At 45.0% G+C, this 72089-nt stretch overlaps 1 protein-coding gene across 1 annotated transcript; it reads left to right on the top strand.

Moving 5' to 3' along the window:
* Window positions 1-13214: 13214 nt before the first annotated feature.
* On the top strand, window positions 13215-38388 carry LOC309552217 (vomeronasal type-2 receptor 26-like; the record flags this gene model as incomplete). Its single annotated transcript, XM_082253058.1, has 3 exons — window positions 13215-13334; window positions 32144-32267; window positions 37481-38388. The coding sequence occupies 3 exons, from the start codon at window positions 13215-13217 to the stop codon at window positions 38386-38388; spliced, it is 1152 nt and encodes a 383-aa protein (XP_082109184.1).
* Between the last annotated feature and the right edge of the window lie 33701 nt (window positions 38389-72089).

Genomic DNA, 72089 nt, shown 5'->3' on the forward strand with positions numbered 1-72089 from the left:
AGTGAGGTCAATATATCATTGAATGGTCGCTCAAGATGACTGGTCTGGGACAAGGTCCATCGGATACTGGATATTCCCCTCTCATCTGGTATCAATCTATATAGGGCCTCCACATCTATGGTTGCAAGAATAGTACCACCAGAGATGTGAATCCCATCTAATACCTGTAAAAGGTGAATTGTGTCCCCAATAGAGGAGGGCAGGCTGATGATACAAGGTCTAAGATGTTCATCCATTACTCGATTAAGATTTTCCATAATTGCTCCCCTTCCTGAGATGATGAGTCTCCCTGGAGGTGGGGAGGGGGTTTGTATTTTTGTATATTTTGGGTAGGGAGTAAAAGGTGGCTGCTCTAGGAAAGCTAGTCCTGACAAATTCCCACATGTGTTTGGATATGACATTTTCGTAGTAGGCATGGTTGACCAATACATAGAACTCCTGGTTGAGTTTATCAAACTACAATCTATGTATTGGTTGACTCAATACCATTCAGCATTGTTCAAAACTCAGGTACACATGTGTACATACTGTTCATTGTCCATAAGGACAATGTTGCCTCCCTTGTCTGAGGGTTTAATGGTAATTGCGTGATTATTAGACAATATCTGCAGAGCTAGTCTTTCATTTGAGGTAAGATCCTTGGCATTGTTGGAATCAGTCTTTAGTGCTCGAATTTCCTGACATGTTAGTTTTAAGAACGTAGCAATTCCATGATTAGAGCTTGGGGACGAATAGATTTCCGACTTCTTTTTAAGTTTAGACAAATTCTGAGAAGGAATTGTGGCTAATGGGGTATCATCTACTTGTTATAGTAAGGATTCAATATCGATTAAATCGATTAAATGCCTGGAGTCGTTATCCTCCAATAGAGAGACTAGATTGTCTAGAGCTTGACGCTTGCTTAGGGTACATACTTCATCAGGACCCTGTGTGTTTTTATTGTGTAAGCTTTTTAATAACAATTTCCGTGCATACAGGTGCAGATCCTTAATGATCTCAAATGTGTCTAATTTTTGGTCAGGACAGAAGGTGAGTCACCTGGACAGAACCCTAGTTTCTTCTTTGGTGAGTGAGTGGGATGAGAGATTAACCACATTCACTGATTTTCTTGGGGTGTGGTTGTGTCTGAGATTTGTGAGGGGCTGCATTCCCCTGGTTCTTCACAAAAAAATGATGGGGGGATTTTCTGTGTTGAAATAGATGGTGAACCAACAGACCCAACACCCATAAAGGCCACGGATTGTGGACTTGATACATCAAGAGAAAAAGAGGTTCCTCCCGAGTTACCAGGGGGAGTGATAACAGAGTGCTCAGAGAAGGTTTTTTTTGAGGAGTTAGTCCAGGATCTTTTGCCATAGCAGCGGTTGTCTCCAGCGTTTAGACTGTTTTGAGACAGAGTGAGTTGAGACAGAGGACATGGATGAATCATCATAAAACATTTGACTGTTCATGTGAGAAACGTGAATTGTGCTGGTTGTTCTTATTACTAGGTCTGTAGGCTCGTCCTTCCTGAAATGCCTGTTTGTCCCGTAAGAATTTTTTCTCTTTTTCAAAAGTATCTCTTTTTTATAGCGTTCCAGATGTAATTTAAGTTTATCATTCAATTCTTCAAAGGAAAACATGGTATTTAAGTGGTGTTAGTTGCTGGTAAATTTTGTTATTATTATTTTGTTATTTATCTGTATCAACTCCAACCATACGTTTATGATATTCCTCAATAAGAAGAGTCATCCTCTTGTTGGAACACTGTTTTAGATTATTTTCCCATGCTCTCTTGAGTCTATGTCCCCAAAGGAGGGAACAATTATCCCTGTTTTTAACCTATATTGTTAGACAGGTTGATTGGGTTTGTTAGCAGACTGGTCAGTGAGTATGGTTTACTTAAGGCCGGTTGTTCTCACGCACCTCATCTAAAGTCCCAATCTTTTTTCCTTCATTTCCATGACAGGGATGGAGACGCAGAGTCTTACCAGGCTTGTGTCTCATTCAAAGTCCCAAAACTGCCCATACTTAACATATATGTAATCAGGGATGGAGGTGTGTGCTCCTCAGCCGGTCATTCTTGGTTTCAACCCTGTGGCTATAACATAGCCATTGGATTGTATTTACTTGTGATTTTTGTAATATAGATTGAAGGCCAGTCATAGATGGGGGCGGGTTGGAGGAGGCTACCTCCATGGCCACCTGTCCCTCATCTATCCATTAGCTAGCATGTGCTCCCACTGTGGAGACACTTATAAATTAGTAGTGTTAGGACTGCAAGTAATACAGGGTGCCGTGAAGGGGCATTGCAGCTTACACATGCGTTTGCAAATATGTGTTAACCAAACCCCTGTTTTTAACCTATATTGTTAGATAGGTTAATTCGGTTTGTTAGCAGACGGGTCGGTGAGTATGGTTTACTTAGGGCCGGTTGTTCTCACGCACCTCATCTAAACTCCCAATCTTTTTTCCTTAATTTCCATCACAGGGATGGAAACGCAGAGTTTTTCCAGGCTTGTGTCTCAGTCAAAGTCCCAAAACTGCCCATACTTAACAAATGACGCAACACCTACTTGCATGTTGGGGGCCTTTCGATGTCTGACGTCACCATGCAGTGCTTGCGCGGTGACGCTGGACATAGCTTGAGCCATGGGATTGCCATGGAGACCAGTTCGTATTGATGTCCCCAGCAAATTAGGGACACCTGTGAGAACTAAAACAACCCTGCTCCCACTAAGACCCTGGTCCCACAGGGACACCTGTGAGAAATCCAACAACCCTGCTCCCACTAGGACCCATCCATCTACTTGGTGTTGGATCATGTGGGACAGCTTTCCACCTACTTCCAATACATAAATAAAGGGCCCTCACACTGAGGGGTCAGGCAATGTATTTGTCTCACACGCTAGTGAATCTGAACCATGCTGACGTAGAGACCTGCTATATGTAAGTCAGAACATTATATGCTTGTACCTCCAGAGCTGTTTAAAGAGGTACAAGAGCTGTTTTTGATTCATACTGAGAATATATATTTTATATATAGTATTTGCTGCTATACATGCATACTATATGCCAACCTCCCCTTTCACAAATACTCTTATCACTACTAGGACCGGCTCCTCTCATGCAATCCTTGTGAGCGTTACCAGGCGTCAGCGCTTATCAATCTGGTTGTCACCGGCCCACCCTCCCTCTGTTTGGGTCAACATCCTGCCTCCCTCACACACCTTCATTGAGAGTTTAATGCAGTGGGGCACACCTGTTGGGACAAACTACTTTGTACATCTCTTTTGACATAGCCATACATTGTAAGTATTTATAATCTGTCAAAGTCCGATATATTGGATGACATTAATGGTAGACATTCTCGTACCTATGCACATATTGACATATTATTGTATTTCTAGAAAATGATATTTTGCTCTGATCTTCCCCTGTAGAAGGAATTATGTTATATTCCGAAACATGTCGGGAAGCCTCTGTGAACTCCCTGGTTTGGCCTCCCACCATATGAGACCAACCATATGTTCCAGATTATGAGCCAATTGTACTGGGGTTTTTATATTTGTATAGTTATTTTGCTGTCCTTAAATTTTGTATTTGGTGACCTAATCACTGTTTTACCATTTATGAATAAAACCTTTTGATTTTACTTCTTCATACTTTCATTACCTGGTTGATAACTACCTCAAAAGTCCAAGTGGGGCCTCCTCTCTTGTTGTACTTCGATTATAATGGGATGTGGCAGCTAATCTCCAGATACATACAACTTGTTATTTTCATTGCTATTTACCGAGTAGTAGATACCCACCCCTTTGCCCCCTCTATAGCTAACAGTGTTGTATTACACAAGTTGACTATCCAATATGGCAGACTATCAAGGAAAAGGGTGGGAGGAATTTATGACCAACCTCCAGCAGGAGTACTGTCAGAGGGAATCTCTGGAGTCAGAACCGTCTTTCGTGTTTTTTAATTTAACTAAGTGGCTTGAAAGGAAATTTTGTGTTGGCATATCAAATCCTTTGAGGATTATATGAAGGAGGATCTAAATCCATTAGGCCTCTGAATACAAATGTTCCCCACCTTCGAGGACATAAATCTGGGATTCAAGGGAGCATCGGAAAATAATCTAAAACAGTGTTCCAACAAGATGATGACTCTTCTTATTGAGGAATATCATAAATGTAATGTTGGAGTTGATACAAATTTTGACAAAATTTACCAGCAACGAATACCACTTAAATCACATTCTTCCTTTGAAGAATTGAATGATAAACATAAATTTCATCTGGAACCTATAACAAAGATACTTTCGAAAAAAAATGTACAGGACAAACAGGCATTTCAGGAAGGATGGGCCCACAGTTACAGCCTTCAATAGACCTTGTAATAAGAACAACCAGCACAATTCACGTTTCTCACGTATACAGTCATATTTTTCTGATAATTTATCCATGTCCTCTGTCTCCTCTCGCTCTATCTCCAAACAGTCTAAATGCACGAGACGACCAAAATGACACTGCCATGGCGAAAGCTCCTCGACTAACTCATCAAAAAAAATGCTTCTCTGAGCACTCTGCTATCACTCTCCCTGGTAACTCAAGAGGAACTTCTTTTTCTGCACGAGGTGATGTATCAAGTCCACAATCTGTGGCTTTTATGGGTGTTGGGTCTGTTGGCTCACTATCCTTGTCTGCACAGAAAATCCCCACAATTTTTAGTGAAAAACCAGGGGAATTCAGCCCCCCACAAAACTCAGACACAACCACACACCAAGAAAATCAACACTTAACACAAATTAATGTGGTTAATCTCTCATCCCACTCACTCACCAAAGAAGAAATGAGCGTCCTGTCCAAGGGATTCACCTTCTGTCCTGACCAAAATTTAGACAAATTTAAGATCCTTAAGGATCTGCACCTGTATACACAGAAATTGTTATTAAAAAGCTTAAACAATAAAAACACATAGGGTCCTGATGAAGCACATAGCCTAAGCGAGCGTCAAGGTCTAGACAATCTAGTTGTTCTATTGGAGGATAACGACTCCAGGAATTTAATTGATGTAATCGATATTGAATACTTACTACAAGTAGATGATACTCCATTAGCCACAATTTCTTCTCAGAATTCATCTAAACTTAAAAAGAAGTCGGACTTCTATCTGTTTCAAGCTCTAATCATAGCATTGCTACGTTCTTAAAACTAACATGTCAGGAAATTCGAGCACTAAAGACTGATTCCAACAATGCCAAGAATCTTACTTCCAATGAAAGACTAGCTCTGCAGACATTGTCTAATATTCACGCAATTACCATTAAACCCTCAGACAAGGGAGGCAACATTGTCCTTATGGACAATGAACAATATGTACACATGTGGACCGGACTTTGAACAATGCTGAATGGTATTGACCAATACATTGATCGGTGGTTGAAAAAATTCAAACAGGAGTTCTATGTATTGGTCAATCGTTCCTACTACGAAAATGTAATATCCAAACAAATGTGGGAATTTGTCAGGACTAGCTTTCCCAGAGTAGCTACCTTTTACTCCCTACTCAAAATGCACAAAAATACAACCCCTCCCCCCCCCCCCCCGGGAGACCCATCATCTCAGGAAGGGGATCAATTACAGAAAATCTTAGTCGGGTAGTGGATGAACATCTTAGACCTTTTGTCATCAGCCAGCCCTCCTAAATTCAGGACACCATTCACATTTTACAGGTATTAGATAGGATCCATGTCTCTGGTGGCACTATTCTTGCAACCATAGATGTGGAGGCCCTATATAGTTCAATACCATATGAAAGGGGACAATCCAGTATTTGACAGGCCTTGTCCCAGCCCAGTCATCTTCAGCGAACATTCAATTAATTTATATTGATGTTAATCTAAATTATACCGAAGCGCAATGTATTTACCTTTGGTGGCTCCCACCTCCTCCAGGTACAGGGGGTGGCTAAGAGGACTTTCTGTGCCCCAGCAAATGCCAGCCTGTACCTGGGGATGTGGGAGCGATCACTGTTCTAAGATGACAATTTCTCTATGTATGTGGACCACATACTTATGTGCTACTGCTACATAGATGAAATTCTGGTCTTATGGGATGGTCTCAAGGATTTGCTCCAGTCCTGTCCTACTACCTTTAACTGCAATATGTTCAACCTGAAATTTACAATGTCGTATAGTTCCTCAGAGGTCACTTTTTTAGATGGACGTTCATAAAAACAAGGACAATATTGTGTCCTGTGTGTGAAGTGCTTCATGAACCGACTGCAGTTAACAATATCCTACACGCTACATGATTCCACCCTCAGCCCTCGATTGCATCTATTCCTTATAGTCAGTACCTTTGAGCAAAATGGAACTGCTTGAGTAAGGAAGCCTATATCAAGGAGACAAACCTCCTTAGACCACTAAATGTCTAAAAAAATAATAATTTAGGCGTGCAGCCCAAACAGCTAGACACAATCTCCTCCTTTCCAAAAGAAAGCCACCCAATACTGACATTACCAGAATCATTACCAAATATTCACCTGAACATAAAAAGGTCTTAAGCAAATACTGGCACCTGCTCATTTCAGATCCCACAGTGGGCCCATTTGTCTCTCCAATTCCCCTGATCACCTATAGGCGGGCTCCCTCCATTGGTCATCAGTTGGTAGAGAGCGAGTACCGGGGAGAGACACACAGTGACCCATGCAAATTACTTGGAACCTTCCCTTGTTGCTCATGCTCACATTGCCAATTTATGAATACATGGCGACTACCCAACGGATGCACATTCACTTTTATGAACGATTCAAAACATAAAGCAAGATCTACAATGGAATGGTTCACAAATAAACATACCCAGGTGTTAGAATGGCCAAGTCAAAGTTCAGACCTGAATCCAATCGAGAATCTGTGGAAAGAACTGAAAACTGCTGTTCACAAACGCTCTCCATCCAACCTCACTGAGCTCGAGCTGTTTTGCAAGGAGGAATGGGCAAAAATTTCAGTCTCTCGATGTGCAAAACTGATAGAGACATACCCCAAGCGACTTACAGCTGTAATCGCAGCAAAAGGTGGCGCTACAAAGTATTAACTTAAGGGGGCTGAATAATTTTGCACGCCCAATTTTTCGGTTTTTTATTTGTTAAAAAAGTTTGAAATATCCAATAAATTTCGTTCCACTTCATGATTGTGTCCCACTTGTTGATTCATATAGTACATATTCCTATCGCACACCTTCCTGGTATGTAGGCTCTTATGTGTTGGGTGCTGAAGCGATCACCAGTTGGCAACTGGATTAGATACAAGTGGATACATATTCGCCAGCACACCAAGGCTCTTGCAAAAGCAGTCCAAAACTTTATTGAAGTTACGATCACATCAAAAAAAATGGTGCAACGTTTCGGAGCCGCACAGGACCCCTTCACATGCCTGACGAAGGGGTCCTGTGCGGCTCCGAAACATTGCACCATTTTTTTTGATGTGATTGTAACTTCAATAAAGTTTTGGACTGCTTTTGCAAGAGCCTTGGTGTGCTGGCGAATATGTATCCACTTGTTGATTCTTCACAAAAAATTACAGTTTTATATCTTTATGTTTGAAGCCTGAAATGTGGCAAAAGGTCGCAAAGTTCAAGGGGGCCGAATACTTTCACAAGGCACTGTATATATATATATAGTGTATATATCTGGTGTAATTCAATTTTATTTCACTCTGCAGAAGTGCCTCCCCGTATTTTCCATTTTGGCCACCGGATGTCCCTGTTGCATTTATTTCGCACCCCAGGACGCGCAGATCTCACAGTGCTCTTTCAAGCATGTGGGGCCTTTAGTACTAATGCCGCACCAGCAGCAGGACGCACCGGTGTCAATATTGAGCGCCAGGCCGCGCCTGCGTGTTGGGTCCTTTACCACCTCAACATGACGCGGCACCTGCTTGTGTCTTGACGGCCTTTTGTTGTCTGATGTCACTGCGCAGTGATGCCGGACGCCACAAATAAGGGGCGCCTGTGAGAACTCCATCAACCCTGCTCCCACTAGGACCCTGCTCCCTCAGGGACTTCTGTGAGAACTCCAACAACCCTGCTCCCCCTAGACATGGACCTGGACCCATCCATCTACTTGGTGTTGGATCATGTGGGACGGCTTTCCTCCTGCTTCCAATACATGAATAAAGGGTCCTCACACTGAGGGGTCAGGCAATGTATTTGTCTAACACTCTATTGAATCTGAGCCATGCTGACGTGGAGGCCTGATATATGTAAGAACATTATGTATTCCTATACTTGTACCCAGGTATAAGAGAATCAGAGAATAGTTGTAGGAACTCCCCATCTTTTGAGTCACCCCTTGTCTCTTACACCTACCAACCTCCAAGCACTGTCCTATGGTTTCCCCCCCTACCCACCTCCCAGTACCACCCCTTTTAGAGAATACAGAACCATGTATCATTTTTGTGGTGCTAAGTAATTTATATGGAATGTGTAAATGATAACAAGAAAGGCAGTAAAAGCAACAGTAGATCTCTCACACAACAATAGACCCCCCCAGGAACACATGCACACTAGCAACCATAGATCCCCAGCAGCAGCAAAAGATCTCCTAGCAACCAACATCAACAGACCCTCCAGCAACAATAAACCCCCTCTTAACAGTAGATCCCTCACAGCAGAATAAGACCCTAACCCCAGCAACAATGGGCCCCAATTCAAAAATGGATTCCCATCAGTGACAATAGATCCCTCAGCAGCCATCACCAATGGACCCTGCAGCACCCCTTGCCATTACATACATTCAGTGCTGGAGGTGCCGGAACTGCGTTCCCCCACGTTCCGGCTGAAAAAATGCCCCGCTTGTACCTCCAGAGCTGTTCAAAAAGCTCCTTATGTGCTATGTTTTTGAGAATAATTATATTTCATATATAGTATTTGCTGCTGTACATGCATATTATATGCCAACCTCTCCTTTCACAAATACTCTTATCACTACGAGGACCGGCTCCTCTCATGCGATCCTTGTGAGCGTTACCAGGCGTCAGCGTTTATCAATCTGGTTGTCACCGGCCCACCCTCCCTCTGTTTGGGTTAACACACCTTCATTGAGGGTTTAATGCGTTGGGCACACCTGTTGGGACAAACTACTTTGTACATCTCTTGTGACATAGCCATACATTGTAAGTATTTATAATCTGTCAACATCTGATGCTATATTGGATGACATTAATGGTAGACATTCTCGTACCTATGCACATATTGACATATTATTATTGTATTTCTTTTTACATGTGAATTTTCAAACTCGTGCACAGGAACCACCACCAACGTCAGAGGGGGGGGGGCTTACCAGATAGAATGGACTCAATTAATCACTTAAGGACCACCCGCAAAAGTTATACTGCAGCAGGCAGCCCCTCCTGCGCAAAACCAACTTAGGTATACGTCGGTCGCATGCCTCCAGGTAGGGGGCGAGCGTGCGCCGCTGGCGCCACGCTCCAGCCCCCATTCGGGACTCCGATGCACGGGTCAGGTGACTCCGATTGCCCTCTGACACCCGCAATCGCTCCCTGCTGAGAGAGAAGGACGGTCGGATGTTGCAAACACAGCTGACCGTTCCTCTCTCTGGAATGACCACAGAGCTCCTTCTATATAGGAACACAGGTCTCTATGGTAATTTCACAAGCCACGCCCCCCCACACAGTTAGAATCACTCCCCTAGGCTCACATTTAACCCCTTGATCACCCCCAGGGTTAACCCCTTCCCTGCCAGTGTCATTATTACAGTAACAGTGCATATGTATAGCACTGATTACTGTAGTAATGTCACTGGTCCCCCCCAAAAGTGTAAAACATGGCAGTCAGGGGTCCGATCTGTCTGCCGCAATGTCACAGTCCCGCTAAAAATCGCAGATCTCCGCCATTAGTAAAAAATAAATAAAAATGACATAAATCTTTCCCCTAGTTTGTAGATGTGATAACTTTTGCCCAAACCAATCAAAATACGCTTATTGCGATTTTTTTTTTTTTTTTTACCAGAAATATGTAGCAGAAAACAAATTGGCCTAAAATGTTTAAAAAATTTAGATTTTTAAATTTTTTGTTTCCAGAATGTTATAGAGCAGAATGTGAAAAATATTGTTTTTTTTTTTTTTTTTTCAGAATTGTCGCTATTTTTTTGTTTAAAGCACAAAAAATAAAAATCGCACAGGTGATCAAATACCGCCAAAAGAAATCTCTGTTTGTGGGGGAAAAAAAGGACATTGGTTGTATTTGGGTACACCGTCGCACGACCGCGCAATTGTCTGTTAAAGTAACGCAGTGCCGAATCACAAAATATGGCCTGGTCCTTAAGGGGGTAAATCCTTCCGGTCCAACAGTGGTTAAAGCCTAGGGAGTCAGAAATAGAATATTTAGATGGATAATCAGCCAAAGGACATCTGGATAAACTTCCGTCACTCCAACAGCATCAACAGATTATTCCACTTTGATACAGATTATTTCCAGTAATGGGACCTTTCAGTTAAAATTAGGGCCACAAGTTCTTCTCCACATGTACTCAATAAAAGAGAGAGCTCCACATAGTGCAACACCATACAGAATATCGCATTTATTTAAAATCCAAAACACTTACATTGGAGATGAGTAAAAAAGTGCTTTACAAAAAAAACATCCTAGGATCAAATATGACGCAGTGACAACATAGCAGCCGGTCTGACGCGTTTCGTCTGAATAGACATCATCTGTTCTATTCGTGATGTACCTATCTCATTGAAAACTTGTACTAGTCACACTTATACCCAGTGCTGTATCTTGGCCTTGGCCAACAAGGCCCAGGCCTAGGGCAGCACTTTGCTTTACAGGTATCAGGGCGGGTCATAAACAGGAAGAGGTGTGGCCTTTACAGGAAGGGGTGCGTCATATTTAAATTAGGGGGTGCACAAGTTTAGTCAGGCCTAGGGCAGCCCAAAACCTAAATACACCACTGCTTATACCCGTATACCTGCTCTGTACTTTCTTGCAATAAAACATTTGAACAAGAAAAACAAAAGGGAAGAACCATAGGGAATGATTTACTAAAGGTAAATAGACTGTGCACTTTGCAAAGTCCAGTTGCCCCAGAGCTTAGTAAATGAGGTAACGCTTCATGTTGCAAGGAATACCCGATCACATGCAAAGAAAAAAAAAATGCATTTTTGCTTGCACATGATTGGATGATGGAAGTCAGAAGAGCTTCTGGTCATTTACTAAGTTCTGGAGAAACTGCTCTTGCAGAGTGCAACTACACTTTGCAAAGTGCACAGTCTATTTGCCTTTAGTAAATCAACACCATAATGCTCTCTATTTCCATTTTTAGAACAGCTTAACCTCTTTCGGACCGCCCGCCGCAGATATACTGCGCCAGGCTGGCCCTCCTGCCCAAACCGGCAGAGCCCTACGTCGGTCGCGCGCCTGCAGCTAGGGGGCGAACACGCCAGCGGTGCGCTCCTGCCCTCAATTGGCAACGGGGACTCCGATGCCTGGGTCAGGCGGCTCCGATTGCCCCCGTCACACCCGCAATCGTTCCCCCCTGGGAGAGAAGAACGGTCGGATGTTGTAAACACAGCTGACCATTCATCTCTCTGGAATGATCACAGAGCGCCTGTGATCCTTCTATATAGAATCACAGGTTTCTATGGTCATTTCAAAAGCCCATCCCCCATACAGTTAGAAACACGCCCCTAGGTACACATTTAACCCCTTGAACTTGAACAGTGTTAACCCCTTCCCTGCCAGTGTCATTATTACAGTAACAGAGCATATTTTAGCACTGATTACTGTAGTAATGTCACTGGTCCCCCCAAAAGTGTCAGAAATATCAGTTAGGGGTCCGATCTGTCCGCCGCAATGTCGCAGTCCCACAAAAAATCGCAGATCGCCGCCATTACTGGTAAAAAAAAAAAAACAATAAAAATGACAGAAATCTTTCCCGTAGTTAGTAGCTTTTGCGCAAACCAATCAAAATACACTTATTGAGATTTTTTTTACCAAAAATATGTAGCAGAAAACAAATTGGCCTAAAATGTTAAAAAAAAATTAAATGTTTACATTTTTTTGGGAATGTTATATAGCAGAATGTGAAAAATATATATATATATTTTTTTTTTCAGAATTGTCGCTCTTTTTTGTTTATAGCGCAAAAAAAAAAAAAAAAAAAAAGAAAAAACAAATCGCACAGGTAATCAAAATACCACCAAAAGAAATCTCTATTTGTGGGGAAAAAAAGGACATCAATTTTATTTAGATACATCGTCGTACAACCGCGCAGTTGTCCAGTAAAGTAACACAGGGGATTACTTCACGGACTTGACTTCTCCCTCCTATACGTGTTACGCCCCGTGATTGAGCTTCCTTAGTAGGACCTACGACCGTTACGCCCTGTGATTGGGCTTCCTCAGTAGGAGAGAGGAGCCAAACCTGTGACGTCATCCCGTGGCCATCTTGAAGCCAACGTGGTGATTGTACACGAAAGTGTGTGTGTTTTGAAACATTGTACATTTTTTTAATCCTTTTTAGGCTGTAGTAAAAGTGGAAATAGAGAGCACTATGGTTCTTCCCTTTCTGTTTTATACCATGTGGTTTATATAATGACTGAGCATTGTGGAGAAGGGAGGTAATAAGAGTATTGTGTTTGTGAGAAGGTGGATTGATAAGCGATTCCTGCTTTGGAGGAGAGTGTTAAAAGTGTTGTCTGACTCATATATGAGGTCTTTCAAGGAGGTGAGCAGATCTTTACCCCAATGGTGGAGTCACTTTTGTCTCGTTATGAGGAGTGAAGATCGATAAGTCACCAATCACATACTGGTGTTATTAATATTATCGCAGTTATTTTGAGGAAGATTTGACACGGGGAGTCACATGGGACTGATTTCAATGTATATTATTATTTATATGTGCACTAAATGATCCATGTATGTATGGTACGTTTGCCCTAATCTATTTCTTGTTACATATACAATAGTGCATTTGCTGTAGACATTCTTTGTTCTAGGAAAAACCTTTCATTTACTTTGAATAGTTCTGATATCCTGCAGCGTTAACCTTGAAGAGTACAGAAGCGTCTTGGCGCTGATCTTTGCAGTCAATGAGATTAACAATGATCCCTATCTTCTGCCCAACGTTACCCTGGGTTATCATATATTTGATACTTGTGGAGATCCAAAGAAAACCTTGGGATATGTCCTGCAGATATTGTCTGGAGAATACATGGAGGCCCCTAATTATTCCTGTAGAAGACACGGGGAAGTGGCCGGTTTTATTGGTGACTCAACTTTCCACGCAACACATGCCATGGCCCACCTTCTAAAACTGTATCAGTACACCCAGGTAAGTGATCGTTATATATAAAATATAATATATTATATTATAGCCACAGTCTCTCTAATAAGACAGAATGCCAGTGATCTGTTGGCATGACACTTTGCTACAATGTAAAGTAGTGAGTGTACAGCTTGTATAACAGTGTAAATTTGCTGTCCCCTCAAAATAACTCAACACACAGCCATTAATGTCTAAACCGCTGGCAACAAAAGTGAGTACACCCCTAAGTGAAAATGTCCAAATTGGGCCCAAAGTGTCAATATTTTGTGTGGCCGCCATTATTTTCCAGCACTGCCTTAACCCTCTTGGGCATGGAGTTCACCAGAGCTTCACAGGTTGGCACTGGAGTCCTCTTCCCCTCCCCCATGATGACATCACAGAGCTGGTGGATGTTAGAGACCTTGCGCTCCTCCACCTTCCATTTGAGGAAGCCCCACAGATGCTCAATAGGGTTTAGGTCTGGAGACATGCTTGGCCAGTCCATCACCTTTACCCTCAGCTTCTTTAGCAAGGCAGTGGTCATCTTGGAGGTGTGTTTGGGGTCGTTATCATGTTGGAATTCTGCCCTGCCCCCCAGTCTCTGAAGGGAGGGGATCATGCTCTGCTTCAGTATGTCACAGTACATGTTGGCATTCATGGTTCCCTCAATGAACTGTAGCTCCCCAGTGCTGGCAGCACTCATGCAGCTCCAGACCATGACACTCCCACCACCATGCTTGGCTGTAGGAAGACACACTTGTCTTTGTACTCCTCACCTGGTTGCCGCCACACACGCCTGACACCATCTGAGCCAAATAAGTTTATCTTGGTCTCATCAGAGCACAGGACATGGTTCCAGTAATCCATGTCCTTAGTCTGCTTGTCTTCAGCAAACTGTTTGAGGGCTAACACCAAATGTAACACACTTGCTCCCCATTCACACCTGAGACCTTGTAACACTAGCAAGTAACATGACAGCGGGGAGGGAAAATGGCTAATTGGGCCCAATTTGGACATTGTCACTTAGGGGTGTACTCACTTTTGTTGCCAGCGGTTTAGACATTAATGGCTGTGTGTTGAGTTATTTTGAGGGGACAGCAAATTTACACTGTTATACAAGCTGTACACTCACTACTTTACATTGTATCAAAGTGTCATTTCTTCAGTGTTGTCACATGAAAAGATTAAAAAAAAAGTGAGGGGTGTACTCACTTTTGTGAGATACTGTATGCGAGAAAATAAAAAAAAAGTCATAATACAATATATTGTTTATCTCCAAGTTTTATATTATACCTTATTTAATTGATTCATGCTTATTTATTTAGGTAATAGTAAATAATAATGTCAAACTTCTGTTTTATTTATTTATTTAATTATTTTTATTTCGCTTTGGCCTGATTTCAGCCTATGTCCTTCATTGATGAGCCCACAGGTTGTGAGGAGATCTCCTCAACTGGGAAAGAGATGGCAATACCAGCCTGATGCCGACCTTCAATCCCTAATTCTGTTGTTGTTCCACCTCCACAGGAGCCACTGGATTGTATGGGTTTTCAGGCTTCTCTGCCCTGCGCCAGTGATGCCCGGCCCTGTACCTGAACCTGGGTGACCTGTAGTGTGGTGCGGTGGTAATAACACACACAGTCCCAGTGCAATAAAATAAATTGTCCGTTAAAGTAACGCAGTGCCGAATCGCGAAATGTAGCCTGGTCAGGAATGGGGTAAAATCTTCCGGTCTTAAAGCGGTTAAAAATACGCTCATTGAGAATTTTTTTGTCAAAGACATGTAGCTAAATACATTTTAGCCTAAATATATGACAAAAATTGAATATATTGGATATTTTTTAACTGTCAAAGTAGAAAATGTCAATTTTTTTGCAAAATTTTTGCTCTTTTTTTATTAATACTGCAAAAAATGAAAAGCGCAGAGGTGATCAAATACCACCAAAAGAAAGCTCTGTTTGTGGGGAAAAAAAGGACGGAAATTTTGTTTGGGTAAAGCGTTGCATGACCGCGCAATTGTCAGTTAAAGTCGCGCAGTGCCAAGTTGCAAAAAGTGTCCTGGACGTAAAGCAGGAAAATCCTCCGGTGGTAAAGTGGTTAAAGTTCAGGTGCGTGTAAAGGCAGGCGTCCCAATACTTTTGACAATATTTTGTATTTACATTATTTGACTACTAGCATCCCACTAAGAATTTTCCAACATTCCTTTGTACAGCTTAATTATCAAGTCACTGACCCTCTGCTGAGTGACAGAAGAATGTTTCCAACTTTATACCGGGTGACCCCAGATGATCGGATGTTTTATACGGCTATTATAAAATGTTTGCTCCATTTTGGATGGACCTGGGTTGGGGTGGTGACACCGGGTGATGGAAGTGGTGATACGGAGGTAGAAGAACTGAGGAAGATGATGGCTCAGCATGGGATCTGTATCGAGTACGTCATCAGATTTGGTGAAAATGATATCATGAATAAGCGGGAAATGCTGGGAATTCGGAGGTCAACGGCTGAAGTTGTAATCGTTTGTGGCCTCTTCTCAGAATATTTTGTTGATTTTTTTGCTAAGCTGCACAATGAAGAGAAGGTCAACTTGACCTTCATTTTTTACGAGCCATGGAGTTTTTTGAAGCACATGGAGGACTATTACTATGAAATAATCAACTGCAGCTTCATTTTTCTGTGGCCCCTAAAAACATTTAGTGCCATGGAGACATTTGTCAATGAAATTATTTTGTCGAAATCTCCAGCTGACCCGATAGGGGAAGATTTCTGGCTTCAGTCCTTCTATTTTCTTACTCCAAACCCAAAGAAAAATTTTTTGTTTCAAACCATTTTTAACTTTTCTGGAGTGAACCACATAGATTTGTACCAATTTAGGCCATTTATCTACGAATTAAAAGACTCAAAGCCCGTCTATGCATATAGAGCAGTATATATTCTGGCTAACGCTCTGCATAGTATGTACTTGGTAAAAGGTCAATCTGGAAGTTATGGACTACAACACACAGTAAGTTGTATTACTATTACTGGTTTTGCCCAGGTACAGCACAGGCGGTCCCCGGGTTACAAACAAGATAGGGACCAGTGGCGGCTGGTGCTCCATGGGCTGGGGGGGGGGGTGGCAGATGGACCAAACCATCCCCCCACCCCTCAGACCACAGCAGCTCGCTCACACACCATACCACCCCCCACCCCCCCCCCCCCGGCCACACTAGCTCGCTCGCACACCATACTATACATCCCCCTCCAACCACACCAGCTCGCTCGCACACCATACCATCCCCGAGTTACAAGCAAGATAGGGACCAGTGGCGGCTGGTGCTCCATGGGCCGGGGAGGTTGGCAGATGGACCACACCACCCCCCCCCCAGACCACACCAGGTCGCTTGCACACCATACCATCCCCGGGTTACAAAAAAGGAAAGGGACCAGTGGTGGCTGGTGCTCCATGGGCCGGGGGGGTGGCAGACAGACCACACCATCCCCCCCCGACCACACCAGCTCACTCGCACACGATTCCACCCCCCGAACCTCACCAGCTCACTCGCACACCATACCATCCCCAGGTTACAAACAAGATAGGGACCAGTGGCGGCTGGTGCTCCATGGGTCGGGGAGGGGAGGTGGCAGACGGACCACACCATCCCCCCCGGACCACATCAGCTCGCTCGCACACCATACCATCCCCCCACCGACCACACCAGCTCACTTGCACACCATTCCACCCCCCTCCCCCGACCACACCAGCTTGCTCGCACACCATAACATCCCCCCCCCCATCGCTGGCTCACTCACCCTGGACTGAAGTGGAGAGCAGGCGGTGGCTTCCCCCAGCAGCGGCCGGCGGCGGCTTCCCCTGCATCTCCTCCCTCCTCCTCCTTGGTCAATAGCATGGACTCTCCTTTCAGGCCAATCGGGAAATGGGTCTCAGGACCAGCTTCCTGATTGGCTGGGAGGAGGATCTGTTTGATGATAGGGAATATTCATTCGCTATTGTCACACAACTGGGTGGGTTTAGGGCGCAGTGCTCTGCGCCCCGAGCCCACCCTTTTTTGAAGCCTATTAGAGCCTCTGGCTCTAATCACGTGCTTCAAAAAAAAAAACCCCATTGGAATCCATGCATCCGGTGCCCTGCATGTAGATTAGGGGGTCGGACGCATGGATAGGGGGAGGCGGCGCACTTGGGCCCCCAATGCACCAGCCGTCACTGATAGGGACTGTAGAAAGAGAGAAGAAAAAAGACCAGAAGGGCTCTAGAATGTCAGAAAACTCAACCCCGAAAGGGGGAGCTAACTCACAAATTTCTTCTTAGAAGTAGGATTTTAAAGGCTGTGAAGTTGTCATTGATACAATAAATAACATAATCGCTAAAAAGACATCTTTATTTATTCATCAGAAAAAAAGATAGAATATATAAAACAGTCTTACAACCATAATTTGGGCATGACTGCCACAAACATACAATGTAGATACAGTATTGGTAGGTCCTACGCGTTTCGCTGAGCACTAAGCTCACCCGGTAGCTTCTTCAGGGACCATAATTAATACTCAGAAACTGTTTCTACAGATTTAAAGAGAGAAGAATACTTACAATCATAATCAGCGAAAAAACTAAATACATATCCATGTAGATAACAGATTATTAACTTCTTTACATCGATTTTAATATGCTTACCAAAAATTTGAAAAAAAAAAACGATGCCAGGTGAGCCGGGCACCACCGGATGACATCCCATGGCAAAGGATGTAGGCAGAAACCAGGTGTGTGTACCCCCACATGGGTAAAGGGCACCCAATCAGTGCTGGGCTGGGAGTGAATTTCCCTTCCTAGGGGGAGATTTCTCCTCACTTCCTGTTGTCTCCCTCGGTTTGGAAGTAGGAGTCGTTTGTAAGTCGGATGTTTGTAACCCGGGGACCGCCTGTATGTAGCCATGAAGTACATTGCACCATTCATATCAGTCTATGAGCCAAAGCTGCTCACATTCATATTAAGGGGGAGCTGAGCCTTCTAGAAGGAGAAGCTGATCTGCTGTTTCACTTCTAGAAGGAGAAGCTGAGCTGCTGTTTCATTTCTGGAAGGAGAAGCTGAGCTGCTGTTTCACTTCTAGAAGGAGAAGCTGAGCTGCTGTTTCACTTCTGGAAGGAGAAGCTGAGTTGCTGTTTCATTTCTGGAAGGAGAAGCTGAGCTGCTGTTTCACTTCTGGAAGGAGAAGCTGGGCTGCTGTTCACTTCTGGAAGGAGAAGCTGAGTTGCTGTTTCACTTCTGGAAGGAGAAGCTGAGATTCTGTTTCACTTCTAGAAGGAGAAGCTGAGCTGCTGTTTCACTTCTGGGAGGAGAAGCTGAGCTGCTGTTTCACTTCTAGAAGGAGAAGCTGAGCTGCTGTTTCATTTCTGGAAGGAGAAGCTGAGCTGCTGTTTCACTTCTAGAAGGAGAAGCTGAGCTGCTGTTTCACTTCTGGAAGGAGAAGCTGAGTTGCTGTTTCATTTCTGGAAGGAGAAGCTGAGCTGCTGTTTCACTTCTGGAAGGAGAAGCTGGGCTGCTGTTCACTTCTGGAAGGAGAAGCTGAGTTGCTGTTTCACTTCTGGAAGGAGAAGCTGAGATTCTGTTTCACTTCTAGAAGGAGAAGCTGAGCTGCTGTTTCACTTCTGGGAGGAGAAGCTGAGTTGCTGTTTCACTTCTAGAAGGAGAAGCTGAGCTGCTGTTTCACTTCTAGAAGGAGAAGCTGAGTTGCTGTTTCACTTCTAGAAGGAGAAGCTGAGTTGCTGTTTCACTTCTAGAAGGAGAAGCTGAGTTGCTGTTTCACTTCTAGAAGGAGAAGCTGAGTTGCTGTTTCACTTCTGGAAGTAGAAGCTGAGATTCAGTTTCACTTCTGGAAGTAGAAGCTGAGATTCTGTTTCACTTCTAGAAGGAGAAGCTGAGCTGCTGTTTCACTTTTAGAAGGAGAAGCTGAGCTGCTGTTTCACTTCTGGAAGTAGAAGCTGAGATTCTGTTTCACTTCTGGAAGGAGAAGCTGGGCTGCTGTTTCACTTCTGGAAGGAGAAGCTGAGTTGCTGTTTCACTTCTAGAAGGAGAAGCTGAGTTGCTGTTTCACTTCTAGAAGGAGAAGCTGAGCTGCTGTTTCACTTCTGGAAGGAGAAGCTGAGTTGCTGTTTCACTTCTGGAAGTAGAAGCTGAGATTCTGTTTCACTTCTGGAAGGAGAAGCTGGGCTGCTGTTTCACTTCTGGAAGTAGAAGCTGAGATTCAGTTTCACTTCTGGAAGGAGAAGCTGAGTTGCTGTTTCACTTCTGGAAGTAGAAGCTGAGATTCTGTTTCACTTCTGGAAGTAGAAGCTGAGATTCTGTTTCACTTCTGGAAGGAGAAGCTGAGTTGCTGTTTCACTTCTGGGAGGAGAAGCTGAGTTGCTGTTTCATTTCTGGAAGGAGAAGCTGAGTTGCTGTTCACTTCTAGAAGGAGAAGCTGAGTTGCTTAAAACGGTTATAAACCACTGGTGCCCCCGAAGGTTTTACCCCCGTAATGACCAGGCCATTTTTTTGCGATTCGGCACTGCGTTACCGTAACTGACAATTGCGCGGTCGTGCGACACTGTACCCAAATAACATTGATGTCCTTTTTTTGCCACAAACAGAGCTTTCTTTTGATGGTATTTTATCACCTCTGTTTTTGTTTGTTGTTTTTTTTTATTGCTATAAACAAAAAAATACTGTCAATTTTGAAAAAAAAAAAAAATATTTTTTACTTTCTGCTATAAAACACATCCAATAAAAAAAATGTAAAAAATGTAATTTATTCATCAATTTAGGCCATTATGTATTCTGCTACATATTTTTGGTAAAAAAAAAAAAAAGAAAAAAATCCCAATAAGCGTATATTGATTGGTTTGCACAAAGCTTATCACGTCTCCAACTATGGAATATTTTTATGTCATAGTTTGCACAAAAGTTATCACGTCTACAAACTATGGGATAGATTTATGGATTTCTTTTTTTTTTTTTTTTTAACTAGTAATGGCGGCGATCAGTGATTTTTAGCGGGACTGCAATATTACGGCGCACAGATCGGACCCCTAACTGACACTTTTTTGGGGACTAGTGACACCAATACAGTGATCAGTGCTAAAAATATGCACTGTCACTGTACTAATGACACTGGCAGGGAAGGGGTTAACATCCTCCCCCTAACAGTCCTCCCCCCTAACATGGATGGTGTAAACTGTGTCTGAGCAGAGGCCGGTTCAATGCCCCACTGGAGTTTCTCCTCCCCTGGCATGCCCCGACCAAGCTGTCCCAGCTCCACCCACCCACCCCCCCCCCCGGTGGCCAGGTCAGTTACCTGGATTCAGCCAGTGAGTAGAGAGTACCTGGAGCAGAGCTTCAGCCTGGAATGGGGGTCAGGAGGAGGCCAGGGAGAGGGAGAGTGGGAAGAGGCACCATGGGCCTCTGGTTTGTACTTGCCCACTGGACCAAATGTTGCTAGCCAGCCCCTGATCATGCGGCCAGGTACATGGGGTCTCCATACCGCGGGTTCGGCCCCCGATACTCCTGGGGAGCCAATTGCTAGGGAGGGAATCAGAACATTGATTCCCTTGCTACTGGAGGACCAGTCACCTACACTCGGTATCACACGTTCTGACTAGCTGCAATGTACCTTACATTGGTTACTGGTTACACAGCAACTGCATTCCTCCTCCTGCTGGTCTTGCTGAGCAGATCTTTTGTAGTGGCTTCACTTCATATCCCACATGTGCTTTACAGGCCCTGTTCTTTTATATCCCAGAAACCCTTGTGTACCCCTTTTAACTTCATACCAGGCTTCAAACAGTTAACACAACTTTACCAAAGATTTGTGCAAAGTTCAACAAGTACATTCCAATACAACATTACCGTATCTAGCTGAACCAAGCTGGCCAGGCATACCTTAAATACAGGCCTACCTTAACAACAACCATTGCTGGAATCCTCCAAAGCCTGGCAGCGTTCCAATCTTCTGGTGTCTTCCGGCAGTTTTCTGGGCACAGCAATCCCTCTTCCAGAGGGCAACCAGAACCTGTCCTTCCCTCCATATTTGTATCAGAGGGTGGACAAGCAAGGCCCAAAAAGCGCGGGAAAGAAGTCTAGAGCTGGTTAACCCCTCCCCCGCTTGAGCACACAAACTCACTAACCATAACAAGACCCACACTTGTAAGTAACCTGCCTACAATGTATCACTGCTGGGGCAGGAGGTGGATTATTTAGCCATTGCTTGAAGGGTGGAGAAGGGTGAGCTGAGCTTCTGAGATACTGCTTGGAGCATGAAGAATGGTGAGATGATCTACTAAATTACATCTGGGAGGCAGGATATGGCTCACTGCAGGGTGAGGGGCACGAGGGAAGCTGAGCTGATGGGTCGCTTATGAAATGGGGAGTAGGGGGAGCAGAGCTGATGAATCACTGCTTGAAAAAGGATAGCAGAAAGAACTAAGATGTCAATTCTTTTCTGGGAAGGGAGAGCAGCAGGGAGCTGAATTGTTGAGTCATTCTTTGAAGGGTGGAGCAGGGTGAGCTGAGCTCCTGAGTTACTCAATTATAGCAGGATTAAGCAAGGGGAGCTCAGCTGATGACTCGCTTCTTGAAAGTGAGACTGAGTTTATACATCACTGGAGGGACTAAAGCAGGGGTCCTCAAACTTTCTAAGCAAAGGGCCAGTTTACGGTCTATCAGGTTTTGGAAGGGGTTATTTTGTGGCCAGTGGGTGTATAAAATGCCCATGCATTGGTTTTTAAAGCGGAGTTCCGGCCACAAAATTTTTTTTTCACTAAAAATACCCCCCGGAACAGTCAGGGTTAGTACATTCCACAATGGATAGCCTCTGATCTGTCCCGGTTCGCACTTAACTTTTAGAAGAAATACTTACCTTGAAAATTTCTTCTCCAGCGCTGCCATCTCAGGTGTGGGCAGCTGAAGCCAGCACGATCCTCTTCTGCGTCCTCTTCCGTCCCACGATGCACTGCACCGGCCCCGCCGTCACTTCGGGGGCTGCAGCGTCATCCCTGCATGCCCAGAAGCTGTTTTGCAAGGTATGACGTGCCTGAACCGGAACTGACGTCGGGGCCGGTGCAGGCGCATTGATTCCTGGGAGCGATGACGTTCAGCTCCCAGGAATCATTGCAAAGCGGAAGTGACGGCGCGGGCCGCAGCCGCCGAGGGAGAAAGTGGAAGAAAGGTGAGTATATTTTTCTGCAATTACAAGGTAAGTAAAAAAAAAAAAAAATCCTAACTATCCATTTCTTTTACAGGTGACAAATAGGAAGCGGGTGGCCACAAAATCGATTATGTCGATTTTGTGGCCTGAACTCCGCTTTAATGAGAGAAATAGTGCTTCACTGTAGGTATCAATGGGAAGAATAGTTCCACATTGATGATCTCAATAGGGGGTATAGTGCCCCATCATTGGTGCCAGTTGGTGGAATAGTGCCCCCAAGGGCCAGACAAAGGCAGGCAAGGGCCACATCCGGCCCCCGGGCCACAGTTTGGAGAGCCCTGGACTAAAGCAAGGTGAGACAAGGTGCTACATCACTGCCAAGCTAGGGAAGCTAATAGAGCTGAGTTGCTGAATCACTGCTGGTAGAGGGAGCTGTGCAGCTGAAAGAACCACTAAGACAACTTCAGTGCTTTCGCTGAGAATATCTACAGTACTTGTGGCTACGGGGCTTAATAAAACCTTAATCTAGAATATGGAAAACTTGACTGTTTATAACTTGGCAACAGATTTACCCTAAGGCAAACCTGTTTATGGCATTTTAGGTTTGAATCCTGCTCTTCTTTACAGCACATACTCACCTTTCTTATATTTTACCACAACAGCCACTTGAATGTGACTCACCCCATGTGACATTTCTGGGCCAATAAAAAGAGTCAGCACTACTACATACGCTTGTTCAAATTTTAATTTAGGAGGCTAATAGTTTACACCAAGAAACCTCTTCTGCCTTTTTGTTGCCTATTGGAGTGGTTTGGGAGTAAGAAAAAAAAAAAGATATACAGATATACACTGCTTTTAAAGGGGGGGGGGTTAACATAAAGCTGTTGGATGATCTTTCCCTAATGGAAGAAAACACAATGTCAGCATTGTCTGCATTTTAAATTAATTTGTTTTATCCTTACTTTTTATTATTAATTTTTCCTGACTTGTTGCTGTTGATCTCCCGTACCTCACCTCTTTTAACCACTTGCTATATACAATGCATTCCTTCTACTATTATATTTTTAAAATGGTGACAATGGTGAAATATGCACAAAGACAAAGACAAGAGGCACATGGGACTTTAAAGAGACACACAGCATGTATTAAAAACACATACATTTATTACATGAAAAAATGCATTTAAAAATAGAGCATGAAAATTTTTTAACAATGTCAATGATATTCATGAATGAAAAATTTAATATTTGCACATACAAGATATAAGTTCAACAATTTCTGACATTCTAATACTCTGTTATTATCAATCTGTGCCGTATTGATCTCAACGCGTTTCACTAAATCAGTAGTTCGCTTCATCAGGAGAAACACAGATATGAGTAGTCGATGCTATAATTAGAGTCTTCCCCTACAACCACTAAATATTTCTCTATGTCCATACGATCGTTCCAATGGATACCATGACATAATATAAAAGAAAGATCCTTCCTCCTCTCAGGAGTGTGACTCTTCCCACTGAGAGTTGGGGAGAGAAGGCGAGTCAAGCCACGGATAAGCAGATGGTGCCTCAAGATATATACGCCAGAAAACGGACTCCTAGGAAATTCCCTGGAGCATAGAGTGGTCTGTCAGGGATGGCCGCACCGAGGAAGTGAGATATATATACAGTATCTCACAAAAGTGAGTACACCCCTCACATTTGTGTAAATATTTTATTCTATCTTTTCATGTGACAACACTGAAGAAATGACACTTTGAGTGTACAGCTTGTATAACAGTGTAAATTTGCTGTCCCCTCAAAATAACTCAACACACAGCCATTAATGTCTAAACCGCTGGCAACAAAAGTGAGTACACCCCTAAGTTAAAATGTCCAAATTGGGCCCAAAGTGTCAATATTTTGTGTGGCCACCATTATTTTCCAGCACTGCCTTAACCCTCTTGGGAATGGAGTTCACCAGAGCTTCACAGGCTGCCCTGGAGTCCTTTTCAAATCCCCCATAATGAAATCACAAAGCTGGTGGATGTTAGAGACCTTGCACTCCTCCACCTTCCATTTGAGGATGCGGCACAGATTCTCAATAGGGTTTAGGTCTGGAGACATGCTTGGCCAGTCCATCACCTTTACCCTCAGCTTCTTTAGCAAGGCAGTGGTCATCTTGGAGGTGTTTGGGGTCGTTATGTTGGAATACTGCCCTGCGGCCCAGTCTCTGAAGGGAGGGGATCATGCTCTGCTTCAGTATGTCACAGTACATGTTGGCATTCATGGTTCCCTCAATGAACTGTAGCTCCCCAGTGCCGGCAGCACTCATGCATCCCCAGACCATGACACTCCCACCACCATGCTTGACTGTAGGAAGACACACTTGTCTTTGTGCTCCTCACCTGGTTGTCACCACACACACTTGACACCATCTGACCCAAATAAGTTTATCTTGGTCTCATCAGACCACAGGAGATGGTTCCAGTAATCCATGTCCTTAGTCTGCTTGTCTTCAGCAAACTGTTTGCAGGCTTTCTTGTCCATCATCTTTAGAAGAGGCTTCCTTCTGGGTTGACAGCCCTGCAGACCAATTTGATGCAGTGTGCGGGGTATGGTCTGAGCACTGACAGGCTGACCCCCCCACCCCTTCAACTTCTGCAACAATGCTGGCAGCACTCATGCATTTATTTCCCAAAGACAACCTCTGGATATGACGCTGAGCACGTGCACTCAACTTCTTTGGTCGGCCATGGCGAAGGCCTGTTCTGAGTGGAACCTGTCCTATTAAACTGCTGTATGGTCTTGGCCACCGTGCTGCAGCTCAGTTTCAGGGTCTTGGCCATCTTCTTATAGCCTAGGCCATCTTTATGTAGAGCAACAATTCTTTTTTCAGATCCTCAGAGAGTTCTTTGCCATGAGGTGCCATATTGAACTTCCAGTGACCAGTATGAGAGAGTGAGAGCGATAACACCAAATTTAACACACCTGCTCCCCATTCACACCTGAGACCTTGTAACACTATTGAGTCACATGACACTGGGGAGGGAAAATGGCTAATTGGGCCCAATTTGGACATTGTCACTTAGGGGTGTACTCACTTTTGTTGCCAGCGGTTTAGACATTAATGGCTGTGAGTTGAGTTATTTTGAGGGGACAGTAAATTTACACTGTTATACAAGCTGTACACTCACTACTTTACATTGTAGCAAAGTGTCATTTCTTCAGTGTTGTCACATGAAAAGATATAATAAAATATTTAAAAAATATAGGGGTGTACTCACTTTTGTGAGATACTGTATATAGTGAAACATGCCTAGGCAATGAGCATCAACACAGCAACTTATAGTTTCATTTGGGAAAGCATCAGATTCCTAGCAAAGCATCATGGCAGCTGAAGGTGCCCAATGTTTCCCCGTGTAAATTTCAGCAAACTGAACATTAGCACTGGGGTTATTGGTTTGAATCCCAACCACAGCGCTGCCTGCATGGAGTTTGCATGTTCTCCCTTTGCCTGTGTGGGTTTCCTCTGTGTACTTTGTTTCCTTCCATACGTCAAAGACATGCTTGTGGGTTAACTAGATCCTGTCCAAAATTTGCCATAGTACAGGTGCATCTCATAAAATTAGAATATCATCAAAAAATTTATTTATGTAATTAATTTATTTCAAAAAGGTAAACTCCTATATTTTATATAGATGGGTTGCACACAGAGTGTTACATTTCAAGCATTTCTTTCTTCTAATTTTGATGATTATGGCTTCCAGCGAGTGACACCCCATAATTCAGTATCTCAGAAAATTAGAATATTACAGAAGACCAATAAAAAAAAAAGGGTTTTTAATACAGAAATGTTGGCTTTATGAGAAGTCTGTCCATGTACAGTATAGGATGCACTCAATACTTGGTCAGGGCTCATTTTACATGAACCGCTGCATCAATGCGGTGTGGCATGGAGGTGATCAGCCTGTGGCACTGCGGAGGTGTTATGGAAGCCCAGGTTGCTTTGATAGCGGCTTTCAGTTCCTCTGCATTGTTGGGTCTGGTGTCTCTCATCTTCCTCTTCAACAGATTCTCTATGGGGTTTAGGTCAGGAGAGTTTGCTGGCCAATCAAGAACAGTGATCCCATGATCATGTGACCAGGTATTGGTAGATTTGGCAGTGTGGGCGGTGCCAAGTCCTGCTGGAAAATTAAGTCAGCATCTCCATAAATCTGGTCAGCAGAGACGGGACCCCTGCGTCAAGGGACCCTGTCATACAGGTTATAATGCCACCAGGCCTAGTTGTATATCCGAATACTCTTGACCCACTACGATCACACTGATATATAATGTACCCGTTGTTTTTGCATTGTTATGTCAACTTTGTATTACCAAGACAACCTCTCTTTTTCTGTACACGTTCCATGTACCTGTCTTTGTTTACCGTACATATTATGTATGTTTTCTATTTAAACTTTAATAAAATTTCTTATGGAAAAAAAAAAAAAAAATCTGGTCAGCAGAGGGAAGCATGAAGTGCTCTAGAATTTCCTGCTAGAGGGCGGAGCTGATTTTGGACTTGATAAAACACAGTGGGCCGACACCAGCAGATGACACGGCTCCCCAAATCATCACTGACTGTGGAAACTTCACACTGGACCTCCTGCAACTTGGATTCTGTGCCTCTCCACTCCTCCTCCAGACTCTGGGACCTTGATTTCCAAATAAACTGCAACATTTTCTACAGTCAGTGATGATTTGGGGAGCCATGTCATCTGCTGGTGTTGGTCCACTGTGTTTAATCAAGTCCAAAGTCAGTGCAGCCCTCTAGCAGGAAAGTCTAGAGCACTTCATGCTGAGTCTGGTCAAAATGTTTAGAGGACCCTTCCATGGCCTACATGTCTGATGCTGTATAAGGTTCAATGAGGGCCCCCTGTTTCCCTTATCTCTTTGGTCATTTTCCCTGTTGGGATATACTCACCTGTACTGAGCAATAGGGCTGCTGATAGGGGAGGACCACCAGTCCTCCTGTAGGGGGCCCGGGCACATAGGGGGGCCTGAACAGCAGGGGAAATTGGTGTCATTGGGCTGAGGGGCAATTACAGAAGGATGCCCTGTGCGGCTCTCCGCAGCAGCTGAAAGACAGTTTCTCTCCCTCCGGCCGGCTTTCAGCTGCTGCAGGGAGAGACACAGGGCATTTTTCCTGTAATTGCTTCCCCCAGCCCTCTCCTAATTCTGCTAATCCTGTCTGTTTCTGATCCCCCCATGTGCCCCCCTGCCAGTCTGACACCCCCAGACTTTTAACCAGTTCTGGACCGGAAGGATTTGCCCCCTTAACATTTGCGCGGTCGTGCGACACTGTACCTAAATAACATCGATGTCCTTTTTTCCCCACAAATAGAGATTTCTTTTGGTGGTATTTGATCACCTCTGCGATTTTTCTTTTTTGCTACAAAAAAAGATTGACAATTCTGAAAAAATAAATAAATATATATATATATATATATATATATATATATATATATATATATATATATATATATATATATATATATTTTTTTTTACACTCTGCTATATAACATTCCCCCCTCCAAAAAAAATTAAAAATCATTTTTTTTTCATCATTTTAGGCCAATTTGTATTCTGCTACATATTTTTGGTAAAATAAATCGCAAAATAATTTTGATTGGTTTGCGCAAAAGTTATCGCGTCTACAAACTAGGGTAAAGATTTATGCCATTTTTATTTAATAATTTTTTTTTTTTTACTAGTAATGGCGGCGATCAGCGATTTTTAGCGGGACTGCGACATTGCGGCGAGCAGATCGGACCCCTAACTGACATTTTTAACACTTTTGGGGGGACCAGTGACATTACTACAGTAACCAGTGCTAAAAATATGCACAATTACTGTAATAATGACACTGGCAGGGAAGGGGTTAACCTAGTGGGTGATCAAGAAGTTAAATGTAAGCCTAGGGGAGTGATTCTAACTGTGGGGGGATGGGCTTTTAAAATGACCATAAAGACCTGTGATCCTATATAGAAGGACAGGCGCTCTGTGATCATTTCAGAGAGAATAATGGTCTGCTGTGTTTTACAGCAGCTGCCCGTCCTTCTCTCTCAGCGGGGAATGATCGTGGGTGCCCGGTGTCAATCGTGGCCGCCGGCCCCGTGCATCGAAATCCCCATTGCCTAGTGTGTTGCCCCCTAGCACCACACGCTCGACCGACGTAGTACTACATCGGTTTGCGCAGCTGAGCCAGCCTGCCGCAGTAAAACTGCGTTAAACATTGTAATCAATAATTTTTAAAGATTGGAAAAAAAATTAAAATAGTTTAAAAATTCTAAAAAACAATTAAAAAAAAGGTCTATTTCATGCAGGTTCTCAGTTATATTTGTGTCCTCTAATAATGATTTTAGTGTATTTTAAGTGAAAATATTGCTTTAATGTATTCAGGAAGGGGGGGGGGGGCCCTGCCAGATAGGCTGTACGGGGCCCCATGATTTCTAGCAGCAGCCCTGCTTAGCAATGTCATTTTATCTTGCTATTATCTTTGGATTTTTACCATGAGCCACACCAAAGAAGCTTTGATGAGCTTGATTTGTTTTTTTTCTGTCTTCACTTCACTTTGAGTTAAAAGTAAAGCCCCGTACACACGTAGCGATCGTCGGCCAAACGATTGTCCGTCTTTTGTCCAGGGCTGTCGTGTCTGTTGAAAACTGCAAAAGACTGCACACAAATTTTGTCGGCCAACAACAGCCGACTGCAGAAGTGATGTCATGTGATGGTTAACTTTCCTTGTCTTTTTTCTTTTCTGAGCATGCCCAGTCTTGCTAATCTGCTGTCTGTCAGCCGAAATCTGTACTGACTGACGAACAATCAGCCGTTCTGGTGACGGCCAACAAATATTTTAAAGTCTGCACAACAGATTCTGTTCGGCCGAAAAAGCGCTGTCGGCTGTCGGAAGCATCATACTAACAAGCCTACAATCGGCCGATCGGTCAGCGGCCGAATATTTACGGCCGACAATCGGTACGTGTTTAGTCATAGCCCCTACGTGGGCTTCCAGTGATTTTCAAAGAACCACACCCGCTAACCACTGAAAGAAGAAAAAAAAAAACCGTCAGCTTTAACATCTGTCTGATCCACTCACCATGAATGAAATTTCCCGATCCCCGGGACAAGGGATCCTGATTCATGGTTATGACATATTTGGTCAATTTTGTTGTCAAGATATGGCAATGTGGTCATATTTGATAAGCAATTTCCGAACAAACCATGCTGGAGATAAATGGGTCCAGGTTGCCCACTGCTTTCTTCACCATTGACAAGAAAGTGTCATATACTGTATAGTAACGATAGAAATACTGCAACTATACATGACGTTCTTCTCCAGATGAACAAGCAAAAAGTCCATGAATCAGACGAATGCCCCAACATGTGTTTGATCTCAATCTTGAGCTGATCCCTCATGAATATTTGGCTGCATTTGTGTTTTTTATTTATCTGCCTGGAATTCAACTTTAAAAAAAAATAATGCTAACCTTTTTTTTTTTTCTTTCTTTCTTTTTTTTGTTTCATTTATGGAAAGTTGCACAACTATGTCAGGAATGTTCATTATGTGGAACCGACTGGAGAAGAAATCTCCATTAATGAGAGAGGAGAAGTACCCGCCGAGCTGATTTTAGGAAACTGGGTATATCATAAAAGTGATAAAAGTGATGGATTATTGAGTAACGTTAATATTAAATCATTAGGCATCTTTAGGGACAATATGAAGCTTAATGGATTTCTGAATATTAACCCAGAAGACATCACATGGAAAAGAGGGACAGTAAGCAAAGAACATTATATTTTATTATCTGTCTCCTTTATTTAAAGACATTATTACAATATTCACTTTTTTATGACTAACTTGCCCACCCAAATGTTTTTAAAGTACATATAAAGCTTGTATTTTGCTTAATTTTTAATTATAGGCTGGCAAATTTAATATTTTTTATATTTTTTTTTAACCTCCTTGAGTGTGGCTCGGGGTTAATTTTCAGTACCAAAAATACAGTCACACTCGAGGTTACCCTACGATCCCCTGATGTCCTCCTGCTGTGTCCTCCAGCCAATGCCGGCATTCGTCTTCCAAGTTCCCTGACCTGCAAACGCCGCGACACAGTGAGGCAGAACCAGGCGGGAAGTTCAAAAAAAATAAACAGAACATGGCATGATACATTGTAATCTGTTAGGATTACATTGGTGTATCAAATCATTTCCCCACCCTTTTGTCCCTAGTGCTTTGTCCAGTGCCCTGTCTGCACTTTTACTGTTTTATTCCTTTTATTTGTATTAATAATTTGTTATTAATAATTTATTGATTTAATTTATTATTTATTAATTTAATTTATTCTATTAATCATTTATTAATCATTTTTATTCACTTTTACTGTTTTATTCCTAAGAATTACAGGCCTACAATATAAAACAACAGATTTCCATGCAAAACATGTTTGCTGCATATTTTTCTCTGTGTACAATGAGTGCACAGAGACAGAAATACAGTGATAGTCATGGCCATATTTGGTCAATGACATCACTGGGTATACCCTGTTATTTTTGGATATCTCATTTTTTTAAATAGGTTTTCTCAAACAGTGTGTTTTTATATACCGTTTACTTTTTTTTTTTTTTGTGAATTAATAGAAATATTACTAGGTACCCCCTAAGTAGAGATGGACAGTATCTGGAGGCTACTCCATTTTTAAAGCGGCTTCCTGATTCCGATAAGCCCCTCACCTGCACACCCAAACAATAATTGAGCCAGGGTTGTGGGGAAAAAAAAATCCCTGCCCTCTTTAAAATGGGGACACGGTGCTTTGCCAGGGGTGTGCCCCCTGACAAAGTATCCTCCCATGTTAAAGGCATATTGCGTGGTAAGTTTCAGGAGGTGGGGCACATGCCTATACTTCCTTTTGTGTGGGGTGCCCCTTGATATTCATGCCAGACCCTCACCGAGGATAAGGGTCTGGTGTGTATTTTAAAGGGAAACCCTACTCCATTTTTTTGTGTGGGGTCCCCTATTACTATCCATATTAAACTCCATCATCCAGTATAGGGTCCAGGATAGGGAAATCTGTTGTTGCTGCTGGGGTCTATTGTTATTGGGGTCCATTATTGCTGGGGGAAATATTTTTGCTTGGCGGGGGGGGGGGACTCTGGAGAAAATATTGTTGCGGGGGGGGGGGGGGGCAGAAGTCTATTGCTGCTGGCTGCAGGGGATCTACTTTACTGCTTTTCTTGTTGCTATAAACAAATTCCATACAAATTACTTATCACCACAAAATGATACTTGCTTCTGTATTCTCTAAAAGGGGCGGTACTGGGAGGTGGGTAGGATCAAGGGACAGTGCTCAGAGGTGGGTAGGGGGGCGGAGACAAAAAGGGACTGAAGTCACCTTATATCAGCACCAGTGGAGACTATGGTGTGAATGAGCCCCCCTGTAGTGCCCGGCACTAATCAGCACCCCTCCTTACAGACTAGAGACCCCTATTTAATTAAAGTCCCCTTACATCAGTGCCCCCCACTTTATGATAACATTATGTGTATTTGTGTTCTATTTAAGAAAGTGTAAAGGCAGGTGTCCCAATACTTTTGACAATATAATGGATATGAATGCTCATGTATATTTCGTTTTATGCACAAGATGCCGGAATCCCACTGCAATGACAGATGTCCTCCTGGGTATAGAAAAGTTTCAAAGGAAATAATCCATATCTGCTGCTATGACTGTGTCCCGTGTTCCGAGGGGGAGGTGTCCAATGTAACAGGTAGGAGTGGCCAAAAGATAATTGCAGAAAACACAACTGTGATGAAACTCAAAGAAAGGAATATGATGAGCACAGCATACTGACCTGTCCCTAAAGGTTCAGTCCAAGGCAGTGGCGGCGGGTGCTCGGTAATTCGGGGGGGGCAAACCAACTCACCACCACCCCCTTCCCCTTCTCCTGATGGACGGAAGGATGGCCGGCAGGCAGGCAAAACAGCACACCATATCCCCCCCCCCCAAATGGCCTGCGTCCTTACCTCCTCCTTCCTCCTGTCCAAGCTGGGGAGTGCTGGATGGCTGAGCCGCTGTGCATCTCCTCCAGCCATGTGCCTCCTCCCTCTTCCTGGCCAGTAATATCGCATCTCCTTTTGGCCAATCGGGAAAGGAGTCTTACAACCCTCTTCCTGATTGGCTGGGAGGAGAATCAGTGTGACAATAGCGAATATCTATTCGCTATTGCCATACAACTGGGTGGGCTCGGGGCGCAATGCTCTGCGCCCCAAGCCCACCCTTTTTCTAAAGCCTATTAGAGCCTCTGGCTCTAATTGCGTGCTTCAAAAACAAATAAAAATCCCATATTGGAATCCATGCATCTGGCACCCTGCATGTAGATTAGGGGCCCGGATACATGGATGGGGGGAGGTGCCCCTGCGCCCCCAATGGACGGGCCGCCACTGGTCCAAAGGCCTACCCCTTAGTGGCTGAGGGTAAAACAAATATTAATGTCTGAACACAATTTTGCAACTTTGACATGTGTTAGTAAATCTGTAGATATCATTGCAACTACTTTGTGTATCCAGGTTGATTATACCTTGTTTTTTTAATATTAATGAGAACTTCTTTTGGTGGTAGATGATAATGGATATTTCCTGAATACTTTTTTATTATTAAAGGAAATCTGGCCCAAAATAGTAAAAAAATATATGTATATTTTTTTATAAATGCAGCTGTATAATTCTTGCTATTACCACAATTTACCACCAAAAAACAAGCAAAAATAAATTCTCCTATTCCTGATGATCACAGTGATACCACCACATACATGGACCATCTAGTGGACCTCCGCTGACTTGATCTGACACCACCAACTGTAGAGCATTACCATTGGAGGCCATATTAGGAGATTCCCCTACAGACATCAGTTCCATTACCAACATCTTGCCCAAGGAGTGCTATTTATGCTGTTACCTTACAGCTGGGAGGTAAGGGAATAGCATGCACAGAGGTGTCACCATATTGGACCACTGCAATGCCAGTCACTATTGTTTCCATACGGTGTTGGGAGATACACGTTTGAGACCACCAGTTATTTACTTTTGCACTGAGGACATTTCTATTGATTTCAGAGTTGATGAATATTTATGCACAGGGCTTTTTTCAGCTGGGACTTGGTGGAACCACCTCTGGCTCAGGCCTTCTGCTCTCGGCTCACTACTCACTAGTAAACACAGAAGTCCAGCTTCTCTGTTTACCAGTGACAGCTTGTCTCCCAGCGGCTCCTACAGATCTGATCTCCTGAGAAGCTCCCACTGAGAGCAAGATAGGGACAAGGGATTCTGACATTCCTACTGGATGATCTCCCTCCAAGTGAGAAAGGCAGAGCCACCTACAGTGTGCGGGGAGGTACTAGGGGTGGCTAGGTGCTTCAGCCTAATACAGCAACAGCAGTAAGACATTTGGAAGATGGTGGAGCTTGTACGGAGGAAGGGAGAAGATGGGGGCAGCGGTGGTGGGGGTTGAATGCAGAGGTTAGAGCTGAAGAGGGGTTAAAATGAGATGTTAATAGGGGATGCAGAGGTAAGCAGCTGTGAAAAAAGGCTGAACTCTGCACTCTGTGTGTAGTGCACCCCTGAACACTTCACTCTGTGTGTAGTGCACCCCTGAACTCTGCACTCTGTGTGTAGTGCACTCCTGAACTCTGCACTCTGTGTGTAGTGCACCCCTGAACTCTGCACTCTGTGTGTAGTGCACCCCTGAACTCTGCACTCTGTGTGTAGTGCACCATTAAACTTTGCACTCTGTGTGTAGTGCACTCCTGAGCTCTGCACTCTGTGTGTAGTGCACTCCCGAACTCTGCACTCTGTGTGCAGTGCACTCCCGAACTCTGCACTCTGTGTGTAGTGCACTCCCGAACTCTGCACTCTGTGTGTAGTGCACCCCTGAACTCTGTGTGTAGTGCACTCCTGAACTCGGCACTCTGTGTGTAGTGCACCCCTGAACTCTGCTCTATGTGTGTAGTGCACCCTTGAATTTTGCACTCTGTGTGTAGTGCACCCCTGAACTCTGCACTCTGTGTGTAGTGCACCCTTCAACTTTGCACTCTGTGTGCAGTGCACCCCTGAACTCTGCACTCTGTGTGTAGTGCACCCTTGAACTTTGCACTCTGTGTGCAGTGCACCCCCGAACTCTGCACTATGTATGTAGTGCACCCCTGAACTCTGCACTCTGTGTGTAACACACCCCCCCCCAACTCTGCATTCTATACGTAATGCACTTCTGATATTTAACACCCCTTTAAGACCTATCCACTGTTAGTAAAATTTTACCACACCCACTATTTGATGGGGGTTTGTGGGTGTGTGATGGGGGGAGGAGGTTTTAGGGGGTCGTGGTTGAGTTCCTGCACATATTTTCTGAGAAAAAAAGCCCTGTTTATGCACAAGTATAAATGGGCTTAGAGGTGTGGCTCACCAGGTCCATCATTGGTGATTACCTTTATTCTATTTGTTTTTCCATCACGTCTCTCCACATTGTTTCATTTATTAAGTGTGGTTCACAGAGTTTTCACACATTAAGTTTACATATATATTAATGCGTGTTTTTTTTTGTCACACGTGTGAAACGTGTCTACCTGGACTGGTTTTGGTGTATTGTGGTGCCACCTTGGGTATGTTAATCAGGGCCGGCCTTAGGTGTTCAGGCGCCCTGTGCGAGCTAATCCTGTGGCGCCCCCCCCCCCCCCCGCATTTTCTTGCACATTTTTTATGATCACTAATAACTTAGCCCCCCTTACATCAGAGACCCCATACACAGAGCCCCCTTTACATCAGAGACCCCCACACAGAGCCCCCTTTACATCAGAGAACCCCCACACAAAGCCCCCCTTAATTTAGAGGCCCCTACATCAGAGAGCCCCCCCCCCCACACAGAGCCCCCCCTCACTTCAGAGACCCCTCCACACAAAGCCCCCCTCACATCAGAAACCCCACACACAAAGCCCCCCTCACATCAGAGACCCCCCCACACAAAGCCCCCCTCACATCAGAGACCCCACACTCAGAGCCCCCTTCCATCATAGACCCCACACACAAAGCCCCCTTACATCAGAGACCCCCCACACATCAGAGACCCCCCACACAAAGCCCCCCTCACATCAGAGACCCCACACTCAGAGCCCCCTTCCATCATAGACCCCACACACAAAGCCCCCTTACATCAGAGACCCCCCACACATCAGAGACCCCCCACACAAAGCCCCCCTCACATCAGAGACCCCCACACAAAGCCCCCCTCACATCAGAGACCCCACACACAGAGCCCCCTTACATCAGAGACCCCTACACACAAAAAGCCCCCCTCACATCAGAGACCCCACACACAAAGCCCCCCTCACATCACAGACCCCCCACACAAAGCCCCCTTACATCAGAGAGCCCCCCCACACAGAGCCCCCCACATCAGAGAGCCCCCCTTACATCACAGATCCCCCACATCATACCCCCCCGTGGAGCCCCCCACATCACAGACCCCCCACACAAAGCCCCCTTACATCAGAGCCCCCCCCCCAACACAGAGCCCCCCACATCACAGACCCCCACACATCAGAGCCCCACACAGAGCCCCCTTACATCACAGACCCCCCACACAAAGTCCCCTTACATCAGACCCCCTCCATAGAGCCCCCCACATCAGAGAGCCCCCCCTTACATCACAGACCCCCCTTACATCAGACCCCCCCATGGAGCCCCCCACATCAGAGAGCCCCTCCTTACATCACAGACCCCCCCCCCCTCACACAGAGCTCCCCACAAAAAGCCCCCCCTTACATTTTTTTAAAGGAGAGAGTCCTCACTTACCTTGATACCTTCCGATCTCTGCAGTTTTTTTTTTTCTTTAAACTTCCCGTCCACACATCCCCGGGAGTGTGGGCGGGGCGGGAGGAGGAGAAGGGGCGGGGTGAGGAGGAGCTGACGATCTCTCCTCTGGCGTCAGTGCAGGGAGGGAGAAGAGATCGTCAGCGTGGCAGCATCGGAGCGGAGGCTGAGCTGTGTGTAATACACACAGCTCGCCTCACTGCATGTACGGGTGACCGAGGCACAGCCGCACAGCGGGAGGTAAGCGGCGGCCGCGGCCTGTGTTAACCCTGTCCATGTCGCGGTTGCTACTCACCTTCACCTCCCGCTGTGCGGCCTGAATCACCTGATCTGCGAGCTGTGATGGCCGCACGGCGCCCTTGTTGCCCATGGCGCCCTGTGCGGCCGCACGGCTCGCACACCCCAAAGGCCGGCCCTGATGTTAATAAAAGGCATTTGGAACTCCAGCCATGTGCAGCCATTTCTTCTTATCCAGAAGAGAAATTAAACCCATGGGTGGGCTGCACAGTGATTGATCACTGCAATAGCCAATCAGAGGCTATCACAGCGATCAGGTGACCCAGAACCGGGAGTCCCGGGTCCCAGTCATTGGTACGAGACCTGGGGCTCCCAGTGAGAGCCTGGTGTTTGTGCTGGGAATATGCTGTGCAGCATGCTCCCAGTACAAAGACAGGTACCCAGATAAGTGGCCCCCACGGATAAACGCCCACTTCAGTGAGGCTGCATATCTGCGTACCAATGGCAGGAAGGGGTTAAGCAATTTTCTTTTCCTGCAATCACGGTTTGCAGGAAAGAAAATTGCTTCATTCCTCCATCAACACAGACTCCCCCCCCCCACACTCCCCGGAGCTCTGTGAAGGGGATTGGCAGCTATAAAGCCGCCTCATCACTTTCACTTTGAAGCCGGGAGCCGTCTGAACAAATAGAGCACAAACTAATGGCTGCTACTTCATATTTTTTGGGAAGAACTGAGAAATTAAATGAGGAGTTCACCAAAGTATCCTCCCCCCCCCCCCAAAAAAAAAAAAATTGAGAATATTTAGGATGATATTTCATGTAAAGATTCTGCAGTTTTTTATTAGGCACTAATTGTTTGTCGATTTTCCCTTTTTCACTACAGATAGTAGAAACTGCTTCCGATGTCCTGATGAAGAGTGGCCCAATGAGAGGAAAGTGAAATGTGTTTCCAAGCCATACGAATTTTTGTCCTTTGAAATTGATGTGATGGCCTCATTTTTGTCATCAGCCTCCACAATATTTGCAGTCGTAACATTATTTGTATTAGGCGTCTTTATTTACCACCGGGACACCCCAATTGTGAAAGCCAATAACCGGACTGTGAGCTTCATCCTCCTGACCTCCATCTTTCTGAGCTTCCTCTGTGTCTTCTTGTTCCTCGGACGTCCTGCGGATATAACCTGCATGCTGAGACAAATGTCATTTGGTATCTTCTTCTCCATCGCTGTCTCTTCTGTTCTGGCCAAGACCACCATTGTCTATGTTGCCTTTAAAGCCACCAAACCCGGCAGTTCCTTGAGAAAATGGGTCACAGTCAAAGCATCCAATTTTTTGGTCCTGAGTTGTTCCACGGTCCAAGTTCTGATCTGTATTATTTGGCTGTCGGTGTCTCCTCCCTACCAAGAGTATGACATGGACTCCTATCCTGGGAAGATCCTCATTCAGTGTAATGAAGGGTCAGTTATTGGGTTCTACTCTATGTTGGGTTATATGGGGTTTCTGGCAGCTGTGAGTTTTGTTCTGGCTTTCATGGTGAGGACATTACCGGACAGTTTTAATGAAGCCAAGTACATCACCTTCAGCATGCTGGTGTTCTGCAGTGTCTGGATTGCCATGATCCCGGCCTATCTGAGCACCAGAGGGAAATACATGGTGGCTGTGGAGATATTCGCCATATTGGCCTCCAGTGCTGGAGTACTATGTTGTATATTTTTCCCAAAATGTTATATTATCTTTCTGAAACCAGAGTTGAACACCAGGAAAAAAATCATAATACAGAAAATAAATTAGGAAAAATTTGTAATACCTTGACCAAAGTCTTGCACTGTAACAGGAAAGCACCTACGAGAAATGTACAGGCATACCCCGTTTTAAGTACACTCACTTTACGTACACTCGCGCGTACGGACACAGCCTGGTCAGCTTGGCATGGCATTACTCCCAGTTTTTAACATTGGCGTCTATGGGAAATCTTGGTCAGCTTGACATGGCACTACTCCCAAACCATAAGTGACAGGGATACCAAACTTGGGGAGCAATGTGAGGGGACACAGGACTGCCACATATCCTATTTGTGGCCAGCCAGCTTGCCTAGGAAATGAAAAAAGTTATTGCTTCACATTTTTGTTTTACATACATGCTCTGGTCCCATTGTGTACTTAAAAGCGGGGTATGCCTGTAATTGATAAAATGTATTTAATAATGTATTTGTATTTATTTAATATGTATTTAATAATAAAGTTTTGGTTTATTTAAAATGCTAATTATATTTGGACTACTTGCAATAAGAATCCTATATTATTGTTACATTGTTCACGTTGTTGTCTGTAATAAGAAAAAAAAAATGTGAAAATGTACATAGCATAAAGTTTTGAACAGACATTTTAAATACCACCTGTAAATAGACTATTAAAACTAAACTTTGTGATAGGAGGTGCCACGTGCCCTCCTCTGTGATCTCACAGTATGAAAATATTGACTTTGTTAGTCAGCAGTAGGGATGGACTTTTGAAAAGTTTGGTTCAACTAAAACACCCGAATTTCCCGAAAGTTCGGTTCGGATTCCAGAACCCCATTGAAATCAAACTTCTGGAATCAAAAAACACAATTTTGAAGCCCTAAAACCCAATAAATGCCCCTAGAACCCTAGGGTTCTGGGTCATGCCCCAGGGACTATGAATCAGGCAAAAAAAAGGTCTTAAAAATTGTCATTTTTGATAGAGAGCCAATTATTGAAAAAATTATTGGAAAAAAAAAGAGATTTCTTTGGCTTTAGTGTCTGGGGGGTCTACAAAGTGTACCTGTAAAGATTCAGCTCTGTAGCATGTCCAGAACCAGAAAAAAAACAGATTATTTTTCTTAGAATTTCAGTAGCGCAGGGATGGTGTTACCCTCCTTTCACACCTGGGTGTTTTTGTTTCAGGCGTTTTTGTTTCAGGTGTTTTTCCAGGCGTTTTTTGGGCGTTTGGAGGCAGGCATGACATCTGAACTTCTGTATAGGGGTATATAGTGGGGTCACCTTGACATGGCATAATTCGGTCACCCTGGCATGGCAGAGTCAGCTAAACTACACTACGGTCACCCTGGTATGGCAGGCAGAGTCATCTAAATTACACTACGGTCACCCTGACAGGGAAGAGTTCGGTCACTCTGGTATGGCATTGGCAGGCAGAGTCAGCTAAACTACACTACGGTTACCCTGACATGGCAGAGTCAGGTCACCTAAACTACACTACGGTCACCCTGACACTTAAGGTGTCCCTACAAAAACTAGATTATTGAATCTAACTATAGTGATATATAGTACCCTAACTACACTGCATATCCCTTTCCTCACATGAGAGGAAGAATAGCACACAAGAATAGCTCCATACAGCAGGAATAACACAAATGCTTCCACTCTCTTCCACAGCCCCTGTATTACAGTGCTAGAGGTTTGGCGGGGCTATGTTATATACTGGGGGGTGTATTCACTACTGATTGGCCTCTGGATCCCATAGTCCCCCTAGTCAATCACGGGTTTTTAAAGCCCAGTTCCTGTCCCATTGCATTTTGGGCGGTTCTGGTGGCCGAATTCCGAACTTTTACCACAACAAGTTCGGAATTCGGCCGAATTTCGAACAGCCAATGTTCGGGTCGAAACCTATGGTCGACCCGAACCGTTCGATCATCCCTAGTCAGCAGTCACTTATGCTCCCCTTAACCAGTTCTGGACCAGAAAGGTTTTACCCCCTTAATGAAAAAAAGACTAAAAGGAGGGATGGTGCATAGAGGTGGTGTATAAAGCTGGACTCCACTGGATAGGAACACAGTCAATGGAGTGTAACAGTTAAAAGTTTATTAAAGTTACCAGATAAAAATGAACCAACAACCGGTCATTGAGTCCTGGGTGTCACATGAAGGCGATGTAGGGGTCCCACTCGGTAAGATGGAAATTGGAAGATTGGAGATTGTAAGCACCCCCTGAGATCCAACAGTAAAAGTGGAGGCACCTTTCAATCTGTCAAACAGTTCAGATATTAAGGGTAAGGGGTATCGATTTTTGATTAACCGCGTTTAAGCCTTGATAGTCAATGCATGGTCCTAAAGTACCATCTTTCTTGCCAACGAAAAAGAACCCTGCTCCTGCAGGCGAAGAGGATTTCCAGGTAAGTCCTTCTTTAAGATTTTCAGCAACATACTCTGACATGGCCTGGGTCTCTAGGATGGACAGGGGGTAGGTATGACCCTAGCTGGGCAGAGTTGCTCCAGGAACAAGGTCAATACCAAAGTCAAAGAACCTGTGAGCACCTCAGCTGATTTTTTGCAAAACACATCCCGAAAATTGCTATATGCAGTGGGAAGAGCAGAAGATATTGATGTGGTGGCAGTAGAAAATCTCTCCTTTGGGGCAACCTTGAGTAGGCAGGACGTGAACCAAGACATCTCCAAGCCAGGATTTTCCCAGAAGTCCAGTCAACATGTGGAGAATGGAGCTGTAACCAAGGAAGGCCCAATACGATAGGGGTTGAGGCCTTAGGTAGGATATCCATTCCTGGTGAACTACCCCTTCTGACATATTAACAGGGAGGGTCTGGAAGCGGATAGGGCCCCCTGCAAGAACAGTGCCATCAGTAGCCGAGACCACCAGCAGGGTGGTGAGGAGCGAAAGGGAATGTTTCATGGAAGATGCAGTTCCCTAGTTCATAAAATTGCCAGTGGCTCCGGAATACAGATATGCCGAGACCGAATGAGAGGAAGCAATCCTCTGAGAGTCTGAGCCAGCCCCTCCCTCCCCCTCCACAGCCCAGCGCTCTAGTGAACACTAGAGAGGAGAACAAAGAGCCGGTGATTGACAGCCATGGCTTTCTGCTCAGAGCAGAGGGGGAGAACTGAGCGATCAGTGGTATTTGATCACTCAGTTCTCACTACAGAGGTGGTAAGAGACAGATGAAGCATCAGATTGATGCTTGTTATGTCCCTTTGACGCGAGGTCTCTCGGGGTGTTGCTAGCAATGCTGCCAGTATCTGCTCAGCAAGTTACACACAGTCCGGATGTACTTCTTTTAATTTCAATAAATTTTTATTCAAGAATAACAAGTACAGACAAATGCAAAAATGGTACAGGAATGAAAACTGATTCAATAAAAAGGTTAATGGATACAGGTAGAACAGCATAGTGTGGTGGGTACGTAGCAAACTATGCTTATATATATATATATATATAGTATCCAGTAGTGATTCAGAGCAAATGGAACCATACCTCGATCCAGAAAAACCTAGAAAAGAAAAAGAAAAAAGGAGGGTACCAGCTAATAGGCGAGGGGGGCAACCCCCACAACGGTAGGGCGCCACCCTCGAGACACCCCAAAAGGGAGCAAACTGTGTCCCGGAGGAGGCGCACCCAACCTCCAATAGTGAACCATGTGGTATCCCAAACACGAAAACTGCAAAGGAGAACTGGATAGAGGTATGTAATTCCCAGTCCCAAGCTAACCTAGCAAGGGACCCGTATTCCAAATTGTAAATAAGAATAGTAAAAGAGAAAATTCTAACAATTCAAAAACCCATTCCAAGTAATTGGCAGGGGCTCCGGGCCTAAACCTAGAGACCCCACCAGGTATAGTCATCGACAAAACACTATAAGTACAGCAGTACCAATAGGAGAGCAATAAGAGGGAAAAGAAAGAAAAAGAAGAGGGAAGAGGTGACAGAACAGGAGGCTGACAAGCAGCAAAGATAGAGATAAGATAACAGGAGGAAGAGCAAGAGGGGGTAGAGGGTTCCAGCGGTCCCACCTCGGCTAAATGGTAACATGAACGTAGGCCGCCCAGGGTTCCCAGATCCGTTCAAATTTCATTCTGGAGTCATCAAGAATACTATACATCTTCTCCTGCGCCATTATCCATGAGATCTTGCGCTTAGCCAAATAGAGCGGAACAGAGGGCTTTTTCCATTGCCTGGCTATCGCCATTTTGGCACCGAGGAAAATGTAGAAAACGAGGGCCTGGGTGTGTTTGGGAACTTTAGGAATGCGCTGACCTAAGAGAGCATGCGTAGGGGACGGATGTACTACAAGACCAGTAATCCGCCTTACCATACTATAAATGCGCCCCCAGAACGTCCGCAGTTTGGGGCATTCCCAAAAAATGTGTAGAATAGTACCCATCAGGTTGCAGTCACGAAAGCAGGTGGGTTGCGTGGAGGGATAGATGGTGGCCAGCCTAGCGGGCACCATATACCACCTCATAAGCACTTTTAGGTTAGCTTCCATGAGACCAACATTGTGAATACCCCGGAAAGAACGCCCAACACATGCGTGCCAGTCAGGTAGGTTCCAGTCTATATTGAGGTCCTGTTCCCATTTGAGCATGTAGGCTGGTTTATTTTGAGTGTCGTTTAGAAGTGCATAAATGAGGGAGATACCCCCCTTAACATCAGTAATTTGGGCACACCATTGTTCATAAAGCGATGCCCGAAGGGGAGCAGGAGATTTGGACTTGAGGGAGTTAATAAAGTGTGAAATTTGAGTCAGACGGAACTTCTCTACATAGCAAATATTTAATAAAAAATGCCAAATGCATACTCACAGACATAAAGATAAAAACATGTTACAAGAATCCACCATGTGTGAACTGGAACAAGTTTCGGGGGTCAGGCCCCCTTCCTCAGAGCTGGTCTTACCACATGCAGATCACAAATATATATAACAGCTTTAATTGCATCAGTTCAATTTGTGATCTGCATGTGGTAAGACCAGCTCTGAGGAAGGGGGCCTGACCCCCGAAACGCGTTAGCGGTCCTGACTGAAGGACTTGTTCCAGTTCACACATGGTGGATTCTTGTAACATGTTTTTATCTTTATGTCTGTGAGTATGCATTTGGCATTTTTTATTAAATATTTGCTACATTGACCACGGGTAATGCACTAGGTGTTTGCGCCTCCTCTTCCTTTCTTTTCTATGTACCCGCTTTGGAGTTCCCTGCCTGAGGAGAGCAGCACGCCAGTCTTCCCATTCGGAGTGAGCGCTGGGCTGAATTTTTTGTACTTTGGAACTTCTCTACAGGCGGCATCTCCAACTTGGAAGTACAATGTGATAGGGTTAGAGGGCCAGAGCTTTCTACAAAGTGTCCGATTCTATACATGCCTTTGTCAGTCCACCATTTAAATGCCCCTATGTTTTCTCCAGGAGGGAAGGCCGGATTATGGAATAAGTGAGTGAGCGGAGCCCAATGTGAAGTCACTTTATGCGATTTATGTATGCGATCACAAATGGAGAAAGAATGTGAAAGGGTAGGAGATAATACTGGGGGGCGGGAAGAGGCTGGACACCACAGTAAGTAATCGATAGTGTGTCGGGGGACAGCCTGACGTTCTATATGGCACCAGTCGGGCTTCCCACCCCTGGAGTAGATAACGGAGAACTGTGTTAGTTGTGCTGCTAGATAGTAATTCCAGAGGTCTGGGACCCCCAATCCCCCCTGTCTCCTGGAGCGTAGAAGTGTATGTTTGTTAATTCTATGTCCCTTCTGTCCCCAGATAAATTTAAAGATGTGGCCTTGTAAACTCTGAACATGGGATTTACGCACAGGGATCGGGAGAGACCAGAATAAATAGAGAATACGCGGTAAAAGAGTCATTTTAACAGCATTGACTTTCCCTAACCAGGAAATGCGATAGCGAGACCATTCAGAGAGATCTCGCTTCAGTCGTCGGAACATGGGCGGGTAATTGGATGGGTAGAGTTTGTCTATAGTGGGGGTTAACGACACCCCTAGGTAGGGGATGGAATCAGAGTGCCAGGAGAAAGGGAAGTGGTCCTTCAGCCGATCCACAAGGGAAGAGGAGAGGTTGACATTAAGGGCAAGAGATTTGGACATATTCACTCATAAACCTGAGGCTGCCCCAAAGGCGTCTAGGAGGGAAACGATATTGGGGAGAGAGATCAACGGGGTGGTGACAAAAAGCATAATGTCGTCTGCAAACAGCGCGCATTTGTGGGTCGCGGGTCCGCATTGTATGCCATGAATATCAGGATGGAGGCGGATGGCTGTTGCTAAGGATTCAAGAGCCACCGCAAAAAGGAGCAGAGAAAGGGGTTAAGTTCCCGCCAGATGTCAATCAAACCTAGCGAGTGAAGAGTTCGAGCTACTCGAAGACTCTGCTTGGAGGGACAGCGAAGCCTACCACCAGAGGAGATTTATCAAGGGTGCAATCAAGAGCTAAATTGGAATCCCCCCCAATGAGAACTCGACCCTCAAGGTGAGGAGACAGGATGAGGAAGATGTCGGAGAAGAATTTCGACTGACCCCTGTTGGGTGCATAATAGGAGACAAATGTGTATAACTCCCCTTGAATGTGACCTTTGACTAAAATGAAACGACCGTGGGGGTCCCGAACTGTGTGCAGATGGGAGAAGGAGAGGGATTTACCAAAGAATATGGCAACCCCTCTCTGCTTGGTGGGGGCATTGGCAAGATAAAACAAGGGGTATTTGTGGTGGACATATGTAGGTTGATAAGACTCCGGAAAGTGAGTCTCCTGAAGCAGGAGAACCCCCGATCCCTGGGAGTGATAATGTTGGAATGCCTTCCTACGTTTAACCGGTGAATTTAAGCCCTGGGTGTTGTGTGATGCCACCTGCAAAGAAGATACCGTACTCACGTTAGACGTCATGGTGTTCCGTCATGGAGTGCGCTGGGGTGAGTGTAGTAGTGGATTCCCAATGGATCCCCTGGGAGAAGTCAGGCACAGGAGCGGCAGGAGTAGAAGAGACATGAGCAAACCAATCGGACCGCAGGAACCCTCTGAAAAGAAAAAAATACCAGTGAAAGGAGAAAAAGAAAGTGAGGAGGACAGTGAAAGGAGAAGAAAGACGCAAGAGCAAGCTCTTGCGCCGGGATGAGGTGACCGCAGGCAAAGCCCACAGTCCCCCATCAGACGTACGGATGCGCCCTGAGCCAGTCAGAGCACATTCCTGTGGGAGGCAAGAGGTAACCAACTTACGTCCAACAGGAGGAGGTGCAATGATACCTCCCGGTCAAAGAGCACCAGCCCAGCAATCCTATAAAATACTTAAAAGAAAAAAAGCAACATCAAGGCACTACGACACCGCTATTGAAAATGCGGGATCAACTGCTCAGTATACACCATGAGGAGTATGGGAGCAGGGTAAATGAGTGGGGAAGGACTCCGCGGATAGGGAGTGAAGGAGAATAAGGGAAGAGGGATGGGTGGAGGGACAGGGGGAAGGCGGGAAGGAGGGAGGAAAGGGAGGGGCAGGGTTAAGAGGTAGTGGGAGGGAGGAGAAGGGAACCATAAGCAATATAGCATTAAAGACATTCAAAAGTAATGAGTAGTGGTCCCAAAAAAAAAAAAAAGGGGCTACCAGTTTCGTAGCAGAAAGTCAACACCAATCATGACCTGAAATATAAAGAGTTAGTTCGCTGGAAAAGAAAAAACGTAGAAAACAGTCCAAACTTGGACCCAAAAAGGGGGTCAAAAAGTAAAGGCAGGGATCGTCGAAGATCCAAAATCAGGCGAAGAGGAGTAAACTCCAATAGCCTAGAAGAGGAGTAGTAGGAGGGTCCCCGCAGGCATCAGGGGGGCTTGAAATCTCGGTGGCACTTTGTTTGCTGCTTGTTCCATACCGGGGAGACAGGGCTGATCGGTGGAGGCCGCTTGGCAGAATCTCTCCTGGAGGTAGAAGAGGTGGGGACAGGGTCCCTAGTGATAATTCCCATTTGCATCAACATGTGTTTGCCATCCTGGAAGTTGGTAAAACTGTAAGTCTTGTTCTGAAAGTGGAAATTCAGACGGAAAGGGAAGGACCACCAGTATTTCAGTGCCCTAGCAGATAGTGCTAATGTAAGCGGCTTCAATGCTCTACGGCGTTGAATGGTAAATGGGGAGAGGTCTGCAAAGAGTTGAATCTTGTGGCCTTGAATGGTCAAATCCTCTCTACCCCTGCTCTTTCTCATGAGTTCCTCCTTAACACCGTAAAAATGTGTTTTGACAATAACGTCCCTGGGCAGGCCATCTTTGCGGGGCAATTGAAGGGCCCTGTGAGCTCGGTCAAGTTCGAGGCGATGGTCTGGGATGTCTGGGAGAAGATCCTTAATAAAAGCTTTGATAGTGACGGGGATATCCGTGATGGTTTCGGGGATCCCCCGGACCCTGAAATTTAAACGTCTGCTCCTGTTTTCAATGTCATCCAATTTACTGAGTGCAGTGTCAAGCTCATCCTGCATAGTCTGAATGCTAGCAGTGTTCTGATTGGCCCTTGCGACAGTTTGATCCACGGTGCTCTCAATCGCTTCTATTCTGGACCCAAGGTTCTGGAGTTCTGCCTTAATGGATCCAGTAATTTGCGAGGCATTGTGAGCCAGGCCAGAGGCTAGCATCTCTGAGAACTTAGCCATTAACAAAGACAGGTCTGGGAAGTGACCAGGCATGTTGGGGCCTAGCAAATGAGGCAAAGCCAGGGCCTCAGGTGAATGCATCCCCGGGATCCCTGGGGCCTGCTCCAGAGTTCTGCTAATAAGGGACTCTGTAGAAGCTGGAGAGGCCAGGAGGGGCTGATGGAAATATGTGGAGGTGGAGGGAGACGGCCAGGGGTCTGGGGACGGTGCCGGGGAGTCCATATGATCAACATGAATGTCTCCTACCTCCGGCTGGCTGCGGGCATCTGAAGAGATGTGAGGCGCGGTCGCCATTTTGAGAGGGTCCCGCTCTGGTGAGGAGAAGAAAAGGCGGCGGGATACCTCACTACGGCGGCCCGCCGACATCCAATTAGGATCCGCCGGAGGAAGGGGCAGTCAGCGGTATCGATCGTTGGGCGCAGTGCGCCGAGCTGCCGGTGCCAGGGCGCTCAGGAGACCGGGGAGGCGCGGAGCTCCGGACTAAGGCGCCATGTCGGAGCTCCCGCGCATGCGCACTGTCCGGATGTACTTCTTAACCAGGGAAAGGTTTATTACTCACTCAGAACATGATGACTGTCACGGAGCTTACCTTTGTTCGAGTCTGTAACGCAGAGATGTACGCTCACCCTTGCAGATATCCACAGTCCAAGGTGACCAGGTAAGAAAGCCACCTGAGCTGTGAATCTGTGCACAGGGGCTTGGCAGGGATGGTGCTCCAATAGGCAGGACCGGCAGGAATACAATGGGAAGGGAAGTCCAGGAATAACTGTAGTCACTGGATGACACGAGTCCGGATAAGGATCGCAGGAACAACAAGGAGCGAAGGTAAGGATGGAAGCTGGGGTCAGTCTGGAACACACGCACGCTTAGGAAACAGGAACAAAGTCTGTCGATCAGGAACCAAGATCAGCAATGAACTGACACAGCTCTAAGTGAGAGCCAGTGTTTTATAGCTTGCTTAATTGAGCAATTAGCTTCAGGTGGACAATGATAGACAAGAGCACACTCAGGTGAAGTCCAGCCCCCTAGTGCTACAGGCAATACCAGATTAACAAGAGTGGATCCATATGAGCTGAAGTGTGGCTCAGAGGTAGGATAACAGCCCCCCGCCCCCCCGTGATCCTGCACAGACATCACAATGCTATATCCACCTAGGTAAGTATAAATGTTCTTTTTTTTTTTTAAACCATGAACTTCTCAGACTTGGGATAAGCAGATCTATGCTGTCATGATCAGTTTGCATCCCTCATTTCCCAATCAGACAATGTGCCAATGTACAGCATACCTGTAGCCAACCTGGTTGACATGCCCAGTGTCCAAACCTGCTTGGATTGATTGACAGTAACTCCTAGCAGGAACTGTCCTCTCCCAAGAGGAGCTGTTATTGAGCCCAAATATATCTCATATACCTGCCCTTTTCTACACATTGAAGCCATTTCCACCCACACTCGAAAAGTAGGATGAGAAAGGACCACAAAATTCTTTTGTCTGCAGGTCATACCTTGATCCCTAGACATTGGAAAATGACCACAATCCCCACTGTTGGGAAATGGGTCAAAGGATCAATCAAGTAATGAGGATGGAGGAGCTAACAGCCAGTCTCCATAAATGACACCCAATGTTTGTGGCAGTGTGATTTATTTGGATTGACTTTTCTACATCAGCCAAAATCCAACCATTCCTCTCTGTACAGGACCATGGCTTTCTGTAGCTGGAAGTCTCTGCGTTCTCCCCCAGTCAAGACTTCCCCCTCTTTTCTTTCTTTTTAATCCTCTCCCCCTCTACTCTGCTTCAATTCTTTTTGTTTTGAGGTCCCACCCATCATACTGAGGACATTAGTTATCTGCCCTATTGATTACCCATCACATCTTCAGTTTTTTATTGTCCACCCTACCCTAAATTAACCTGAGCCATCTTGCGATTTTCATTAACTGGGTAGCTTGCCCTGCAGCAATCTTCCAGTGTTTTTCTGTGACTTGTCTTAAACTTTATATCCTTTCACAGTGGCGGCTGGTGCATTGGGGGAGCAGGGGCGCCCCCCCCCCCCATCCATGCATCCGGCCTCCTTATCTACATGCAGGGCGCCAGACGCATGGATTCCAATTGTTTTTTTTCTCTTTTTTGAAGCACGTGATTAGAGCCAGAGACTCTAATAGGCTTAAAAAAAGGGTGGGCTTGGGGTGCAGAGCACTGCGCCCTGAGCCCACCCAGTTGTATGACAATAGCGAATGAATATTTGCTATTATCACATGGATCCTCACCCCAGCCAATCAGGAAGCGGGTCCTGAGACCCGTTTCCCAATTGGCCGAAAGGAGAGGCCATGCTATTGGCAAAGGAGGAGGAGGAGGGAGGAGGCGCAGGGGAAGCCCCCGCTGCCACTGCCTGCCCTCCACATTGGTCCAGGGTGAGTGAGCCGGCGGGGGGGGGGGGTGTTATGATGTATGGGCTGGTGTGGTCTGGGGGGGTATGGTGTGGTCCGTCTGCCGCCCCCCGGCCCATGGAGCACCAGCCGCCACTGTCCTTTCATACAGTAAAGTGTAATTGTTTGATCTGTTAAACAATTATTATTATTATTATTATGGATTTCTATAGCGCCAGCAGTTTACGCAGCGCTTTACAATATTAGAGGGAGACAGTACATTTACAATACAATAAAATACAAGAGGATTAAGAGGGCCCTGCTCAGAAGAGCTTACAATCTAATGGGGTGGGGCAGGTTTTACAAGAGTTTGTAACAGTAGGGAATGAGCTGATGGCAGATTAGTTGGCGGTGTGATAGGCTTCCGTGAAGAGATGAGTTTTCAGGGATCGCCTGAAAGCAGCTAGAGTAGGAGATAGCCGTACAGGTTGTGGTAGAGAGTTCCAGAGGATGGGAGAGGCCCTGTAGAAATCCTGGAGATGAGCATAAGAGGAGGAGACAAGGGAGCTTGAGAGTAGGAGGTCTTGAGCGGAGAGGATGGTTTGGGTGATATTTGGAGACAAGATTGGTGATGTAGCTTGGGGCAGAGTTGTGAATGGCTTTGTATATTGTGGTTAGTATTTTGAATTTAATTCACTGGGCATTCGGGAGCCAGTGTAGGGATTGGCAGAGAGGGGAGGCAGACGCTGAGCGGTTGGTAAGGTGGACAAGCCTGGCAGCAGCATTCATGATAGACTGAAGAGGGGATAGCCTATGAAGTGGTAGGCCTATGAGAAGGGAGTTGCAATAGTCGAGGCGAGAAATAACAAGGGAGTGAATGAGTAGCTTGGTGGTTTCAGTTGTTAAAAAGGGGTGAATTTTAGAGATGTTGCGGAGGTGAAGTCTACAAGCTTTTGACAATGATTGGATTTGGGGCTGAAAGGACAGGTCAGAGTCCAGGATTACACCTAGTACCCTGGCATGAGGGGAGGGATTGATGGTTGCATAACTAATTTTGATGGAAAAGTCATGGAGGGGGGCATGGGCAGGGGAAATATTACCAGCTCAGTTTTAGAGAGATTTAGTTTGAGGAAGTGGTGCGACATCCATGTTGATATGTCAGTAAGTAAGTTAGCAATGTGAGAGGACACTGAAGGAGTGAGGTGAGGAGTAGACAGATAAATTTGAGTGTCATCGGCGTATAGATGGTATTGGAAGCCTTGGGCAGTTATCAAGTGACCAAGGGAGGCGGTGTAGATAGAGAAGAGGAGGGGTCCAAGAACAGAGCCTTGGGAAACCCCCACAGAAAGTGGTAATGGGGAGGAGGAGGTAGAGTTGTGGGTAACACTGAAGGAGCGCTGTGATAGGTAGGAGGAGAACCAAGATAGAGCAGAATCTTGGAGGCCAAGGGAACGGAGTTTATTAAGAAGGAGCGGGTGGCCAACAGTATCAAAGGCCGCAGAGAGGTCGAGTAATAGAAGTATGGAGTATTGGCCATTGGTTTTAGCAGTTAGTAGATCATTTGTGAGTTTTAGTAAGGCAGTTTCTGTAGAACGCTGCGATCGAAAGCCAGACTGTAAGGGATCAAGAAGGTTATTTTCACTGAGGTAGGAGCTGAGACGGCTGTAGACTAAGCGTTCTAGAAGTTTAGAAGTGAATGGGAGCAGTGAAATGGGTCTTAAGTTGTTCAGGTTGGTGGGGTCTAGTGAGGGCTTTTTAAGTATGGGAGTGATCTGTGCATGTTTTAGAGGGGAGGGGAAGATGCCACTAGAGAGGGAGGGATTGAAGATGTGAGTAATGGAGCATAGGATAGAATAAGCGGGTGTCCGTAGTAGTTGTGAGGGAACAGGATCCAGGGAACAGGGGGTTTGGTGGGCATCTGAAAACTGTTTTTTAACCTCTTTAGTAGTAGCCAGTTCAAAGGAGGAGAGTGTTGACTGTGCTGTTAGACAAGGTATGTTGAGTGAGGAAGATGTGCGCACAGTGGAGGTGTCCTCAGGTATTGCATCAACCTTGTCTTTGAAGTGATTGGCAATCTCTTGGGCAGTGAGTGAGTTAGTGAGTAGAGGGGTGGGGGACAAAGTACAGAGTTAAAAGTTAAAAATGAGCCGGCGGGGACAGGTTCACCTTACTGACTTACTAACATTCACTTTACTCAGTGCCAACTTCTTTAGTAAATCAATCCCATTGCTTGATTTATACATTTACAAGCCTGCCATGTAAAAAATGCATTTACCTAGAGTTACGCGGCATTTTATTTTTTGCGTGGCTTTGGAAAACTAGTAGCATTAGCATACAACTTAAAGTAATATTAAAGGCTAATTTAAAAATAAATAACAAACATGTCATATATACCTGCTCTGTGCAGTTAATTTGCACAGAGCAGCCCTGATCCTCCTCTTCTTGGGTCCCCTGCTTGCGCTCCTTGATCCACCCCCCCCCCCCCAAGTGCTATGGGGGCACTTGTACTCCCATAAGGCTCTGGCTATAATAAGGCTCTGGCTCGCTCCAGAGCCTTATTTTGTGTGTCCTTAAGAAACTCTTGGCCTTCGTTTTCCCCCCACTTGCTCCGATTGACAGCACTGGGAGCCTATGGCTCCTGCTGCAGTCTCAACCGATGAGGAAACAGAGGCCCAGGAGAGTCGCTGCTCTTGTGCACATCACTGGATCGAAATGGGGCTAAGGTAAGTAATAGGGGGACTGTGGGGCTGCTGCACACAGAAGGTCTTTTACTTTCATGCATAAAGGCAAAAAAACCTTGAGTCTTTACAACCACTTTAAGCTGAACCAAACATGAAGAATAATTAATAAATCAACTTTATTGTCACACTGTCCAATATAGATGTTATTTTTTTTTTTAAGATTTAAGTTACCAGTATGGAATCAGTTCTTTGTTCTGCAGCTGAGCCTGTAGATGTAAATTAGTCTGACTTCATGTATATAAAGTGCTGGTGGCTCCGTCTCTCCTCCTGTGCTGAGGATGTGCAGAGCTGCCGGTGACCATACGGTGTCAAGTAATAATCTGGTGTCCACCATGAACTGGTCTCCTGTCCACTCCGCCTGTTACCTGCTGATTGCCCCTCTTTCCATAACATATTATGGAGTCACGATGTCTTGGAGCTCAGCCTCTCTCTGTAGACTCAATGCCACAAAGTTGATGTTTGAGTATGAGTATTACCAAGAGGGAGACGTCATTATCGGAGGATTAATCTCTGCTCACTCTGGAGCCGGATTATGTGATGACAGTTCATTATCTTTTTTCTGCTGTGAGTAAGTATTTGCTCACTACATATTTATTTTAATTAGAGAGGACCATCAAGAGATCCTTTATACCCGGGCAGAATTCAGGATCTCATCCAGGGCTGGAGGCTGTGATTGACCCCCTTCTGGAAGCAGAGCCGGTGTTAGGGCAGAACACAATTCTGGGGTGTCACTCACTGATATGTCTGTCCAAAGTCTAGCAATGATTTTGGGGCAGAGCTGTAGGACCCTGCAAACCTGGATGAGAGGACCACCACTATCAGATTGGAGGGGTCAGAGGTTAAACCTTCATATATGGTTGGAGGAACCAAATAATACTTTTTAGGTTTTAAGAAATAATAATTGATATAAAGTCTGCCTAAGCCATGATACTCTTTCTCTGTGGTCACACCCTTGCACAAACAAACCCTTAGCTACCCGGAATATACAGCTCTTACAGACAGTAAATGTAAATTTACTGCTGGTTTTGATCATTATTGTAGTTCTCCTTTTTTTTTTTTTTTTAATTAAACAAAGTCTTTATTGAGAAAAAGGAAACCCAAATACATGGTACATACGTGCACAGTTGGAAAAAGCAAGATGAATAACAGAACAGCTTAGGAATACTGCACAACAAGTACATAAACTAGTATTACATCTCAGTTGCAGTGGAGGAAGCAGGTTGGTTAGACCAGGGCTGCTGTTAGAAATCTCGGGGCCCCATACAGACTACCTGGCAGGGCCCCCCCAAGAAAATATTAAAGATATATTTAGCTAAAATTCCAACAAAATCACTATTATCAGACACAAATATAACATAACTCACATAATTCCTGCTAAATCTAAAAAAAAAAAAAACTATGTTAAATAAAAAAGAAGATGAAATGAGAAAAATATACAGGCTGGGCAGTTGGAGCTCAGTGATCAGAGAGACAGAGAGAGAGAAACAAAGTTACAAATAAACTCCTGAGCAGAGATACGTGCTGGGAGGGGGGCCCACACAAGGGAGGGGGATTAGTGAGGGACGACTGTCTCTTTCTCAACAGATAAAAGCTGATAGCAGGGAGAGGGACAGATCAGATTCAGGTGCTGGAGGAAGATTTCTGTATTTGTTGTCCATCACTAATTCCCCTCTCTGTGTGGGCCCCCCTGTGTGGTCGGGCCCCCTACAAGAGGGCTGGTGGTCCCCCCCTATCAGCAGCCCTTGGTTAGACTGTATCATATGTGACTCATGGGCACTGCCCCATTCGTGCTCGTGAGAAGTCCCATGCACCGAATTGGAAGGGCAGCAACAGTATGCATTTGCAAAAAAGACAAAACAAGCTATACCACCTTTGAGAAGTCTAAATACACGTCTCTGGGGCCTGCACCCACCTGTCCCAGATCTTGTTATACTTGGTTGGACAGCCCCGGTGGGTGTAAATCAATTTTTTATAGGGTAAAGTTGCATTGACTTCCCTGAGCCAGTCATGGAAAGAGGGGGGGGGGGGTGCATCCCGCATCCATTGTCGTGCAACACATTTCCTGGCAAGGAACAAGGTCTCGTGTAAGAACAGGGTTGTGAATTTGTCTACGCTTACGTCAGGACAAATCCCTAATAAGCATGGCTTCAGGGGCCAGCGGTAGAGGAGAACCCATGGTATCATGGAGAAATCTTACCACTTGAGCCCAAAATCCCTGCAACATTGGGCAACTCCAAAGGAGATGGTAGAAAGTACCCAGTTCCCTCATTTTTCCAAGTCATGGAATATCTAGTAGTAGTTGGTCACATTCAAGTGGACTTGTTTTATAATGGTGAAGACGTTTTACAGCTTATCCAAGCCAATTCCTCAGTTCCAATGAGTGTCAGGAAAATAACCCACCATTTACAGTATAACCACATGATTACTTCAGTCAATTGAATCCGAACACTGTAGAATATGTCAAGGCAGATATTGACTGCCCAAGATGCCAACATCTCTTGCCTGGAAGATTGACAAAACTTTATAGAGAAGTTTTTTTCAATAAAAAAACACACATTTATACTCACCTAGGTGGATACAGCATCGATCAGATTCTGGATCTGTCCCCCACCGGCTTTGTAGTGAGGGATCAAACACAGCTAATCACTCAGTACTCCCCTTCTGCTCTGAGCAGAGAGCTGGTGACTGTCAGTAAGCAGCTCTCTGCTCTCCCCTCCAGGGCTCGCTGGTGCGGGGGGCTGTGGAGGGGGCAGGAGGGTATGGCTCACTCTCTCAGAAGATCGCTGAGAGGCTGAGTCAGGTTCCAAACCAGGCTTCTGGGCCATACCAACCATGTGCTGACCTTATGCCTGGGCTATACCGACTATATAGTCGGGATCTTTCCCGAGCCTGGCTCAGCTAAGTGGCGTCAGCCGACAACAGTCTTTAGCCCGCTGTCGGCTGAAAATAGCTAACAGGAGTGCAGAATGAACTATACTCTTGTCCATAGGAGAAATATAGCCAAAAAAGCCTTGGCCATACTTCTCCTTTCAGCCATGTAAATTGGTGGATTAGCACCTATACAGACTTCCTGACACCAAGGATGGTATCATGTAACTGACACCCAGGATGGGGTTATGTATCTAGAACAGGGTGGTTCCACAACTTTTACACCTCCCTTTCTTATCTTGGACAATGAACATCTGTCTTGCTACCTGCTATGTTTTTAAAAACTGGAACATGTTCCTGAACTGAAAACGTGGCTTGGATAAGCTGAGAAAATGTCCTCAGCATTAGAGAACAGGTCCAATGGAATGCAACCATCTGCTATGAAGGAATAGAGCAAGTAAGTAAAAAACAAAGTGTTATAAAGTTTTGAAAAGTTTCAGCAGCAGAGGAGGTCTCAGACAATTCCTCAGTCTGCTGTATGAGATGCTCAGAGCCATAAGGTGTAGGGGATCACATGTACTAGAAGTCAATGTCACATAGTCTTATTATAGTCTCACATGGACACAGTCAAGTATTTCTCTCATCAGGTTTAAGACTCATCACCCTGACATTCTGTTGCTATTTACATGCTGAATACTGTGGTCTTCCAACACAACACTCGCCAGAGGTTTCCCTGCTGAGCTCTCCACCTTCAGCCAGTGTAGTGTGTTTAGCAGCTAATAAAAATTATACAGTATATATCTTTTTAATTTCCTATTTTTTATTATCCCATAGTCAGTGTTGCTAATATATTACCACTAGAGTTGAGCGAACACCTGGATGTTCGGGTTCGGCGGGTTCGACCGAACTTGAAAAAAAAGTCCGGGTTCGTGAACCAGACTTAACCCGAACTTTGTCCTGATCCTGAACCCCATTGAAGTCAATGGAGACCTGAACTTTTGAGCACTAAAATGCCTCTAAAACAAACATGAAAAGGGCTAGAGGGCTGCAAATGGCAGAAAAATCATCTTAAGAGCATGGCAAGTGCTCTGCAAACAAATGTGGATAGGAAAATAAATTAAAAGAAGATAAAAAACAGAAAAATAAAAAATAATCATCTTGAATAATGTAGGAGGAGGACGAGGCCCATATGGAGTAGGAGGTTGAGGTGGCCGAGGATATGGCGGTGTAGGTGGAAGCCGCGGTGGCAGTGGAGGAGGAGGATGAGGCCCATATGGAGTAGGAGGTTGAGGTGGCGGTGGATGTGGCGGTGTAGGTGGAAGCGGCGGTGGAGGAGAACGACGTAGCCAACACTGGTTTTTGTATTTAATTTTATTTCTTTTTAAATTATGGTACACCCCAAAAGATTTAGAAATATCAAATACAATGGCTGGGTAAGGCCGGTATACATGTCTATTCTGCACAAGGTACGGACAAGTCCTGTGGGATCCATGCCTGGTTCATTTTAATGAATGTGAACTTGTCCACATTGGCTCTGGACAGGCGGCTGCGCTTGTCTGTGATAACGCCCCCAGCCGTGCTAAATACACGTTCAGATAATACACTGGCTGCAGGGCATGCCAGCACCTCCAAGGCGTAAAGGGCAAGCTCAGGCCATGTGCCCAATTTGGAGACCCAGAAGTTGAAGGGGGCAGACCCGTCATTCACTACATGTAGGCGTGTGCACACATACTGCTCCACCATGTTAATGCTGGGTGGTGGTGCTGCTGGTGGAGCTCCTTTTGCAAGGAGAGGACGTGGTCGATCTGTGGCAGCTACACGCACAAGTGAAACACCTTTCTCAGCTGCGAGTAGGTGACAGAACCTTACAGCAGTATTTGACAGGGCCTAATGAGCCTCTACAAATGTTGAGGCCAGAACAAGTACAGGCAATAGTAGATTGGGTTGTTGACAGTGCCTCCAGTTCCTTCACATTGTCTCCTACCCTGTCTTCTGCTGAAAGGTCAGAGTTGCCACCTGCAGCCGATGGCCATCAATCTTTCACCTCACCCCCTTGCAAATCAGCCAAGCAGTCTGAGCCCCAAGTCTTGCAGCAGTCTCTTCTTCTTTTTGATGACTCTGTTAGCATGGTTTCCCAGGGCCATCCACCTAGCCTTGCCCCAGAAGTGGAAGAGATTGAGTGCACCGATGCCCAACCACTTATGTCTCAAGATGAGTACATGGGAGGACCATCGCAGCACGTCTCCGATGATGACAAAACGCAGGTGCCAACTGCTGCGGCACTCAGAATTGTGGAGACCGACAAGGAGGGCAGGGGTGAAGACTGCTTGGAAGATGATGTGGAGGACAATGAGGTCCTCGACCCCACATGGAATGAACGTCATGCAGGTGACCTGAGTAGTTTGGAGGAAGAGGCGGTGGTCGCACAGAGCCACCAGCACAGAAGAAGAGGGAACAGGGTGCAAAAGCGGAGCAGCCGTGCCCTAGACGCTACGCCTGCTACTGCCCAACGCAGCAAGGGACCGAGCACACCAAAGCCAGCTCACAGGAGTTCCCTAATGTGGCAGTTCTTCAGGTAATGTGCTGATGACAGGACACAAGTGGTTTGCACACTGTTCAATCAGAGCCTGAAGCGAGGCATAAACCTTCTCAACCTAAGCACAACCTGCATGACCAGGCATCTAAGTACAAAGCACGAGCTGCAGTGGAGTAGACACCTTCAAAACCAAGAAAGGTCTCTGGCTCCTCCTGCTTACTCTTCTGCTGCAGTCTCGGCCTCTTCATCCACCTCTGTAGTGACAGTGGCACCTGCCAACCCGCAAACATAGGATCTGCCAGCAACAGCACCACTGGGTCACCAACAACCATCTCCACAATGTCCCATGGAAGCGTTCAGCTTTAGATCTCTCAAGCACTGGAGTGGAAGAGGAAGTACCCCCCTACCCACCCGCGATCCCTGGCCCTGAATGCCAGCATTTCAAAATTCCTGGCCTTTGAAATGCTGTCATTCCGTCTGCTGGAGACGCAGAGTTTTAAAAGCCTTATGGCGGTGGCTGTCCCACAGTACATCGTGCCCAGCTGCCACTATCTCCCTAACTGCACACTGGGTAAATGAAGTGGTGGCTGGGCCTGAGGTGGATGGCAGTTTGGCGCATGTCCTTCCACCACCGAGGATTGCAGTGCGCTTCAGTTTGCCTCCGGTTCCTAACTCCTCCTACTCCACTTCCTCATCCTCTACCGCCTCCTCATCCGGTCAGCGTAACATCTTCACCACCAACTTCAGCACAGTCAGGGGTAAACAACAGCAGACAGTTTTAAAACTTGCCTGTTTTGGGGGAAAAACCACACACCGCGCAGGAGTTGTGGAGGGGCATTGAACAGCAGACCGATGAGTGCCAGTGAGCCTCAAGCTAGACCTGGTAATGAGTGAAATCTCGTAGCAGCTCTGGGCCTAGCCGGTTTGACACACATCCCTTGCCTGACGCATGTGCTGAATTTGGTGGTGCAGAGGTTCCTTAGAAACTCCCCCCATATGTCAGAGCTGCTGCAGAAAGTGCGGGCCATCTGTGTGCACTTTTGGCGTTCTCACCCTGCTGCTGCTCGCCTGTCAGCGCTGCAGCGTAACTTCGGCCTTCCCGCTCACCGCCTCATATGTGACGTGCCCACAAGGTTGAACTCCACCTTGCACATGCTGGCCAGACTGTGCGAGCAGCAGCAGGCCATAGTGGAGTTTCAGCTGCAGCACGCATGCATGAGTCGCTCTGCGGAAAAGCACCACTTCACCACCAGTAACTGGGCCTCCATGTGAGACCTGTGTGCTTTGTTGCGCTGTAACATATGCAGACTAGGCCGCATTGTAATCTTTTTCCCCTAAATGGGTGTTTATTGAATAGCGGAATAGGACAACAGTATCCAACGAGTGTATCCCACAGTAAAATATGCAGACTAAGGCGCAATGTAATATTTTTTCCCTAAATGGGTGTTTATTGAATAGCGGACTAGAACAACAGTATACAACGGGTGTATCTCACACGTACAGATACAGACTAGGCCCCAATTTAATATTTTTTCCCTAAATGGGTGTTTATTGAATAGCGGACTAGAACAACAGTATCCAACGAGTGTATCTCACACGTACAGATACAGACTAAGCCGCAATTTAATATCTTTCTGTCCCCTAAATAGTTTTTTTTATTGCAAGGCACAATACAATAGTATGCAATGGGTGTATCTCACTGTAACATATGCAGACAGGGCCGCAATCAACTTTTTTTGTCCCCTAAATAGTTTTTGTTATTGCAAGGCACAATTCAACAGTAGGCAATGGGTGTATCTCACTGTAACATACGCGGACAGGGCAGCAATAAACTCTTTTGTCCCCGAAATAGTTTTTTTTATTGCAAGGCGCAATACAACAGTATGCAATGGGTGTATCTCACTGTAACATATGCAGACAGGGCCGCAATCAACTTTTTTTGCCCCTAAATTATTTTTTTTTATTGCAAGGCGCAATACAACAGTATGCAATGGTTGTATCACACTGTAACATATGCAGACAGGGCCGCAATCAACTTTTTTTGCCCCTAAATTATTTTTTTTTATTGCAAGGCGCAATACAACAATATGCAATGGTTGTATCACACTGTAATGTATAAATGAAAAACTGAAAATTAATTTTTTTTCCCTAAATACTGTAAAAGAATTATTTTCCCCTCACATTGGTGCTTTTTGGAGAGCAGGTTAGAAAAGCAATGTATGTCTGACATACAGTCTTTAAAGTTAAATATGAAGGAAAAAAAGTTTTTTCTTTTTTAAATGCAGATTAAGCACACACATATGCACTGAGGTTGCATGAAATGTGCAGCACCGCACGCCTAACAGACTGATAACATTTTTTTGTTTCTCCTTTCTCCTCCTCACTTGGCTCAGGTCAGGGCATAAAGATTGTTCACTGCACCCCCAAACAATACAATTAATGTAGATTGCTGTCTGATTAAAGCAGATTGTTCCTATCTATGCTTTCCCTACGAGCAACCTCTCCAGCCTGGCCCTACAGTAATCTCCTATCTCTCCCTCCAGGCAAAAACATTGTTCACTACACCCCACAAAATCAAATCAATGTAGATCGCTATCAGATTAAAGCAGATTGTTCCTCCTATGCTTTCCCTACAAGCAATCTCTCCAGCCTCGCCCTATAGTAAACTCCTATCTTTCCCTCAGCAGCAGCAGTCAGGAACCTGTCCCTAGTATAGTTATAGCAGAGTGACGCACGGCGCTGTGTGACTCCAGCTTATATAGACTCTGGGTCACATGCTGCACTGGCCAATCACAGCCATGCCATTAGTAGACATGGCTGTGATGGCTTCTTGGGCACAGTAGTTAAACGCTTGCTGATTGGCTGCCTTGCACCTGTTGAAAGCACGCAATTAAAACCACGCCAAAACATTAAAATAATGTTACCGAATAACGGACAGTACCCAAATATACAGTGAAATGTCCGGGTTCGGGTCCAGGTACCGAATACCCAAAAGTCCGGTACAAACACGAACAATACAGTCCGGGTTCGCCCAACCCTAATTACCACCATTTGTACCTCCTGTAATTTTCACATACATTTTCATGTCTGACAGTTATACTTCCAGTACTGTGCACATTAAATTGATACAACAATGAAAATGTTTGTAAAGGGACAAATCAGTGCTCTCCATGGTGCTTTACATTCCATTGTCATTTTTAATAGTTCTTCATTTCCTACAGCCCTGAAATTGGAGAGTATAAAAGTATCCTGGCAATGATCTTTGCTGTTGATGAAATTAACAAGGACCCCGATCTTCTACCCAACGTTACTCTGGGTTATCATATATTTGATCCTTGTGGAGCTCCAGAGAGAACCTTGGGGTATGTCCTGCAGATATTGTCTGGAAAAAGGACAGAGGCTCCTAATTATTCCTGTAGGAGACACGGGGAAGTGGCTGGTTTTATTGGTGACTCCAGTTTGCATACAAGTCAAGTGATGGCCCAGTTACTGAGTCTGTATCGGTACACACAGGTAAGTGGTCGTAACTAGAACCTTCAGGGTCCCGGTGCAAGAAACCATGAAGGGCCCCCCGGACCCCTGGCCGGGGCCCTTCCCTTCAAGCCTGGGGCTCTTGCCACTGCTCCTAGGGCTCTTTACTCTCATTGCAGTGGGTTCCCTTCCTGCCATCTTGGGACCCCTCACATGACTGGCTGGCCAATATCCAAGGGTATTCTGTGTATCGGAAGGACAGGGCAGGAAAAAGAGGGGGAGGGGTATGTCTCTATGTCAAGAAAAATGTAAGGGTGGTAGAGAGGAGTGATATTATGGAAGGAATGAGTACGGAGTTAGAATCAGTGTGGGTAGAACTCCATCGGGAAGAAGTAAACAGAAAAGTAATTGTGGGGGTTTGCTATAGGCCACCTAACCAAAGGGAGGAGGTAGAGCTGGAATTTATATCAGTGTTGGGTATAGTGGCAAAGCTGGGAACAGTCATCATATTAGGGTAAATCAATTATCCCAACATTGACTGGGGAGAGGGGACTACACACTCACAGAAGGCCCGTCTATTCATGGAAACCTTGCAGGACAACTACATGTCACAGTTGGTGGATTCTCCTACTAGAGAAAATGCAGTGTTGAATCTAATAATCACTAATTACTCAGACCTAATCTCGGAGGTTGGAGTCCGGGACAACTTGGGTTCTAGAGATCACAGGATGATCACAGCCTAAATCACAATAAAGCAAGGCAAGAGGGGAACATAAGAACCCTAGACTTCAGAAGGGCAAACTTTCCTAAACTGTGCTCAATGATAGAGAAAATAAACTGGGACCAAACCCTGGGATCACTGACCACGGAGAAAAAAATGGGAATGCTTTAGGAACATATTAAACAAAAGCATCTCGCAGTGCATTCCTATGGGAAATAAATTTAGAAGAGACAAAGCCAAACCTGGCTGGCTAAACCGTAACGTTAAGGCTCGGGTCACACTATTGCGATGCGGGAAGGCTGCGAATTCGCAGCCTTTTCCCGCATCGCACACGCACCCCCGGCAGTTCACACTGCCATATGCGATACGCTGGGGGTGTCAATGTAATCTTAACGACACCCCCAGTTTGATCGCATATCGCAGTGCGATCGTGCAGTTCGCACAGGATGGGATCGCACAAGTGTGAACCGCTGTGCGATCCGATCCTGATGCGGCTGCAAAAATGCCTCCTGTGCGTGTTTGCACCGGGTGCGATGCGAATTTAGCCATACAAACTGTATGGCTAAACTCGCACCGCACAGCTGATCGCATGTAATGTCGGAGCAGTGCGCTCCGACATTACATGCGAACCCGGCACTCGCATGAGTGTGAACCGGGTCTAAAAAACGTAATAGGGAAAAAAAAATGGCCTTTAAGAAATATAAATCAGAGGGCACAGTATCGGCTTTCCAGCAATACAAGGAATCAACAAAGAAATGTAAATACGAAATCAAAATGGCTAAAATCAACTTCGAGAGACAAATATCCGAGGATAATAAAAAGAACCCTAAGAAATTCTTGAAATATATCAACAGCAAAAAAACGAGGGCAGAGCATGTTGCACACATAAATAATGATGATGGGAGGATGGTTACAGAGGACACTGAAAAGGCAACCATGCTTAATGCTTTCTTCTCGTCAGTCTTTACTCAGGAAAAGGAGGGGTACACTGACCATGACTGTATGGGGTACACTGACCATGACTGTATGGGGTACACTGACCATGACTGTATGGGGTACACTGACCATGACTGTATGGTTAGTAGTAACACACAGGACTTGCCGCTATGGCTAACAGAGGGTGAAATCAGGGAAAGGCTGGATAAAATTAACACAAATAAATCACCAGGCCCGGATGGCGTACATCCGAGAGTACTCAAAGAACTTAGTAAAACTATATCTAGACCACTGTTCCTGATCTTTGCTGACAGTATTAGGACAGGAACTGTACCAGGTAATTGGAGGAAAGCTAACGTGATACCGTTATTTAAAAAAGGGCAGAGGCATATCCCGGGAAATTATAGGTCTGTCAGTCTGACATCGATAGTATGTAAACTTCTGGAGGGGATGATAAGGGACTATATCCAAGATTTTGCTAAAGACAACAACATCATCAGCAGTAATCAGCATGGGTTTACTAAAGGGCATTCTTTTCAAACCAATCTGTTAACATTCTACGAGGAGGTGAGCTATCAGCTAGATAGGGGGAGACCAGTGGATGTGGTGTACCTGGATTTTGCTTAGGCGTTTGATACAGTTCCCCACAAACACCTAATTTATAAAATAAGGTCCGCAGGCATCAACCACAAGGTTTGCTCTTGGATACGGAACTGGTTAAAGGGGTGTGTCCAAAGGGTGGTAATAAATAACGCATAGTCAGGCTGGTCTGGGGTGGTAAGCGGGGTCCCTCAAGGCTCAGTCTTGGGACCAACCTTGTTCAATTTATTTATAAACAGCATTGAGGATGGGATCAGTAGCTCGATAACAGTTTTTGCAGATGACACAAAACTGGGCAGGGCAATAACTGCACAGCATGAATCATGAGGCAGAAATCTTACAGAATGACCTGAACAGAGAGGGCAACTACATGGCAAATGAGTTTTAATGTGGAGAAGTGTAAGGTTTTTCACTTGGGGACTAAAAACATAAAAGCACAATACACATTAGGAGGGGAACCTTTGGGGGGATCAAAAATGGAGAAAGATCTGGGAGTCTTAGTAGAGGATAGACTAAGCAATAGCATGCAATGTCAAGCGGCAGCTGCCAAAGCCGGCAGAATATTAGCATGCATAAAGAAAGGGATGTATTCCAGAGATAAGACTATAATCCTTCCACTTTATAAAACTCTGGTTCGACCGCATCTGGAGTATTCTGTCCAGTTCTGGTCGCCAGTCCTCAGGAGGGATGTGTTGGAGCTGGAGAGAGTCCAGAGAAGGGCAACTAAATTAATTAGGGGATTGGAGGACGTTAATTATGAAGAGCGTTTACAAGCACTTGATTTATTCTCCCTAGAGAAGAGACACCTGAGAAGGAACATGATAGCAATTTACAAATACATTAATGGTGACCTCAGCATAGATAAAAAACAAATCAGTCGCAAGGATTGCATGAGGGCATGAGGCCGAACAATGCGATTAGAGGAGAAGCATTTTAACTTCAGGCAACGCAGGGGGTTCTTTACTGTGAGGGCTACAATACTGTGGAATTCTCTGCCACAAAAGGTGGTTACTGCAGGAAGTATGGCTACTTTCAAAAGACTCTTAGACGTACATCTCAAGGATCAGAACATTCAGGACTATGTGAGATGAGTACGGCCACACACACCTACACAGGTTGAACTGGATGGACTATTGTCTTTATTCAACCTCAACTACTATGCAACTATGAATGCCAGGGCCTGGTTGCAAGTGGGACCTTTTTGATCCTGGAAGTTCACCCACTGGTGTCAGTAGTTTTTCTTTTTTGGTATTTTAATTGTATTATTTTTTATCATTTTATTAGATTTTTTTTACAATGTCACTGACTATGACTCTGTCCATTCAGAAAAAATTACATATACAACCCCTTCCTGGTTCCCTATTGTGACACATCCCCTGCAGCAGCCGGCAGGAGAGGGAAGGGAGCACAGTGGGGGGGGGGGGACCAGGGGAGCACACAGGGGCCCAGAGACCGCAGAACACAAGTGAACTACATAGGAGGAGTGGCGGGGGGGCAGCATACAGAGGAACCAATCTCCTCCATTTTCCTCCTGCAGCTGGACAGTGATTTCTCTACATGCTGCCCCCACTGCCCCTCCTATCCACATGTACAGGGGAGCTGCACAGGCCCCCTGGAGCATGGGGCCCGGTTGCAATTGCAACCCCTGTAGTTACACCCCTGGTTCACTATATATTGCAGGTAGGTGCCCACCGTACTTCATTATTTATCTACAATATCACTCCAACCAGGCACAAAAAAAATTGTATTGAAACACAATTAAGGGTACAGTCTAAGAAGTAATAGATATAGATGGAGTGCTAGTATCATTTAGAAAACATTAGGAGCAGGGCTTTTTTTCAGCGGGAAACGCAGGGGAATGCAGTTCTGGCACCTCCAGCACTGAATGTATGTAATGGAAAGGAGTGCTGGGTTGTGCTACACTGTCTATTGATGCTGGCTGCTGAGGAAACTTTTGTTGCTGGAGGGGATCTATTCCTGCAGAAGGATTTATTGCTGCTGGGAATATCTAGTGTGGCTGCTGGGGGATCTATTGTCTCTGGAAGAGATCTCGTTTTGCAGGGGGGTCTATTGTTGCTGGGGTGGGTCTTATGTTGATCAAGGGTCAGTTGTTGCTGGGAGAGATCTACTGTTTAGGCAGCAGTCATTGATGCTGGCTGCTGGGAGATTTGTTGTTGCTGCTGAGGACCCATTGTTTCTGGCTGGATCTATTGTTGCTGGGGGATCTATTGTTGTTGGCTGCATGGGATCTATTTTACTGCTTTTTTGTTATCATTAACAAATTCCATACAAATTACTTAGTACCACAAATGTTACTTTGTTTTGTATTTTCTAAAAGGGATGGTACTGGGAGGTGGGTAGTGGGTGGAACCAAGGAACGGTTCATGGTGGTAGGTACGGGCGGAGACAAGGGGTAAGTCCAAAAGAGGGAGTTCCTGCACCTATTCTCTGAGAAAAAAAGCCCCGATTAGGAGTATGCTAAAGTCAGAGAGTTTTTACTGTAAATTTTTTATTTTTTACAGAAACTATTTCAGCCAAATTCAGCAGCTTTTTGACAGTGTGAATGTGTGGGATTACAGCCTCCTATCATATGATTCTGTACCGTAGTCTACCTTCCTTCTGTTCTCCAATGTATGGAGGTGAGGTTGAAATTGGTTTAGAGGGGGCAGTCCTTCAACCTGAAACCACACTGGATTTCATTTTAGAGATTTCACCTTACTTTGTGTATAGTCACAGGGACAGCAAATGAGAGAGCGTCTACCCTATGGTTCAAATGTCCTAACCCTTTACCACTCTATCCAAAATTAGGAAAAACGTTATACATATTTTATATCAGTGCATGGCCAGATAGAAATCAAGATTCAGAGACTCATAAAGAAAGGACACTCAAGGGGAATGTAACAATGATAAAGTATTAAGCTGCAATCTGGTATATATTATATATACAATGTACAAAAGTCTTTAAAACCAAAGAAAAAACACACAAATAACAGTTACATAGCATATTTACTCAAATGTGTAAAACTGTGGGTGTGAATATTATTGGCATCTAGACTATAGGAGGTCACATGCACTATCCCAAACACAGGCTAAAAACACATATATAGCATCCAATAATAAATGGCATACATCCCGAAAAGAAAACCCCCACATAGTTCCATAATTCCACTGCAAATCATGAATTGAATAAGTGCCGGTTCACACTAGGTTGCTCCGACTTAGGGGGCGACCTGTGAAGTCGCGTGCAGCGCAACTTCGGCGCGACTTGCACAGACTTCATAAAATGAATGTCTATGCAAGTCGCCTCCAGGTCGCCCTGAAGTAGTACAGGACCCTTTTTCTAAGTCGAAGCGACTTGTGTCGCTCCTATTAGAACGACTCCTGTACCGCACAATGGGAGCGTGACGGACCGCGACTTGTCAGGCTGACAAGTCGCGGTCCAATTCGGACTAGTGTGAATGTGGTCTAATAGCCGCAAAAGGAAAAACAGTAAACAGACACAAAGAATAAGATTGCGCCCCCCAGCCGGCGTGTACGATGATGTCAGATCTTTAGCTCCTTCCAACGTGTTTCGTCATAACTGACATGGTAATAGGAAGAAATCAGAGTCCAATGAGAATTTAAAATCTGTAAATTTTTATGAGATTCGTATCGCCTCCGGCCAAAAGGTCTGCAGTGTATTGCATTTCCAGAAGACGTGCAGGAGGTCTTTCATGGCCAGGCCACTTCTTTAGCAGGTGCCTGAGATCAGAGGAAACATTCAGTGGAGCCTATAGGGGTTCAGTACCATCTTGACAGGATTTTAAATACAGATTCCTGAAATGTAGTGCATAAGGGGGTGCTACGACAATTTTGTGTGCTATGATATTTGTAACCATATGGGATGAGTTATAAAACAAGGTGTGAATATAGCTCTCAGAGGGGCATCCTAATCACACCAGCAGCGCTCAAATAAATTATACAGTACATATAAACAATACAATGTATACAAGAGGAAAAATCTCCTATTAATATGCTCCTAGTACTGAGTATACATATTAACTCTGATTGATGCTTATCAAAAAGTTCATATAAAGTTCATAGGTTCCAAATAAAGTGTAGCCTTCACCGCGGTGTTAACCTACGAATGACTGGACCACCTTCACCACACCAAAGAGTGTCCCCGTAGTAATGCACACTCACCGGACCCCAGAGTATATGAAGCCTTATAGTGGAAACCAGCAAATCATATCCGGCAATGGTAGCGGTCAGTATGGCTCTTTCAGCATCCACCGGACCCAAGAGTAAGTGAAGCCTTCTAACATGGAACCAAGCACCATGTGAAGCAAACAAAAGGGGACCAATAGTGTAATTCCGCATAAAAACCACATTTATTGATAAAAGCTTCCTGTTCCCCCAATGCTATTGCACTCACATGTAAAAATGTTAATCAAGCATGTAAACAATTTATGTCTTTAGTCGGTGTCCGACTCACCGCTCGGCGCCAAGAGACAGCGAGTTCCGGGTACGTGACGTCAGACGTGACTGGAAATGACTGCGTGCTGACGCCCTTTTTGCATATGGGATGAGTTGACAACCCATTTTATTTTACAGATTAATTATCAAGTCACTGACCCTCTCCTGAGTGACAGAAAATTATATCCAACTTTATACAGGATGACATCAAACAATCGAGATTTTTATGCTGCCATTATAAAATGTTTCCAACATTTCAGATGGAACTTTGTTGGATTGGTGGCACCAGCCGATGGCAGTGCTGACAATGAGATGGAAGAACTGAGTAAGATACTGAGCCACCATGGCATCTGCATTGAATATAAGATAACATTCGCTGATTACCAGAATGATACGATTGAGAAAAGTACATTTAATGAAACCTCAAAAGCTAAGGTTGTAATCATTTTTGGCCTTTTATCAAATTTTTTCTTTTTATTTAATAACTCACAAATTATTAAGGAAAATATTACTTTAGTTCTCCATGAGGCCTGGGATAATATCAGGTATGCATTTGATTTTTACTTTGCAGCAGTAAACTGCAGCCTCATATTTATTTCTCCCCAGAAATTATTCCCCAGTCTGAATTCTTTCATTAATGGAGTCACTTCATTTACCCATCCAACCGACCCAATGTATGAAGAGCTCTTGTTTTACTTTTTTACCTGTCTAATGAGGAACCCCATCAAAAATATGTTTTTTCAAAGCTTCTTGGATGTTATTGCAGTGAACTGCACAGAAGAACTCAGTATTTGGTCAATGTTTTTTGGAGTAAAGGACAGAAAACCTTCCTTTGCATACACAGCGGTATATATTCTGGTCAATGCCCTGCATATCTTGAAGGAAGTTAAGTCTGGGAGATTTGGAATAAGTCAGGTAATAAGTTGGATTTTTATTACTAGAAATTAAGGAATTGATCTGCTAAGTTGTGCACAACTACATTGCAAATGAGGTTTAATGTCGATAAGTGCAAGGTATTGCACTTAGGGACCAATAACATAAAAGCAATATACAAGCTGGGGGGGGGGATCTCTGGGGGTATCAAAAATGGAGAAAGATCTGGGGGTCTTGGTGGAAGATAGATTTGGCAATAGCATGCAATGTCAAGCTGCAGCTGCCAAAGCTGGCAGAATTTTGGCATGCATAAGGAAAGGGATGTATTCCAGAGATAAAACTATAATCCTACCACTTTATAAAACTCTGGACCGACCACATCTGGAGTTTTCTGTCCAGTTCTGGTTGCCAGTCCTCAGAAGGGATGTATTGGAGCATGAGAGAGTAGAGAGAAGGGCAACAAAACTTATTAGGAGATTAGAGGACTTTAATTATGAAGAGCGTTTAGAAGCACTTGATTTATTCTCCCTGGAGAAGAGACGCCTGAGAGGGGACATGATAGCGATTTACAAATACCTCAATGGTGATCAGAGCATGGGAAAAAAAACTATTCAGTCGCAAGGAATGCATGAGGACAGGAGGTCATACAATGCGTTTAGAGGAGAAGAGATTTAACCTCAGGCTACGCAGGGGGTTCTTTACTGTAAGGGCTACAAGATTGTGGAATTCCCTGCCACAATTGGTAGTAACTGCAGGGAGTATGGCTACTTTTAAAAGACTCTTGGATGTACATCTCAAGGATAGAAACATTCCGGGGTATGAAAAATGAATACGTCCACACACACCTACACAGGTTAAACTGGATGGACTATTGTCTTTATTCAACCTCACCTACTATGTAACTATGTAACTATGTAAGTGTTGAGGGCCATCTAGGGCAGGGAGGGGACAGAAGGATGTGGAGTATGAGAAGAGAACATTTTTAGAAAGGGGAAGATGTCATCTTACCGATGGTACAACCTGGGGATGAAGCTCGGCATTGAGATATGAGGCTACAGAATTTTGCAGCCTTATGCTCAAACAGCTTTGGCAACCATGCCGAGATTCATTCCTGCTTGTGCCTAGAATAACAAGAGTATAGCAAGTGCTACAAAGAGCACACACAACATAGAGAGTTCACACTTAGAGAAAGGCCATCAACTAAACAAAACACTGTAGGCTGATGCCTGAAAACCAAAGAGCAAAAAATGAGCACAAGATTGGTGTTATGTGGCAACTAATAACGTTTCACATTTTATTCTTTGCAATAACAACATATGAGTTCTGAATGGTTGTCACAGTTCCTATGTAGCACCCTCCTTGATAGGTGCTAGGATTAGTTAGATTTAGTGCTGTGACCAGTGTGGTTGCATTTGTTGTGTCAGGCAAATCTAGTTGCGCACACTGTAACCAGTGCAGCTAATAAATTAGGTCAGTTCAGTGTTCTCATCTGCTTCCAGTCTGATAGCTCCATCTGCTTTCCAGAGAGCTGTAAAATTCTCTGGAACATAGGGGTGGAGCTATGCAAATGGCAGTATGAATATTTTTTGCAGTCAGGGAGCAGGGCCCTGAAGGCTGTTTGGAGTCTACATAAATACTCTGGGAGATGAGGCTTCTGGGTCTTTTCCTGCAGATGATCAGGCCAGGGCAAAGCTTTCCATGTGCTTGCTGTTTGTACAGCCCAGAGGCGTAACTAGAACCTTCAGGGCCTCGATGCAAGAAACCATGAAAGGCTCCCCCGGACACTTAGCCGGGGCCCTTCCCTTCAAGCCTGGGGCTCTTCCCACTGATCCTGGGGCCCTTTACTCTCGTTGCGGGGCTCTTTATTATGGTCCCGCAGCGGGACTCTTTCACAAGTTCTGCAGTGGGCCCCCTTCCTGCCATCTTGGGGCCTCCCCACAGTGGTGAAATGCCAGGGCCCGGTCGCAATTGTGACCTTTGGGATCCTGGAAGTTCACCCACTGGTGTCAGTAGTTTTTATTTTTTGTATTTTAATTGTATTATTTTTTATCCTTTTTTTTTATTTTTTTTTACAATGTCACTGACTATGACTCTGTCCATTTAGAAAAGGTAGGAGCTAGTAAATTACATATTTACCGACCCCTTCCTTGTTCTCTATTGTGGCACATCCCCTGCAACAGCCAGCAGGAGAGGGGAGGGAGCACAGTAAGGGGGGGGGGAACAGACCAGGGGAGCACACAGGGGCCCAGAGACAGCAGAACACAAGTGAACTGGATAGGAGGTGCGGCGGGTGCAGCATACAGAGGAACCAATCTCCTCAATTTTCCTCCTGCAGCTACAGGAGGAAAAAGGAGGACAGTGATTTCTCTACATGCTGCCCCCCCCCCCCTATCTAGGTGTACAGGGGAGCCACACAGGCCTCCTGGAGCATGGGGCCCGGTTGCAATTGCAACCCCTGCCACCCCTGTAGTTACGCCCCTGGTACAGCCTCAGGTGGGTGACCCGAGAGCCTGGATGCAGAAGCTACAGAGAGCTGACTGAGGGGCTGTCTGCTGAGGATCTAGTCTTCTATCACTGGAGAAAGGTGTCAACTGGAAGTTGAAAGGAGGCAACCAACTGTCCCTGGACATTTTGTGAGTACAGACTGCTGTGAGAGATCCTGGAGACGTTTGGGTTGCTGCCAACCCCCTTGTGCTAGAGAGTCAGCTATGTGTTTGTTAAAGGGGACATCTGCTGGTGAGCTCAGTCTATCTGATTCTATGTGAAGGAACTCTACTCTTGAGGCTCTAAAGAAAGGCGTTTCCATCTAAATAGAAAAAAAGAGGAGGGTAACCAATGCGCTACCACTGAGGTAAATGTAAAGAATAAAAGGTGAAATAATGGAGTATTGGTGGGACACCGAAATCAGCAGCTGATTCAGTAGTGTCACAACATACTCAAAGAGATACAAGAAGAAGGAAAATCAGCGCTTAATTTCTTGGAATGGTGGACCACAGAAAAAAACGGGAAAATAAAATAAATGTAGTATGCAGAATATGAAGAATAAATCACAGATAATAATCATAAAAATCAAATAAATAGTGGTATGGTAGAACAAACGATCATAAATAGTGTGGATAATAATATATATATATATAACAATCCTTCATAAAAAAAACAATAAAATATCAGTGCAAAATGTGCAAAATCATACAATGAGTGCTGAAGTGCTAATGACACAATAAAACAATCAGTGGACAAATTATCATAAACGATGTACACTGGTTAGAAGAAAAAACATTATCTACAGCAGCCTATCACAACCCTTCAAACATGGAGGAACCCTCAAAATAACTTTTACTTCTCAAAGAACCCTGCCAATATCTCTGACAAATACAGCTCACAGCTGGGAGAGGGTCAATGCTTCTAACATTGGTGGTCAGTGGATGGGATTCTCCCCTTACCAACAGCTAAAAAGATGGTGATGGTGATGGTGGAATAAATATCTGGGAGGCAGAATCAGCTCATCATTCAGGGAACCCCTATCAACC

The sequence above is a fragment of the Pelophylax lessonae genome (assembly GCF_965119305.1).
Source record: "Pelophylax lessonae genome assembly, chromosome: 1".
Lineage (NCBI taxonomy): Eukaryota > Metazoa > Chordata > Amphibia > Anura > Ranidae > Pelophylax > Pelophylax lessonae.